At 40.7% G+C, this 71909-nt stretch overlaps 3 protein-coding genes across 4 annotated transcripts in view; 2 read left to right on the top strand and 1 right to left on the bottom strand.

The window, feature by feature from the left end:
* Positions 1 to 22998: 22998 nt before the first annotated feature.
* On the bottom strand, positions 22999 to 52356 carry PTDSS1 (phosphatidylserine synthase 1). 2 transcript variants are annotated; one of them, XM_085053259.1, is made up of 13 exons: positions 52036 to 52356; positions 46712 to 46803; positions 45139 to 45183; positions 42895 to 43019; positions 39754 to 39912; positions 37020 to 37171; positions 34942 to 35083; positions 33856 to 33968; positions 32291 to 32356; positions 29684 to 29783; positions 28447 to 28515; positions 27849 to 27918; positions 22999 to 26517 (listed from the first exon to the last, which is right to left on the bottom strand). In XM_085053259.1, the coding sequence occupies exons 1-13, from the start codon at positions 52212 to 52214 to the stop codon at positions 26405 to 26407; spliced, it is 1425 nt and encodes a 474-aa protein (XP_084909385.1). In that variant the 5' UTR covers positions 52215 to 52356; the 3' UTR covers positions 22999 to 26404. The 2 variants fall into 2 exon arrangements, with proteins under 2 accessions (XP_084909385.1, XP_084909386.1); XM_085053260.1 differs by having other exon boundaries at positions 22999 to 26514.
* Positions 52357 to 52568: 212 nt separating this feature from the next.
* MTERF3 (mitochondrial transcription termination factor 3) lies at positions 52569 to 67356 on the top strand. The gene is made up of 7 exons (XM_085053261.1): positions 52569 to 53358; positions 55479 to 55631; positions 56338 to 56527; positions 59588 to 59735; positions 60961 to 61032; positions 63801 to 63962; positions 66243 to 67356. Exons 1-7 carry the CDS (start codon positions 53031 to 53033, stop codon positions 66435 to 66437), a joined length of 1248 nt encoding a protein of 415 aa, XP_084909387.1. The 5' UTR covers positions 52569 to 53030; the 3' UTR covers positions 66438 to 67356.
* A 531-nt stretch (positions 67357 to 67887) lies between these two features.
* Positions 67888 to 71909, top strand: part of UQCRB (ubiquinol-cytochrome c reductase binding protein) — a 4768-nt gene continuing 746 nt past the window's right edge. Inside the window, exons 1-3 of the mRNA XM_085053262.1 lie at positions 67888 to 68015; positions 69250 to 69321; positions 71029 to 71195. Coding sequence (XP_084909388.1) covers positions 67916 to 68015; positions 69250 to 69321; positions 71029 to 71195 — 339 coding nt within the window. The 5' untranslated portion in view covers positions 67888 to 67915. The remainder of the gene's footprint in view (positions 68016 to 69249; positions 69322 to 71028; positions 71196 to 71909) is intronic.

The following is a 71909-nucleotide window of genomic DNA, read 5'->3' as shown; positions in this document are numbered from 1 at the left end:
TACCCGGACCTGGATTCCCTCCAGGTGAGTGCAGTGTCCATAAGGGGAGATCCTAACTTACAGGTTCAGGTGCAACCAAATGGAGGCCTGCTGCTGTCAGTAGGATGTTGCCCTTCACTTTGGGATGTTCAGGCTCTGAGTTTTAGATGCACATTTTCCTTTAAAGTAATTGCACACGAGTTAATTGTTTGTGTGTGTATGTGTGTGTATGTGGACCAGATGCACAGATTTGCAGACCCCAGAGAATTTCAGTGCTTTCAAAGGATGTGATGTAAAATTCTGTACACTAAATTTATTTCTTCCCATGCAACTGTGTACAATCAGTTCTAATAGGAACTAGACACTTCCTGCATGTCTGTTTTTTAATGGAATCTGCTAAGTTTTACAAGGGCCATATTTAGCTGTACATCCTCTCAACTGTTAACTGTATTATCCTTTTAAGGAAGTCATTAGCTGCTCACTAAACACTCTTCCTATAGTGGTTTGACAATGCATGCACATTGAAATGTGGTTCTCTGCAGGCTAAACAGCTCTCCATAGTAAAAGAGTTCATATGTATGTGACTAGAATAAATAAGGAGAACCTCTGAAATGGAAGGCACAATTAGCAAATGATTCCTTCCTCTCTGCCCTCCCACAACTCCTAAGACAAACTTCATATATTTAAACAATTTCCCTTTTTTTTTTTTTAGCAGCTGATCCCAGGACTTTTACTCATGCCACCCAGGCATTATATTTTCTGCTACATTTTTGTTTCAGCTTGAAGGAGAGAAATGATTTTCACATCCTGACTGGTTCAGCATTTGCAGATGAAGATGTTTTCTTCCTTGTGTCATTTTGGGCTAGCTTCTACATTTCATCTCACACCATTCTGTTATGCTTTCCATGTACAAAGTGGAACCATCAACTTTCAGCCTAAAAGATCTATTTTAAGATGAAGGGAAAATAAAATGAGGAAGATCATAAGTGAAGTCTCCATGAAGAAGTTCACTGCACTTCCTCTTTATGAAAACAAACTGGAGGCTGCCTCTGGCAAGTATGAGGTTTGTTTTAATGTAACTGTACAGGAAAGACCTTAGTCCTTGAACCTGCCACAGACCTGCTCTGTGAAGTCTGCATAAAGTTTACATGGGAGTTATAAACCAGGAAGAGATAGCACTGAAATAAATGGTCTTTACTTCCTATGGGATAATGGTATAGTACTCTGCCAAACTGCAGGTTGGATTTTTGCTGCACTTCTAGTGCCCTTGAATAATCAAATACCAAGAAATTAGAATCCACATTCCTTTTTTTACTTACCTGCATCTGCTTCTTTTACAAAAGCAAAAAAAAAAAAAAAAAAAAAGATCCAGCAATTCTTACTTTCCAATGTATATGTTCTCATCCTAAGCTTTGTGGTTCTTCCTCCCCCTAACCGAGACTTTTGGAAGTATGTGATCAGGTGCCCAAACAATTTAAAGCATTCTCATATCAGGAAAACTTCCCTTTCTGACTCTGTGGGACTCTGCAGCCCCTGAAGATGGGTCAGTAGTGACAGGAACTGCCCATGGGCTTGCATAAGCCACCTAAACTGCTGTTCACTTTTGTGGACTTCTCCCACAGCAGTGGTAGACAGTAGACAAAAATAAATGCCAGAAGAATAATTATTCTACCTTACATTTTTGAGAATTTTGATGTTTGGGCTCTTCCCTCTTGTCTGTCATGGGCAGGTCAAGGATGGATGGGGTCACAGTACAGTGCAGAAGCAAAATGCTGAGGCATGGACACAAAATAAGACCTGCTATCCCAGCTGGCTGGCAATTTGTATTTGGAGAGAGAGAAACAATGAGATGGCTGGGGAGGATGAAACCTTGATAGTGTGTGTGCTCAGAACAGGCTAATAACGAGCCTTGGGCTCATCCTGGGATTAACCTGGGGTGCTGGTGGCATTGTGACCTCAGCATGACTTGTGATTGCTCTAATGTGCTCTAACCAGGGCAGGGGACAGCAAAGTGGGAAGGAGCTGGTAAGTTCTGTCTTCAGTCTGGCAAATGGACTCCTCATGCACTCTCAGGCTCTGTGAAGCCAAGGGGCAACACCACGTCATTCTTCCCAAAAATGCAAATCCCAGGAGTCTGATTACTGGGAAAATCCAGAGTAAAACATGACAAATCTTCTTAGAGAGTTTTCCCTTCATCTGCATTTCTGGGAGGTGTGATCAAGCTCTCAAGGTTGTTAGCCTAACATTTGGCATCCATTAAAAAAATATTTATTTTCATCATCCACATAAACAGGATCTTTTTTCCCCCTCTCTTCTGAAAGAAAAAAAATACTGGCTGATATGTTTCTAGGAAGCTAACAAAGGGCAAGAGTACGTACAAAGCTAGATATGTCCACTCTGCACAAAGGTCTGCCATGTTCTGGTGTTTGTAGGATTTTCATTCCTTTATGAATGAAAACAAGAGAAATTAATTGAATTCAACATGAAATTGAACATAAAGTTCATAAAGTTCAACATAAAAACCATAAAGAAACATAAAGTTCAACCTGATGCCTTAAAACAAAGATTCCTGGAGAAACAATGTAAGAATAATGAAAAGAAAGCCTTACAATTTTTACAGAAAGAAGTGGAAAAAATTACTTTTCAAAAAATCCTTAAGCTTCAAAAAACCTACTTTTCAAAAAAATCCCCAAGCTTCTTTGCAAAAAATAGTCAGATCTTAATTTTTCAAAAATTCTCCCACGTTTTGTTTTGCTAGTTGGAGACTACATCCCTGGATGGAGCAAGAAAAATGTCAGGATGGCCATGTGTGTAGCAGACATGATTCCAGTCGCACAGAGGGCTGTCATCTCCATGTTAGGCTTCCAGGGGGAACCCAGGGGCCTCATTCACAGCTTGGACCCCCCAAACTAGGCCCTGCAAAAACTCCCTGAGACATGCACAGCCAATTTACTTTTAAGAACAGAAATATACAACAAGTCATTATTATTATTATTATTATTATAGCATAGGAAATGGATGCAGAGGGTATGGTTTTGATTAAGGAGCAGTTTACCTCTATTATGTGCAGGAATATATGACTACACAGAGAGTGGAGCAATGGAAAACAGTCTTTTTGATGGAGATATTCAGTCTAAAAGCCAAAGTTTGGTGTTTAGGGTAAAGGCAGACCCCTGCGCCGTGGAGCTGGTGGAGGAACCACTGTGCACAGACTCTGTGAGATACACAGAGTCAGACCACCTTGCTTCTTGACCAAAGGCTTCTGACTGTACTCCTCACCAGAGCTCTCAGGCAGCTGCAAGCTTGGTTACAAGAAAGAAAACAAACCACAACTTTTCCCAATGAAGGAAGGTCACTGAGAGACTTTAGCAGTTTGCGCTGGGACCTGCTGATCAATAGACTCATAAATGACCTAGGCAGAGAGGTGGGCAGCATTTTCTGATGATAGGAAGTATTCAGGATAGCAAGGCATCCTGCATTCCCCAGGGCAGAGTTATAAAGTTCAACCTGATGCATAAAACACATGAGATATAAACTGAACATACATCGCCTAGTGGCAATGCTGGTAGCTCTGGACTGCCAATGGTGTGTCATATGCATAACTGCAATGTAAATAGATTTATTTCAGTTTATCTTTTAATTAAATTCATGTCTGTAAGCTGCAAAACCCAAATACTTCCTGGGGACTCAGAGGAGCTGAGCCGGATGGAATGACGTTCTTCAGCTTTGAATCAGATCTCGTGGCTAGTGCAAGAGTATGATTAAGAAAGACTAAAACATCTGGAAAACAGCTGATGATGATGTCTCCCCAGGGGACATCATCAAAATATCCTGAAAGAATATTTTTGTTGCTGAAGCAAGGTCAGTATTGCACACACAGAAGTCATTTTTCTTGGGAAAATAAAAAACTGTCCTCATCCAGAAGTTTTTTTCTTCTCTATTAAAATTCAGGGGAAAAAAACGAAATAGCAATTCCTCCTTTTTCGGACAATGAAAACAAATGCTTACTAATATCTCCATATTTAGACAGAACAGCATACATGGGGGATATAGTCACTCATTTGGTATCAAGGGTTCCTTTGTTGAAGAAAAAATAGCATTTGAACAACTCTCATGGACACTTGAGCCTTCAAGCATAACGTGGCTGTAATACAAAATTGCAAGTGATTCAACTGCCCCTTGAAATTTATGTTGAGATTCAGGTCTTTAAGAAGTTGCTGGAGAGGCTGGCTTGGGAGGGTTTTGCAGGGTGTTTTAGCGACCATCAGCCAAGTCCCCTCGGGTTCATCCCCAGAGCTGTGCCTCTGGGCAGTGCAGTGGCTCAGGCGATGGCCAGCAGCCTTCTGCAGGACAGCCCTTGTTAGCCTTGCTTCTTAATTGGACAGGGAGATAACAGGATATCAAAACTGCACATCAAAGCTCCTTCCACAAAGGAAGGGTGACCTGCCGCTGTTGTCTTTAAGGCCTGAACTCATTTCCTCCCTGGCAGGGTCAGACACTTGCTCTCATTCAGTGACACAGGGCACAGGGCTGGCTCTGCCCTCCACGGCCAAGTGCTCATGGGATGGCACAGAGCCAGGTGTGTGTCACCAGCACAGCTGAGCAGGACAGGAGCAGCTCAGCTGCACAGCTCCTTGGCCTTGGTAATGAAGGGAATAACACCTCAAAAGCTTCCTGAAGAGCATTTCCACCCCTCTGGCTTTCTGGCTGTCCCAGTCTCCTCTTAATAGACAGGAATGCATGGGGCTGGCTCCTTCAGCCTAACAAAGCAAGGCCTGGGCAGCTTCTCTCTGTAAATTTTTACCTGGCCATCCACAGATATGGAGGTCATGGGTCAGCATCCTAGTTGGGCAGTAGGGACAAAATAAGACAAAATCTCTGATGAGATTTAAGATGGAGCTTGATCCTTTTAGTAAAGGACTTCAGTGAGTTGTTGGGCAAGTTTTTAGACACCTGGAAGTTCCTAGGAAGCTATAGGCTCCGTATTTTTCCATTTGTATGGTACCAGCTGTGTTCCCAGAGGATGACAGGCAGAACCAAACAGCTGACTCATGGAACATTGTACAGAGTCACAGAAATGCTGGCCAGTACTGTTTTCAGATATTAACCTTTGATGATGGTATTTAATCAATCATTGCCCACACTGGCAGTAAAAGGCTCCTCCTTATTCCTGATTATGGGTATTGCCTAGTTCTCTTCTCTTTCTAAGGTAGTTTTCTCCACTTATATTATGTTTCCAAAGAGGAAACCAATGAATCAAATGGCCGTAAACCAACTCTTTTTTCAGCATGATATTTTTCCATTATGTCTTGTGGTCAGCATCTTGTGCCTGCCTCCATGGGATTTTTTTTCCTCTCAGGGCAGTATTAAGTTAATAGAATCCTGCCATTACCTACAGTGTTTCCAAGATGGGTCAAGTAACTTTGGTGGGATCTCAGAAGCAGGCATGATCAGCTGCAGCAATTTCTGGCACATGGCAAGTACCACATTCCAACTTGCCAGAAGCAATTATCTCTGTAGTGCAAAGTTAGTCTCCATTGAAGGTAAGGTAACTGAGAAAATGGCAAGGAGAAGAGCTGCAATCCAAAGTTTTGTGTAGTCAGAGCCATCTGAGATCCCATGCTGTGAAGATTGGGTGAGATATCTAAGGCTGCATGAGTCCATGCTTCAGTTGCTCTTCACATCCTCATGCACTTCTGCTGAAGCCAGGCACAGTCCATGTGGCTTCTACTATTTGGATTTTCAGGATTTTTGCCTGAGTTTCAAACAGTTACCAGAATGTACTGGGAAATGTGATCACAAGGGGTCCGGGCTTGGTAGCTTTCCTATTTAGTTAATAAATCCATTTATTTAGACTTAGCAATTTCCTGTGGTCTGCAGCGTATTTCCAGAAAGGAAACTCAAGTGCTGCTGTACAACTGCTGTCTATAAGCAGCACCACAGAAAGACAATACACAAGCCACTTTCATTTATTTCACAATTCGGAAGTAATCACACTCCTTTGTAGTCATGTGCTTTTTACTCAAAGCTCTCTGTGTACTTCCCCTCAACACAAAGTCATGTTCTGTTGCTAAAATTAATGCTTCCTGAACACTGATCTCATGCCAGAAGAGCTGGTAGCACCACTGACTCAGAGCCACCCTCATAGATCACTCCACCCAGGCACTCCAGCCTTGCCAGAAGAAGTCAAACCTGCCTCAGGTGCAAGCTGACCCATGCAGAGTCCATTCCCCAGCACCCTACCCAAGGTTCCTAATGACCTGCTTTGTTTCCAGCTCCACAGCACTGCATTCACACTATCTTACTCCATTAAGAAGCACCCAAAAGATTTGACTCAGCCTGTCCAAGCTGGGTGTAGGACTGATGGCCTCTTGATTTCCAGCCATGAGTTAAATTACCACCTGGTACTACAGTGGTGTTTATTTAAAACAGTAACAAACTCTCAAAACAGTGTAGCATCCTGTTGTCCAAAATCAATCCATTTATGAAGAAGAGCATAATCACTGAAGACTATAAAAATAAATAGAAAAGGAAAATTACTTGGGGTATGTTACAACTGGTTTCCTGCTCCAGGCAGCTCATGCTGTGCCATCAGACCTTCTCAGAGTTCATCCCTATAACACCGATTAAATCAGTTGTCAGTAATCTGGCTAAAGACGGCCTGTGGGGATCAGTTAAAACACAGGAAAGAAAACTACAGCAATAAAGGAAAGTGAACCTGAGATAATGTGCATAACAGTAAACAGCAAGAAACCTGGCTCCTCTTTTCAACACCATAAACGGTTATGAAAATTCTGTGTGATCATTCAGGTGGGGGTGTGTGTGGGTGGGTGTGTGTGCGGGTGGGTGGGTGCAGGAACCATAAAATACTTACAATCCTAATTCTTGCAGAAGATTTCGGCTGTTAATGCCGGGACTGCTGAGAATAACCCAAAATACTGTGCTGACTTCCCATGGTGCTGGCCCATGAGGGTGTGAGCCTACACCCTCCAAAGTACTGGGTAGTTTGGCATGGGGAAGTCTGGGAAGGGATCTGGAAAACATGTTCACAAAGATGTTATTTAAGAGACAGAAATTCAAACCAGCAAATTTGTGGCCAGATTTTATCGTAACACTTGTATTTATTGCTTACCCAGAAAACTGTCTAATTAACAATTCTTGTAGCCACAGGAACTGAGAGTAAAGTATTTGCACTGCCTAGGGTATGCACAGTGACTCTGAAACCAAGCTGAAGTTTGAATTTCTAGCCAAGGCTCTTCAGTGAGACCTTTGCCAGTAGGGGCTTAGGAGTGAAACAATCTGCCTGTTCTTCCTTGGAAAGACTGTCTCTTAACCCCTGAATATCCTATATCCTCTCCTCTTTTCCCTCTCGTTCCCACACCATCTCTGTACATGTTACCACCAAGATTTATGGCTCTTTGCCAGTGGCAGCTACTCCTGATGGGGAATCGATGGGAGTGAGCAGAACAGGCTCGAGGTGAAGGGAAAAATACTGCCCAGGGTCAAGTACTGGAGGCCAACCCCAGTCCTACCTGTGCTGTTGGATACTAACAAGATGCCTCATTCAGGATGGCTAGCAGTGGGATAGGAGCAGGTTAGGGACCTGGAAACTTCCACAGGCTGGTGTGGATGACACCCAGCCGAAAAGGTCCTGCCTCCATCTATCCCAGCAGTCACAGCCAGGGTGTGCTTGCCCATGGCAGCTGGAGCTGCTCAGAGCTGGGGATGAGCAAGCATGCCAGTGGCCTAGAAATTGGAGAAATATTGACACATGGGTGGACTTTAATTTGTGCAGGCAAACACTAAATACCACTGCATTGAGGGCAATTGCATACTGTTCCTGCTTTTCCAATTAGTCTGAGGTAATTTCATTGGAAAGCACTTGGTTTCTGACATGGAGGTTTTTGGGGTTTTCTCTGAAGTATGGACTGGGAGAGCCCTTTTAACTGCCTTTTTAGGGTTTCCCCAGGGGTCCCCACGGGTGGAAGGTCTGAAGGCTGCTGAGCAGCACTGTGTGGATGCTGTTTTATATACATGTGGTGTTAGAAATGCTATCCCTCCACGAACAGCAGAGCAGACTGTCTTTCATCTGCCTTTCCAAGCCATCACCGCATTTTATTTCTGCTTTTAGCCTTAGAAAAGATTGGAATAATTTCTCTGAGAGCAGCTGGGTTATGGATCTAAACCTAAAGCTTCATTTGGTGTAGAAGCCCAGCCAAAAGGAAAGTGGCATTACAAAATACTTATCTTCATACTATCATTTGCTATCTCCTTTTCTTCCTTGGCTAAGGATTTGTGCTTCGGCTAATTCTACTTTTCTAACTGCCTTTTTGATTTAACAGGGTTGGCAGGGGAGGGAAGAGCTGTCATAAATTGTTTCACCATCCTTTTTTTTTTATTCTAAATCAAACAAACAGTGGAGGAAACTGTTTTGCAAACAAAAAAAAATCTTTAATGCAACTTGGAGACCTGTCTTGTCCCAGTTTCACACTGATTTCTGGAGCAGTCACTCACACATAAAAATATGAGTGTAAAATGCTGAATAGGATCTGGTTCTGGAAAACTTCATCTAACCCAGGTCATGAAAAGAATGTTTATATTAAGGATGCTAAATATAAAAAATATATAATTTTTCAAGCCAATATTAATAGGCAGTGTTAAAATGTGGCCCACTGTGGCCATTTTATGCAACAGAAAAACTAACAAGTGATTGCTACCATTTTTCTCATGCTTAGGTCTGAAATCACCTCCTCTGTTTGTGAATGGTTTGGGAGAGGTTACTTAAGAAGAGAAGGTGTGAAGCAAAACCCAGCTTGTAAGACATTAACACACGTTGGCTCCAGAAGAGAAACTACAATGACAATTAGATTTGGCCGGTGACAATGGGGCAGCTAATCACCAAAGCTAAAATCAGATAACCCAAAATGAAAGTCTGTTGCCTGGCTGCAGCTGAGTTTCAGATGTTCTTGTTGTAAGCTTACCAGGAGGAATTGCAATCCTGTTATCCAGACACGGACCAAGAGCCCAAATCAAATACCAGATAGATTAAACTGTGGCTTCCCATGTCCCCTCCCTCCTGCTGAGCCCAGAGCCAGGCACTGCCCCTCCTCGGACACCTCCTGCCAGGCACTGCCTTGGGCTCTCCACCAGCAGCCTCTGGGCCAACTTACAGCACCCAACCTGCAGATCCAGCTTAAAAGACAATGTAAATGCAACAACCTTTTGTCTCATTGGGCTCTCAAGTTTTTCCACTCTTTGGGTTCACACATTGGTTGCAAGATTGCACATAAATTCAGCAACAACTTTTATCCTCTGCTGGACAGGCACACTGCGGTCAGAGATGGTGCAATATCATGTTGGCAAACATTTGGGCTCCTTGGTATTTTTGTAAATTTATTAATATTCAGCCAAAGTTTGCAGAAGGGTTTAACTAAAAGGTCAATAAAAGAATATTTGCATATTGTAAATCTAATAATCAGAGAAGGCGTAATTTGTGTAAATTTGGAAAAAAGCCAAAGTAAACACTTTAAAGAAATTGCTCATATATCTGAGGCTAGAAGTGGGGTAATAAAAATAGAAATTATGTACATAGGACCTATTGTGGTATAGAAACTTAACCTCAACATATTGATTGAGGCAGCTCTTTTCCCTGAATTAATATACGCCTACGAGTGAGTATTTGTTTTAGGAAAGTTAAATAGAAAGGCCATGAATAAATATAAAGGCTGAGATGAAATAGCCATCTGGACTACATTAGACTAAAATGTGTAATTGAAGCAAAGAGAGCATACATCCTTTGATCCAGTCACGCACAACTGAAATGAAAGTCAGTGGGCAATTCCTCTTATCTAATCACCGGAGAAGAGTTTGCAGCACATGTGAGAGAGAAGGACCACTGGAGGGCTCCAGCTGGGGCCACCTCTGCAGCAGGAGGAGCCCAGGTACACCAGCCACAGGTGTCCTCGTGTCTGGTGCTACATCAGGGCCAAGACTTCAGTGCAAGCCCCAGCTAGGCTTATGTTTAAACTGCTAAAAGCACGTGTCCAGCCTTAGCATCTCTGCAGTTTCCACACAATTAGCAGCAGAACCAGACAAGCCTGTGCTTGGCTCTGTGCAGCTGGAAGAGATGGGGTGTCTTTGCAGTGCCCTGTTCAGCCATGATGGGGACACCAACACAGTGAGCAAGGGTGGATAGCCAAGCAGGGGAACAGCAGCCCCTGTTAATCCAGACTGGTCTTGCAAGCAGTGGTGCAGAGAGAAGACATGCATTGTTGTACTGCTGCCTTGGAGTATCCTCCATTTGGTTAAAGGTGTGGACGTGGGAATGGGATTGCCAAAATATAATAATGGGAGTGAGAGCCTGTACTTCCAGAGCTTGAATTCTGCCTCAGCCTTTGAAACCAGGGCTGGCTCTGGTCTTCAAGGTGCACACATGCACTTAATGCTAAAGCGAAGGAGTGGACAGAATTGTGGACAGTGAGGTCTTCTGAATAGAATTTGTACCCTACTGTTGAAATCCCAGTCAACTCCTGAATGAGCTACAAACTAATCAGAAACTGCCTTCAGTAAGCTCTGCTTCCCTGAGCACCACCACCTCCCTGCCCAGACCATACAGGGCCCATCATCAAACCAAAGCCTGGAGCAGGTGGCTCTGCCTCCTAGCCCTTTGGTCTCTGGGTCAAAGATGTGCTGTTTGTCAGAGCTGCAAGTGCTTCTGGTCCTGGATCAGCAGTGTTGTGCTGGCAGAAATCTAGTGTGCAAGCTATCAGAGCTTAAGAAACTTCTCACTGCTGTAGATGGCTTGAGGGGACCGAATGGGGGAACAGGCAGTGGCAGGGGGCTGGTATTCAGGGCATAGCAGGGGGCCAGGAGGCAGAGGCACCTGCTTGAGAGCCAAGCAGGAATAAGATCCTGTTGATTTGGTGATGGGCAGCACTCTGCATGAGTGAGGAGACAGCGGTGCTTGGGAAAACAAAGCTTGCTGAAGGCAGCTTCTGATTAGTTTTTCACTCACTCAGGAGCTGGCTGGGATTTCAACAGCTGGTTCAACCACAGAGAACCAAGCTGTCTCCTAGCAGAGTCCTGTCTGGAAATGGGGAAGAAGAAATTTAGTTGAGTCCAAGGAAATAATTTTTCAAGATCCCGTTGTCAACTGCCAGCTTCTTGAATAGCTTTTCCATTTCTCCTGTGCTCCTCAGTTCTGTGCCTGTGGTTAATGTGATGGGTTTGGGAACAGGCAGAATGTAAAGTCAGCTCTTCTGTGCCGAAAGCAACAGCTCTGTGGCCAACAGCATAATATTATCGAATAATTTTTCTTCATTATTTTCCCAGCTCACAGAGCAAGGGAATTGATATGCAATTGTTCACACATATATTCACACCTCCCTACATATATGTATTTTCTGACATTACAGCATAAAATATTCACATGGAGAGTTTTTCCATTTCCTGAGCTCAAGCAGAAATTTCTTAGATGGGTTTATCTGAATAACATTATGTAAATAATGTTATAGTTTTTACAGGGTAGAGATAATAATTCCAGAAAAAAATGAGGGTGCCAGAGCCTGCTGATTTTGAGAGTGGAAAGCTTTTAAAAACTTAATTTTCAAATCCTTGAAAAACTCTTTATCTAGCAACTTCCAACAACCGAGACAGTCCAACTAGCTCTGTTATGCAGTGGCAAAACTGCTGAGTAATTGAGAGATGTGTTTGATATGGCTCTCTTAATGCTATTAAAAATTATATGAGTCCTGTGACATATTGGGCATGATGGGTATTCTTTGGTAACAACCACCAGCTGAGTGAATGTGGATGCTTTCTTCCAGTTAGTTAGGAAAGTCTGTGTGCCAGGCCATTACATCCAGAGTAAAGACCCAGCAGTACAGAAAGGGCAGCTGAAAAAATACACTATGTCTTTGAATAACAGCTCTGAGTCCTGACAGCTCCATTATTGAAATCCAATCTCCAAGGTGGAAAATAACACAAAACAAATTTTCTGTCAGGGACTGTATCACCCACTATTCTGTCCATTGTCTCAGTGGAGGATGTCTTCCCTTTGTCCTCAACAGTTTGGAAGAACACTTTCTTTTTGCCATTTGCATTTCACCATATTAAATGAGTAAAACTTGCACAAGAGTTCAGAAGAGAAGAGGATGCCCCATATCCCAGGCACTCACTCTTTCCCACGCATCCTGGCCACCCTCCTGCACTGTCCATCTGCCAAGTAAAATTCAACATCTTGGAGACAAATGGCAAGGGGGAAGATTTTTCATGAGAAATGGTGAATTTTCAGAGCAATTACTATATTCATATTTGTCAGGAACAAAAAGTACCATTTATAGCCACATGCAGCTGAATATAAATTAGTTTGCACAGCTGAGTTAACTTTAACCCTGCTGGGGAGGAAGAGATTTAGCTAAAATGGAAAACCCCACATCACATTTCTCCAGCCACAGCCCCATGCACTCCTGTACTGGCCCTTTTGGTCACACCACTGCAACCTGCCAGCAGCCTGAAAGATTTGTAAAGGAAACACCATACTCCAGGACCAGGGGAAAGAAATACAGTTGAAGATTTTTTCCACCCTATTAAATCAAATCCCAAATACATTTGCAAACCTACCAGGAAAGCCCTCTGTGCTCTTACTTATCCAGACTTCATCATCATGGCTCCACGAAATCTGAAGATATTATCTGAAAATGAGGTCAAGTTGACCCATCTGAAACAGGAAGGGTGAAGTCAGAGAGTGAGGCAAACAAACACAATTGCTACCTTTTGTCCCATTTCTGAGTCAATCTCTCAGGGTCTGTAGTTTGTCATCTGGAGATGTGGCTTCAAGTTCCTGCTTTAACTCAACTGTTCCCATAGGCACTTCTGATGGAGCTGGTATCCTCCTGACCTGCTCGTAGCACTCACAGCACCTCTGCCCATCCCTGAGGTAGCTGGCTCTGTTGCTTGGTCAACAAGACCCTGTTGCACTCCTAGAGGATAACTCAAGCCTGGTTTAGGGCTCCCTGCTAGGACTCCCCATTGCTGATGTGGAGCTGTGTGTGCCAGGCTGGAGAGGACACATCTGCGTGTGACAGTGGCTGAGTGTGCCACTCATTGCCTCCATGCCCTCGTGGGGAAGCCCAGGGGAGACCAAGGGTCTCTTTGATGAGGTTCAAGCTCTGCAATTTTCTTCACCATTCGTCAAGGAATAGCTGGAGATACTCAGGATGCACTGTGGTTAGCTGATGTGGACTCACCATCAGTCAAACACAGGCTGCCAGAAGAAAGATTCAGGGATGGAAAAGAAGGGGGAAACAATATATCTGGGATTTGTCCTCTTTCCACCCCTGTGCATGTTGCCTGAGTTGCCTTTGTAGGTGTGCCTGGTTGCCAGCTGAGAGCAGGAGCAGCAGCTGGGCTGTATTAGCCTGCAGTGCTGGTGGTGTGCAAACTCCAGAGCAGTGCAGGACAGGAGCTCCCAGGCTTTCAAGGCATGGCTCCCTCCTCTGCTCTGGCTGGGCCTGCTTGGGAAGGCAGCAGCTGCTCTACAAGAAAAAGGTGTTTGTGTGGCTATAGGCTGGGAGAGCTGATGTCATGATCCCTGCTGAGCTGGTAGGTCTCATGTTGCTGGAGATACTGAGCTGTGATAGCAGTCAAGTGTCACAGGGACCAGATGACAACCCTGCATCAAGCAACTTCCCCCTCCCCTTCCCCAGTGAAAAATAGGTTTAAAAGAGAACATCTTCAGGACAGTATATTTTCTAGTTCGTCCTTTGAATCAAAGCTTGTAAACTGTGGGCATAAATAGGTCACCTGAGTAACTTAGCCTTAGAATTCACTTGGATGGATGAATGCATGGATGAATGCATGGATGGATGGATCTACCTTTGGTAAAACTCCCCCAGCCTTGGTGGCCTTGTCCTAGACCAGCAGCTGTTCACATCTGGTTCCTGCTTGCTGACAGCTGAAAAGGCTGAAACAGGCTATGATTCACCTAGGAGTTGGACTTGATGATCCCCGTGGGTTCCTTCCAGCTTAAATGATTCTGTGATTTGGTGATGGAGGAGCTTGTCCAGATTTTCAGTCTGTCCAAGGCCACTTGACTATCAAGCAGTTTCTTAAAAGCACACGCAGTCCCTAGAGGGAAGGTGGAGCCCTGGACTCGGCAGGGAGCTGGCTTGCATGTGGTTAGTCCTTGATCCCTAAGCAAGAGAATAAATACAGGAGAGCAAAGAAAAGTTTTCCATGGGAAAAAGAAAAAGGGAGGGGGAAGAGTCAACTTGCACACATGATTTTTATATCAAGATGCACTTGTCAGGAGCCATGAAACCAACACTTCACTAAGAAAGCAGAAGCCATGAAGGGTTCATTTGCTGACAGGCTCAGTCTCTTGTGGCCATTGAACTCGAGACCTACAGGGAGGTGAGGTACAATCATTTATATTGTGCAAAAACCCACTGGGCTTTATCACAGCCTGCCACTGGAGTACAGACACCTACAGATCTGGGAGTGTAGCTCAGATCAATGGCAAGACTAGAAAGGAGGGAAAACTTCCCTGAGGGTACTGAAAGCAAAACAGCCCCCCAATCTTCAAAGGCAGCTTAGCAAGAGGAACAGATCCCACAAGCTGATTTCTGCAGGCACTGCTTATCTTTTCCAGTGCTGGAGGTTTCACACTTTAAAGACTCACTTCCTCTACAGTGCTCACATAACATCAATACAATAATATTTCCCCCTCCTCCCCGGTGTCAGTCATTATCTTCCAGCCTCCCACATGTCTTACTCTAACACAAACACTAACTGTGGGCTCTTCTGCAGAGTCACCCCTTCACACAGACAAACAATAAATAACTGCAAATCATTCCCAAGGTTTGTTTTCCTGGTGCTGCCAGATTTTTTCAAGACATTTTATAAAAACCATGCAAAATGACTCGTTCCTGACCCATGGGCAGCAATGCCTCTAGCTCATGGCAAGGGAGCTGTTAACTGCAGCCTGCCATTCTCTCCCATGCCATCCACTCAGGTCCCTGTCTGTCTTGTGCTGCCATGGTCTGTCAACCCACAGCCCCTGGCTTTTGGGCAGTCAGAGGTCTGGTAGAGGTGGCATGGGAAACCAGGCAAAAATCTGCTTTTCACCCCTTCACACGCATCCACGAAAATGGTACAGATAGTAGTCCTGATATGTTCCTTGTTTTCAGAATGCTCTCACAGTCTGGGAATGCACAGCTCTGCATCTTTCTAAGTGAAAGAGAGAAACACTTTCCTTTAGAGAAGGTTGAAAACCTACTGCTTTGTATGTCATGTGCAGAGACAGGCAGAGCAGACTAGGTCCTCTGCAAAAGGACAACACAAGAAACTTTGTAATGTTTGGGGTGATTTTACCAAACCTATTTAAGAACTGTAGTTCTGACAAAAGATAAATTGCCAGTAACTGAAGATGGCATAACAAGGAGGACCTGAAATATCCTAAATTAGCATGTATGTTGGCTCAGTAAATGATCTAATTTCTGTTTTTCTATCTTTGGTCCCTGCCTAATCACTGCACTACTTTATGCAATATTAATCTGTTTTCTAAATAAAGCTCCAAGCCCAAAGACCCCACTCTAGGTAAATTAACGGAAGTAAACAAGCAAGCAGCTAGCTGGAGCTAATTATATATCTTCCAGCAGCCTTGCTTGTAAGCACCTTACAGGTGAACATTTTAATTACTTAATGTGCTGTATTGTTCTTGAATTAGATATAAGAAAAATAACATTGATCCAATCCTTTTTTTATTTTTACACACTGGAGTTTAAAGGCAAGTGGCTTTGTAAGGGGATTATGCATGCGTTAATCCTCTTTAGCTATGATAAAGTTCTCTGCTTCCTAGTGGGATTGTTTAACCCTCTTCTAACAGCTAAAGGAAGCCAGAGAAGATGAGTTACAGCTTGGGAGAGTTGAAAGCAGAAAGAAAGAAATGTTTGTTTCTTATCTTTTGCCATGCTGAATATTTCATCTCACACTAGTAGGAATTTAGCAGGTACTGTAAGAAAGCAGGTGAATGTAATTCCAGCATGGACCCCTTAGTTTCCTTTTTATGCTGTAGAGGGCTCAGAGTATCAGCAGCATCCTAAAAGCACACCATCGGGAAGAGGGGTAACACGTAATTCCCATCCCATCAGACAGAATTATCCATTGCTGAAGTAGATTATTTCTGCATTTGGAGAACAGCATCATGCTGTGAGCAACGGCAGCATGGGCCTGGACTCATCCCTTGTAATTTGGGTGCTTGCAGGAGGTGATGCAATGTGAAGGCTGGTGTAGCTACACGCCTGCTGTCACCAGTGGAGGCTCCTTTGGAGGTCACCTGCAACTCCAGAGGGTGATTAAACCACCTACAACTTCTCTTGCTCTTTGAAGGTGCCTATGTAATATTCTTGACTGGCAAGGAAGCCTGTGGGGGGACTCTGCACCTAATTAAGGCTCCTCTGTCCATTGTTTTAACTGGAGATGAATCCAAGCATCCCATCCTGCCTTGGGAGAGGCTGCATGAGTGAAAGTGATATGGCTGCTGAGGGAGAGGAGTGAAAAGTAATTGTTAGGGGAGCAGAACAGAGGCTGATCCAGACTGTCAGCAGAACACTTCTGTTACCTGCTGGAGGCTGAAGCCTTGTGGGACCATGTTAGGTGGAGGGATAGAGATGAGCCAGAAACCCAGCTCAGAAAGAATTTTTATTTTAATTCCTTTTCCTTTTCACTTTAAAATGGCTGTTATCCTCTCATCAAGTTCAAAAAGTAATTAGTCCTTAATGAAAGATTTCTGATGTGTCAAGGCAGAAGAGCATGGCTGATGGAAGCAAATAGCAGGGTGTGGCCTGGTTCAAGAACAGTATTTAAAAAGCAGAAATTGAAACTTTTTAATCTGATACAATGATACTTGGGTCATCAACTCCTTAATTCTTGCTATAACAAAACAGGGAAAATAGCCTGAGGCAAAGAAGATCAGCTCACTCAGCAATTACAATAAATGCAAAACCAAGAGGGCCTTAAGGTCCTGGTGTTAGTGGCAGGGCTTTACCAAACCATCCACTTTTACAAATTACAGTTTCTTCATGCATGAAGGCAATGCATGCCTGGGCACACAAAACCACAGCAAACAGGTTTCTCTGGAGTTGTCCATCCAAGAGAAAGAGATGATAGTCAGACTCCTACCTCATCCCAGCTTTGGACTCCACAGACATCAGGGTCTTAAGAGAGAAAATTGATGTTCCAGTGTTTGGTATTCCACGTGATTTATAGCAATATATTTCAGCAGTTGCTTGAAATACTGTGGTTATTTGACACAATTTGGAGATCCAAAGATCACAGAATTACAGAAGAGCTTGGGTTGGAAGGGGCCTTAAAGAATACCCAATTCCAACCCCCTTGCTGTGGGCAGGGACACCTTGCACTAGACCAGGTTGTTCAGAGCCCCATCCAGCCTGGCCTTGAACATTTCCAGGGATGGGGCATCCATAGCTTCTCTGGGCAACATGTTCCAGTTCACCACCCTCACAGTAAAGAATTTCTTCCTAATAGCTAATCTAAACCTAAACTCTTTTAGTTTAAAATTAATCCCCCTTGTCCAATCACTATTTTCCCATGTGAAAAGTTGCTATCCCTTTTTTATAGGCTCCTTTCAGGTACCGGAAAGCTGCAATAAGCTTCTCCCTAAAGCCTTTTCTTCTCCAGACTGAACAACTCCAGCTCTCTCAAGCCTGTTTTCATAGGATAGATGCTCCCTCTGATCATCTTCATGACCCTCCTGTGGACCCACTCTAACACATCCATGTCTTTCTTGTGCTGAGGACCCCAGAACTGTACACAGCATTCCAGGTTGGGTTTCACCAGAATGGAGCAGAGGGGCAGAATCCCCTCCCTTGCCCTGCTGGCCACGCTGTGCTTGATGCAGCCCAGGACATGTTTGGCTTTCTGGGCTGTGAATACACAGTGCTGGGTCACGTCCAGCTTTTCATTCACCAGAATGCCCAAGTCCTCCTCCACAGGGCTGCTCTCAATGAGTTCTCCCAGTTTGTATGCAAGATCTTCTACTTTGCCCTACGTGTGCTCATCCACCTTTAGCAAACCCTAATTTTACATCAACAGCCAAGTATTGGTCATAAAAGCTCACTGAGAAAGGTAGATAAATTCAAGTCAGCCAGTGAAACAAAATGAAATGAAGATCAGAATGTAAGAATGGAGGGGGGTATCACCTTGCTTCTGTTCCATCTAGCATTTTATTTTCATTTTTAAGGACTAAGCGATGTGGATTACATTCTTGGATTTAGTACAGAAGCCCTTTTTTAGGAAGTCCCATGGTAATTTTCAGGTAACAGCATGGAAACCAAAGGTCTGGGATTTTACTCTTCTCTTTGTCTTCAGCTTCCTGAGGAAATGTAGACAAGTGACTTACCCTTTGTCCCCATTTCTATTCTTTAACATGAACTTACTGGCCACTCCCCCCATCAAGTTTGCAATGTCCTATGCATTGTTTCAAAGAAATTTCTTCAACATGGAAGTGGTATGAGAAAAAAACCTCTACACCATGAAAGATCATTACTGGTAATCATGTTACCATCTCTGTGAGAAGCACTGGGAATGAATGAACAGCGTGTGCTGCCGAAACCTGAAGTCACCGAGTGGAACATTTCACCCTAAAAGATATTTAGGGATGTTTAGAGAACATGTCACCAGGAAATTGCAATTCAGCTCTATCTGGTTTCTCCACCCCAACCTCTGTCCTGCTGTTCCAGATGTATTTTAAATGTGGGCAACCGGAATGCAGAGATACAGATATGGGAGCCAAATATGGCAAAGTCAGCAAAAGAGCTGAAACAATAATATTTAAATAGTTATAAACATAATTTTGCATCACCTACAACCCTTACAGCACATAAATAAGAAAAAATCCAACCCTAAATGTCTCAGCTAATGTAACAAAAGGTCTTGATTTTCTTTCAGGTTATTTATTTGATTAATGGAAATATATCTCTCTTAGCGATATTTTTCTGTGTATTAATTTCCCTCTCCATTAAGTCAGGCTGAACAAACTGAAGTCAGGCTACAAAAAAACCAATGTGGGCTTACTTATATTAGTAGTGGCATGAACCAGATTGAGAAGAGCAAGGACACTGTTTTCTCCTGCAAGGAATGAGGGCTGCAATTTCTTCTTCCAGCTGACCATATATAAGTTAAATTATTTTTTCCCCCCAAGAGCCATCTCAGTGTTAACAGAGAGAAGTTGTAGTAACTGGTACAAGTTGGGTGCCTTGACAAGGTTTGTGACCAGAAGGATTTTCGAAATCTTTAGAAAAAAATGGCACTTAATGGAAAAATGGGAATTCTTTGCAGATGGTATGAAGTTCTGAATGCTTGCTGATATATACTCTGAGCCATCCAAAACTCTAAGCTACAAATATATGAAGCAATAACCAACTGCACCCAGTGGCTTCCCTGTCCCAAAGAGATTGACAGCGATGAGGGACAGGCTCATCCGAGCCAGGAGATAAATTCACAACTTCATGGCTACAGCCACACACTCAAGGGAATAGGCAGCAACTGGAGATCATGCCCTGGTTCAGCTGAGTTCCTGGGAGCAAAAACCAAACCACCTTTTCAACAGCAGTCACTCTGTCCCGCCCAGTGCCCTACACAAAGGTCAGCAGGAATAGGAGGAAAGCCAGAAGAACCCTGCCCAGAGCTTCATCCCAAAGATCCTCTGGAGAGAGTAGTCCTCCCTTCAAATGGATAAGGTACTCAGGAAGAAATTGGTAGTTTGTGTATGGTGGAAACCAGAACAGAAGTCTCTCACTCTTGCTCTCCAAAGACTAGAACTATCATTTAGCACTAATTAAAAGTCTTCTCAAAGCTACTAATTTGATTTTGTTTTGCTTTGGTTATTCTGTAGCAAGTTTGACAACATGGGCACTTTGCAGGACTGTGCACATGGCACCTGTAATTAAAGCCAAGGGGAGCTATGAAATCTCCAAAACCGAGCCAGGGTGGCTAAAGCCAGTAGCCCAAAATTAGAAGCAACATTTGAAAATCCAGGTCACGTTCTCTGTGTGTTTGTGTTACAGCATCACCTAGGGGCTGCAACTGAGATTAATGCCTACCCCTCCTGGAGCTTCCAGGGGTACAGACTTGGATGCTTCCAAAGTTCAGGCATTCTGTAGTCATTGACACAGAGACTGTAGTGAACTAGGCTCTGAGCATTTTTATGAGAAAGTTTATCTGGTAGCTTTATATGCAGATATACAAAAACACACAAGTATTTTATGCATTGTTTTTTGAGCAAGAACCACTAAAATACTGGAGGGCACAGCAGTTGTAGAACATACTTTGGATCACAGCCATAGGAATGCTGCTGCTGTAAATTCTCCTACTCTAAAAACATTAAATAAGCTATCCAGTTATTTCATGATCATCTGAAAACTGAGATCCTCAAAAATTATGAAAACTGAACCCATGTGTATCCTTAGTATAGTCTGGTACTTACATTGTTGCTGATTATAGGAATTCAATGTTTATAATTTACATTCTTTCCCACACTTGCTTTTTTTTCTTTCTGCATTGAAGTAAAAACTCACTTAGTCTTACCATAATATAATTTAGAGTGCTGAGGGCAAGACTGCTTCCTTGTGAGAGAAAAAAATCCAAGCATGAGAGACCTGTTCTGGTCCTTTACTGAGAGATGATGGAAACAGAAGATATAGTCCAAATTAAAGACACAGGAAGGAGCTGTAAATAAAAATTGATGCCCCAAATTTCCAAAGTCCCTTGAGATAATCATGACTTGGACTCATCTTTAGAGTATGAAGGAACTTGACAAATTTTGCTGAGCAGCTGTCCAAAGTGAACAGAGGTGACAAACATACAGCAGAAGACTTATGCAGGATCTACTCTTTGTGACGTTCTTCAGATGGATAATGAACTGTATATTGCCAAAAGCAACAGCAGATCTAGAATCCTCCAGAAACAAACAAAAAGTCAAAAAGTACTTTCTCCAGACCCAAACTGGGTTCCTAGAGCCAGCCTCATGGTTTATGCATAGGGCTCTCACTATGCATATGCATAGAGCAGGTTACTGGCTTGATTGGTACAATATAAAATGTGAGCAAGCCTGAAAGCCTACTCACAATCTTCACACTGTCAAGGGTAAGCCCTCCAGCCCCAGCTCTGCTGACAAGTCTGAAAGGTGTATCAATCACTTAGTCCAAAAAAAGCTGGAAGAAGCAGAGCCTGACTATCAGCTGGCTTCAGGGGGAGCTCAGACACATGAAAGCAGCACAGGGGAAGGAAGGCACCTGAGGTGCACCTGCAGCCACAGCACTGACAGACGAGTGAGCAGGCATAAAGATAACAGACCACGTACCCTGCTGGGCATATGCCAGGAGGCTGGTTGTCCTTGTGCTTTTCAGCCCACTGTATGAAGAGCTTGTGGTTTTCTAGTCCTACTTTGAGTAATACGTATGTGCTTTTGCATGGCTGGTCAGGAATTGGGCAAAGTGAGTAATGCGTGCAGGGTGTTTGTCCAAAACACGTTTCCATTCAACCAGGAAACTGCACCTTTAGGGAACTACCTTAATTTGCTGAATTAGGACGAGGCCCTGCCATGGCTCCAGAGAACAGAACAGTGCTGTTAGGTAAGAAAGTACATTGCACCTGCAGAGATGGAGCCAGAGAACTGCAAGAGGTATTTTGACCACACAGGGCCCAAAATCAGCTCAGAAACCTCTGGTTAAACCTAGTTGTGTATTTCTTAGAGTGCTCCAGCATATACCAGAGGGAACAGGTGGTTCAGGAGAGTAGTGCTTAGGCCCATGCATGTGTTAACAGGATGCAGCTGAATGTGAGCAGACACCAAAGCAGGCACACCAACACCTATTTCAATCATGATACCAGCTTTTGGCTCCAGCTTCCAGTCTGTGCCAAATCATATGATCTTAATAGTGTGCAACCTGAGCCACTGGGTGACTGAGCACTAATGAAGCCACCTGGCCCATCTGACCGACACTGCTGATTAAGCTCCATCCTCAACAGCAACAACCAAGACATGAAGATTGATCCTTCAAATGTAGTAGAGCTCCATGATTATAAAGGAGCATATTTTTCAAGTGTTGTTACTTAAACCAAGTTTCTTCCACTATTCCAATTTTTTCCTAGTATTTTTAATGCTTTAATGAAGAATGAAAAGATTCCCCTCCCAATGTAGTAAGCAGTATTCTGAGAGAGGTTAAATTGTTTAACCAGGTACTTTCCCACCCCTCAGAAGACATTTACAAACTGAACTCTTGTTCTTCTCAGACTATGAACAAGCTTAAGTCCTGGCTATTCCTAACTTTACTACAACTTCAGAATTTACGGCTTCTCTGTAAATCTGTATTTGAAAAGATAAGTCATGTTGAAGAAAAGCCCTTCCCTGCAAGTCAGAAAGTCTCAGCATTCAATGCCTGTATAGAGAAGGAACTGAGGAAGAAAAGGAAAGCCATGCTGCTTTACAAACCATATATCTGGCCCTAGGAGCAAACAACAACTCACAATAGTTTCAGGTATAACAAAACTGGACACTGCTGTTGTAGGGACTGTCAGCAGTGAAAGGCAAAGTAAAGTGTCTCTAGACACTCAGTGGCACCTGTATACTGGTTGTTTACTTGCTGACAGCCTGTCCTACAGTCCCTGGACAGGAGGCCTCATTTCTTCTCTGAAGGTCTGTCACGAGACCATCTTGCAACGCAAACCTCCCATCCAACAGTAAATAAAATCCAAAAAGAACAATTAAGACAAAGACTTATCCTGTACACTAGAAAAACTTCAGAAGAGATAATGTAACTGTTCATATTATCAGATCTGCTGCTCCAAAATAATAAACTGCAAAACCTTAGTGTGCACTGTAGTGTGCTCAGGAACCACTGCATTTGTCAAAATTCATTTACTTTGAATAAAACATAATAGCTTCTAAAGGCAGTATATAACCATCCACTATGCCTTACAGGTACAGACAAACACACATACTGGTGACATGGGTTGATTTACTCAATTATTGCAAAATACAATACTTTGCAATCAGTACAGAGCAATTATATTCAAAAACTATTAAATATGTGGTAACATCTGTGTCCTCTTGTGATAACAAAGTAAAAAAAAATTAAAGTTTTAATAGCTGGAACATCAAGTGATGATCTTCACAGAAGAGTAACAAAATAATTGGTTGAAACCACACTCCAAATATTTAATTAGATGTGGTGTATGGTCTATGCAGCAACTTTAATACTGGAATTCAGTACTCAACACGAGCCCTGGTTCATATACCTGTATTTTAAAACTTTCAATTTTTATTTAATCTACTAAAAGTTCTTGCCACTACCCTCTGCTTACACCACGCTGCCTCGAATTAGCCTCCCTTCAATGACTGACATTGATGGACAGCCTCTGGAGGGCCAATTCCAATCTCTCCATAGCAGCAGGGGAGATCACTAGAGGACAGAGAAAGGAAAGAACATCGGAAGCAGGAAAGTAGGAATGAGAGGCTGTGACAGAACAAGTAGTTAAATACAGGATAGTGCAGCCATGACTGTTACAAAACACTGTTCAAGCAGCAAACTCACACATGGATGCTTGTGCTAAACAGCTCAGTGATTTGTCATTACAGGTGTTACATATAGAATTCAGCAACAGCACAGTAACTGGTAAAATCGAGATCACTAATTTTACAGCAGTGATCAAAAGCACCTTTCCAATGCCTTCCAGTGCAAAGCTCACATCCAAAATGATGGGCTGAAAATACAGTTGTCAGTCAGTGGAGGACTTATGAGAACACATGTGAATTCCAGCCAGCACTGCTGATAGAGGAGACAAAGCGCTATTTTCCAAGCAGCTTGAATAGTTTACTTAAGTTTCTCCTCTCCATAGCCATCTCTCTTTTAAAGTAAAACAAGAAAAAAATCTCAACAAACCAAAACAAAACCCCAAAACAAACAACCAAAAAACCCTGGAAACCAACACCCTCCCAAGCCCACCCCCAAAACCAAACACCACACAACAACCAAAGAAAACCAACCAAAACCAAAAATTTAAAGCAAAAATACTTAATTGAAAATAATTTAAAGGTGTTGTCAAACAACATTTCTTCAAGGCCAAGCTATCGTAATAGTATACAGACGTCAGCTTCCAATGAGGTGACACTTCAATATTTCTCTTTCTATTTTTAGGGTGCAGTTCAGCAATGTGAGCACCAGGTCTGCATTTACAAAATGTGTGCTTGTCCCCACAGGCAGGTAGATGTTGTACTTCAGCATCTGTTTACACATGTAAGCTTTGTATACATAGTTGGTGTGTATACCCCTAGCAAGTACAAAATAGGCTCTCACCTTTGAAAACCGCAGTACTTAAAATACTTAAACCATTAGACTTCAAATCTCTTGCTTTGGTATTGAATCAATAGAAAATTTACAATGCCATTCTTCAGTCTTATACAGACTGAGTTTTTAACCAAGAAAATAAAAAAAAGTAACAAGTCTCAGTATCCAAAGAAATCTACAAATACATTCATCAATATGTAGTACATTACAAATACAAAGGCAGTATATGGAATTGTTATAGTATGAATGAAAACCAAGTAGTTGTAGGAGAGCCTGAAAGTCTTCCTAATAGATTTTTTCGTGTAACATTAAATGTCACTGCAGCAATGATGATATAGCAGCTTCTACTACATTACTTTCCAAACTGTACACTTCATGTTTGATTGAAAAGCAGGGTAGGAAATTAAAGGCCTCTGAGGAGCTCAGCAGCAACACTTAAGTGCATCGAAAACAGTGATATTCTGTGGCACATAGGAATTGATGGATTACATGGGATACTTTCTTCTATTTACAGTATTATACACTTGTATAAAGTCTCTGCTGAGTTTTTTCTTTAGTACTTAGCCTGTGGCAAATCACAGTAACATTAGTCAAGGAAAAAGGAAATCCCATTTTCTCATAAAGACTAAGGAACTAATGGGTATTACTTATCCTTGCTTAAGCTATCTACCCCTCTGAACGCCTCAAACTCCAAAATTTAATTGGCACTAAAACATTTTGATAACTTAATACAGAAACTGATTGCTCATGATTGCTTACCTCTTGACTCAATCATTACATTCACTGCTGGAGAATTATCCACTTTGCTAGATGTCACAATTAATACATTAAAAAAACCCAAATGAACACCCAGACAAAAAGTAAATCACCCCTCTCAAAAAAAAAAAAAACCTGCAAGAAAAAGTGACTTTGCTGTGAAGTATCTGATGCATGACAGGAAACCCTGAAGCAATGGGGTATATCACAGTGACATCATGCTGCCTTTCAGACACCAAAGACTACAGCAAGTCTTCACAAATAATTGTGTTTATGGAGACAGTAAGCAACTCAGCTTCAGCGAAAAACTGCCTTATCACCAAGCTCAGTAGGGCATCTGAGCCTTCAAAGGAGTTTCTGATATCAGTCTGAAGACAATAGGATTTCTGGGTCCAGCTGGGATGGTAGCAAATAGAAGGAAGTAGGAAGAAACATTGTATACAATGTGGCACAGATGAAAAAAAGACATATTTACACCTGAAAATGCAAAACATACTACAATAGAGAAGGAAAAACAATGAAATAATGTGACCCCTGTCTCTGAGGACAGGATGCACGGCCCCCAACTATGAAGGAGATTTTATATATGTATTTTAAAAACTTAAAAAATTCAAACTTAAAAAATTCGAATGAATGAATCAAGCAGGAGGACACTGTAGAACAAAAAAAAACCCTGTGTTTGAAGATCAATTTCACATCCTTTACAAGAAACCTAGACCCATTTCCTTCCTGGTAAAACCCTGACTCAAGGCCTAAAGAGCTTCTAAATAAAAGCAAGAAATATGAATTTTTTAAATACTTACTAACAGTTGTAGGGAAAAGTTTTGTTGTGAGACTGAGAAAGAAGGGCAGAGTTGCTTTTTGTCAAAGGGTTGATTACTCTTCTAGAAAACAATAAACACAGTAAACCAAACAAACAGAAATCCAATCAACTATGCCAACTGACTATCAGTTTACTAAACTTTGGGTTTAAATCCTCAACCAAGATACTAAAAATGAACTTCAACACCTGAACACAAAACAGGGTGTACCTGCTATGATAAAACTACTTTTTTTTCCAGTATACCCTTCATGAGCTTTTGGTGCCACATGCTGAAGAAACTAGATTTGCGTCAGAGAATGGCAAGTGTCATCAGGCAATGATCTGCACTACACTGGTGGCTCCATCTTCATTGTTTTCTTCAATACCTCCTTTTTTAAACTTTAATTTAAGAGTCGATCTTCCATTTGGTAATTCAGAGCCAGGTCTGATGATCTTTGTCACCTCTGGTCACACTGTAGGATGTCTTTAGATATCATTCTTATTTCTTCCCAATTCCATTTGATACTTTTGATTTGGAGTGTCGATTCCTCCTTCTAGATGAATGGCTTTCACTATTGACTGAATGTTTTGGTGGACTACTGTCAGCACCTGCTGAGAAATAAATATTTATTTAATACATATACATATTTATATAGTTGACATTGTCAAGCTCCTATCTGAAAGACAGTAAGGCTTTTTAGAGCTACAGTGTTTACATATGGATTATTTCAGGCTAATACAAATTGGTTGATACTCGTACTCCATCTAGTGGCCTATTTTTAAAAAGCAATTCTTAAGATACCTGTAAAATTCTTCCCCCCTCCAAAAAAATATGGAGTTTGCTATAGCAGAGTATAGTGGTGAAATATCTTCCATTTAAAATCATATCAATAATTAAACCTCCACATTTTTCTTAGTGGCAGGTACTACTATCAGAAATTAAGAACTATGCAAGTAAGGTCTTTTAAGGATCTTTTAAGAATATTCTTCTAGATTTCAGTCTTTCATATGACAGAACATGTTTGATTCTGTGAAAAAAAGGAGAAGTGGGGACCAAAACAAGAATCAAGACCAAAATGTGAAACAAGCCAAAGTTTGTAATTAATGAAATAACAGGTAGTTACAGAGAAAGGGTTTTTTTGTCAGATTTCTCCAGCATACATAAATTGGAAAAACATTTGCGTGCAAATTTGTCTCCAAAATATAAAAGTCCACAAATTTACTAAACTGAGAATAAACATCCAGAAAAATCACGTATGAAATATAAATATCATCTGCTGTAGGTGCTTTTCAAGCACATCATAAATAAGAAATACTTTTAATTATACAAACACCTGGAACATTACCTCTGACAGATAACTTCTGGACGTGAATCTTGGTATTTGTCCAATAATCATGCCCACTAAAAAGCCAATGGTGGAGGCATATAACTGACTTCTAGTATAGGGAAAAGAAGTCAGAAAGAAGCTGCTTTTGCTTAGTGCAGAGAAAGCTACTTAGGACCATCAGCACTGCACTGAAAAGGCAAGTGTCAGTAAGAACAGAAGCTCCAGGGCACATTGCTGGCTATTTCTTTACAAGCAGAAATGGAAGTGTAGAGTTCACGTTCATATGTTTCAAATCAAACATGCAATGTTTAGAGAGAAAACCTGTTCACAACGCTTATGAAATACATAATGCCCTACACCTACACTATCGGCCTGGAGTAACAGCAGGAAGAAAATCAGTTGATACATTAAAAAATAAATACATTTCCAAGAATCGGAACTAAAAAAGGCAGTAAAGTAAAATAGCCTAGCAGATGATTTATCCACATTGCTCCTGCAGGGATGTTTAAAACAAGTCCAGCTGTTTGCTAGGTAAGTTTCTCAAGCCTCATTTTCTTGTGCTAAGCCTTAACAAGAAATACCGTTTCAAGAATACAGCTACAGAAGTGCCAATACCTCTGCTGAATTTAGAATGAAGCCAGGAAGCATCTGGACTGTATGGACTGTCTTCACTTTCTGACAAGGTCTGCAAAAACAAGGACACATCATTGGGATGTTGGTGGTTCTGGTTATCAGTACTCCTCCCATTTGCAACTGGACTTGTAAACAAACTGTGGCAGAAGTCCTCTAAAACAGTCAGACAGTACCTGGGACTTTTCCCTTCCTAGTTAGAAGGCACCACATAGATGATACAATAAGAACTCACCACTTGCCATGTGATCTGTTGTGTAACCCAGTATTCTTAATATTCCCCTAGCATTCCACCTGTACAATGGGAACATTAGCTAACCATTCACCCTTGAATGCTTTGCTAAAATTACAGCCTCATTTTGAGTAACTAAGAGGACAGCGTTCTTTAGAAACCACAGTGTAATTTGGGATTTATCCAAGGCCTGCTGAATTCAGAGTTCTTTCTATTGACTTCGGTTACACTCTAGACCATCCCCCCCCTTATCCCCATTTATGCTAGCTCTGGTAAAGAATTCCAATATCTAGGAGCTTTGCAGTTTTAACTCTGGAATAAAACAAAACCAGGCTTCTTTTATATAAGTACCTTTTCACGATGGCCGTAGTACTCAGCATACCAAACCATACCATATAAACACAGGAACGTTGTAAAGGCCTAAACAAGGGAGGACAAGAAAAAGAACAAACAAAAAAAAATCTGTAAAACTTTTTCTAAATTCCTAGCTGATTCAAGGTCTCAGAGTCCCTGGAGATGTCACATTTAGACTTTCATGCTCTGTTTCTCCCTGCATCTTTTGTCAGGATGAGTAAGACTCGTGCATCTACTTCAAGCTACACGCAGATTCTGCCACCATGGGGTATGCAGAACAAGTCTCAATGGGAGCAGGAAAATACACACAGATCACCCACAGGGAACACTGCCTGCAGGATTTCTGTCCATACTTTGTACAGTCATCATATAAAGGCAGTTGGTAGGCACTTGTAGGAATATTATCAGGAACAACCAGCCTGGGAGAAAACTGAATTCTCCTTCTTCCTGCCCTGTGCTTCAGGCCAGGTTACATGTCTAGTTTTGTGGTGCTCTGATCTGAGAAGCAATTCAATACTTTTCTCCTCTGAAGTTTCAGGAATAAATTCATCATGCTAAATAAGAGAACAATAAATTCTGACTTCCCATCACCTGTTCAAACTGTGTTCCCAATTAGAAGGCAGAAATATTTATGTGTCAGTCCATTATAAATGCCTTATTTTTCACTGACCATGAAAAACGTGTTTGGCATTGGAATTACAAGTCTGGCAAGACAAATGTCCACTTACTGTTATAAAATGGGCATTTCATGCTGCATTTGCAGTAATCACACTGAAGTACAGGAAGTTACAGGCTTAGTGAGAATGATTTGCTTGATAAATCAGGGTTGTTTATGTAGTTGTAAGGCTTCAGTGTGGCACAACACACATTGCTTATTAACACCATCCATTAACTCCTGTTCATTTCCAGCAGGCACTACAGCAAGCACCACCAAAGTTAGGCTCAATCGAACTGACATCATCTCTCATAAAGATAAAGCACCCTATAACTAGTGTTTATTTCATTGTTAAGCACCAGTAATCTGCTATGTCAAGAAATAAGAAAAAGTTATTCTAGTCCCCTCAAAGTGAGCTCTAAGCAATCTAGCATTTGTTTTTCCTAGGATGTGCACAAAGCTCTTTACCAGCATTCCCTCACAATGATCCCCTGCTGCCAATGTTCTAGAGAGGAAGCTATTTAGATTCTTTCAATGCTTTCGTCATGCTTTATGTTTCACATGAGAAATCTCACTTACCACGCAGAGAAGCCAAAACACAACATACAGTATCTGTGTTTTGGAAAAAAGATCTTGTCCAAACTTTATGCACACAATAGCTTCGAGGAAGGCAATTACCCTGCGGGTAAATGGAAGCAGGGGGGAGAGTGGTTAAAAACACTGAGGACTTAACTCACATGTTCACAACTTAGACCCCAAACTGTCAGCTCTAAACAAGCACCACCCTCTAGTGAGCACACACCTCCATGACACCACCATTAACTGAAATTCTTTTAAAAATGTCTTTTTCTTTCTACACTTTCTTCAGTATAAACAGCACACAAAAAGTGATTGACTGGCAGTTTGCTGTTCCATGGGGCTCCAGGGAACAGGGAGTGTGTGCCAATAGCTGTGAATCTTCGTTTGAACCTACCACTATGCTTCAGCTCTCACCAGATATAAATTTCTTTTCCGTGCTTGACATCCAACAGACTCCCTTGCTGGATGAACCAGAACTGTGCTTTGTGTATTTCTCTACTAGATGTAAATTTACAACAATTCTAAATTCTACAATTGTCTACCTCTGCTTGCTTTACATGTATTTCCCATATTTTCACATATGGGAAAATTCAAATGAAACAACATTTCAAATTCTCCAAGAATCCACTAATTTGGTGTGGTTTACCAGTAAACCCAGATCCATACTAGAGCATCAGTGGATTTCAGGAGAAACGTGAGAGGAAAAATGAAGTTTTTACTTTCCTTTCTGACATTAAAAGAATCAAAAAAAGTGCATCCATCTCTCTCCCTGATAATAGGTGTTTATATCTTTTCAGGTTCAAAGCTATGAAGTCTTGTCCACCACTTGTTTATGAATCCAAAGATTCTATTGTCTGCCATGGAAATAAATTTAATTTGTATAGGAAAGATGTGTGCTTGACTTAACCACTGTTATTGTAGAGATGGTCCTTGTGCAAGTAATAAATTACAGCTTTTGCTGTACACTGTTTAATGTGACTTGCAGCACAATGAGTGGGGACAAAACTTAAAATTGTGGAAGTAACACCTCAACTGACCAATATACAAATTAATGAGATGCAAAAAAAATTTAGCAAAAAAATTGAGAGCAGTATTACTCCATTGGGTCACCAACTGTTTTTCTTTCTTGGTTTTATATTATTCTTACTGATTCAGCTGCAGAGTGAAAAAAGCCATTAAACCAAACTATAGGAGTGGGAAAAGAAAGACCACCATCAGGGAACAAACATAGGGTTACAATATACTCAGAGGTATAAAAAAAGCAATAGACTATTTTCAATAAGGACTCAAAAAACCATACAGCTGTTTGCCCTGCATTTATACATTCTCTCTGTTATCCCTGTCAAGAATACTTGGGTTAAGCACATTTTACAATAGGACAGCTATTAGTTTATGAAGCAGTAAATCAAGAGAAAGAAGGATGCTAACAGTGAAAGGTGTTAGTGGCATACTGGAGGGTGATGAGAATACTCCATAGAACTAAATACAGCAAGTTTTTATTCAATCAGAATCGTCTTGAACATCGTAACAGATATTCCTTTTTGAAGGGCTTCATCTAAATGAAAATAGTGCAATTTCAGCAGGGATGTTGCATTGGCCTTTTTCATGCCTCACATCACTTACTGTACATCTATAAAGAGTGATGCAAGGGTATATCTCAAGTTGAAAAGAAACAGTTTCATACTAATGAAATGCACTAATTCAAATTATACCCATAATTAGACTGTTAAAAATTCAATCTGTGCCTTTAGAAGTGTCTCGGTTACCACAGATATGAATATTCTATACACTTATTTTAATTGCTTCAGAAATTATATTCTAGATAGTTAAATTACTGGAAGATTTCCTCTTTTTCAGCAATCAACAGGAACTCCTAGTGATGCTGTGTTTTTTCTAGCAGAAAGTTAGCAATATGAAGGAGAATACTTATTCCATGCACACTTCCCACTATTAGATCAGACTGTGGGTGAATAAATATTCCATTGCAGTTCTTGTTGTGCAATTGTACAGATATATTTGGGTATCTATTTATTGCCACGTATATTAACATCTTCAGTGAGAGCTTTGAACCAAATATGATTGTTTCTGTAATCCTTGATTTTTCAGAAGCAGCAAACTCTTAATTTAAAGGTGTCCTCTAAGAGACACGGAGATTGTAGCCAAGGTCACCATGGCTCATAGTGCACTTATAGAAATAGTGGATAACCGTGGTTTGTTTCACTGTCCTCCGCTGTGATGCTGCTAACAGCAGCAATGCCCACCTTGGCAGTCAGGAAACATTACTCTCACAACAACCAAGCAAAGGCAAGCTGCAGAGGCAAAAGCTTTGTCCTTCTCACCTGACTGAGAATATGGACAGAAAGCCCAATGCTACTTTGAAGGAGCCTAGCTTTATCCAGCAGCTCCTAGCGCTTCCTTCTGTTGTCCTTACTCATTCCATCGCTTCCCATGTTCTACCTCCAAATTCAGGATTTTCCTTTCCACTGAACTTGCAAAACCAACACCAACCCAAGACAAGGACTGGCTTCATGGAAACTGCCTGTTCCTGTGCTGGACCCATAGTTAACACTTGTCCAAGTGCTTCAGGAATGCAGCAAGAACACTTACCCGAACACCCAGCACTGAGTTCCCACTCTCTTGCACTGTGTGTCTGTGAGGTAAGCATAGTATTGCCTGAGAAGGGAAGCAAGAAAATTCATCAGTGAAGCTGACAGTCCCCAGAATATTTACATTTAGAAAACAACTTCGTGTTACAGATGTATCTATAGTGAAAATGAAGTGCTGATGGTTAAATTCACATGCAATCATTCTGGATGTCTACCAGATGGCTTCAATTCTAGTAGGACAGATTATCATATATATCAAATAGCTTGAGACAACACAGAAAACAATCCTGAGAGCAAGGACTGGGAAAGTCCCCAAACTAGTAGGCTAGCAACATTCTTCTCCTGCCTCTCCACTGAGTCTCCAATTCTTAGAGGCAAAGTGAAACAGCTTCAAGAGAATTAGATAATCCCTCATTTATTCCACAGTATGTCTTTTGTTTATTAAGGACTACATTTTTTTGAGAGATGTGGGTTTGAATCTTGAAAGAATATGGCTATTCCATATCCTGTTTGAATGGTCTAACCCCTGCCATATTTTCCTCTCAAGAACAGTAGAATTTTTTGCTATTTAGAAAGCAGTATGGAGACCATTCTGCTCTGTTCTCTATGCTGCAGCAATTTAAGAATTTAGAGGTGGGGAATTCCAAAGAAGTGGAATCAGAGTTCCTGTTCTCAGTTTCTGATTTCCACTGATAGATGGGGAAGACAAGTGTTATTACTTCAACAGTAAGAGTGGTAAAGAATAAAGACTGCTACAAGTGTCCAAGTGATACAATGAAAAAAAAAACTTAGAAGTCCACCTATACAAGAGCTCAAGGGGTGTTTAGTGTGATTTAATTAATAGTGTGAAATCACTACACATAACTTAAAGACACTAACAACAGTATCTGAGGAATAAACCAGTTCATGGCTGCCATTAACTGCATCACTTTGTACATGAATGGGGAATTCTCTGCTTCTAACTTCAGATCTGTGTGCACTCTGTCCACCTACAACTTTGTATGGGCAAAAAAAAAGAAAATTAAGGGACTTTGCTAACAAGGTAAAATCGCACACATCACCAAAATCAGATTCATGTTTCCACACAGCTCTTAATGCTGCATATATACTGTTCTGTTCTCACAATAAGCTACTGCTCAATCTTTTCTTAAAACATGCTAATATTCCCTGTAGACAAACAGAATAAAGAGCTGTTAGAAAAACCAACAGCTCTATTTTTCCTCCACTTTTGGGAGCAGCTGACTCATTAACTTGAATACTTTCCCATGCAGTCCTCGAGGATAACGCAGCTAACTCACAAAACAGGGAGAGGCTACACAAACAGGAGAAAGAACAGACTGGTTCTGCATCCCTATGGCAACACAGATGTTTATGTACATTTTACCTTATTAGTTTGTCAGGAAATACATTTCATTGAAAAGTGATGATTGCTTTGCATTTCATGGTGGCAAAAGCATTCATGTTGTGAAATCTGCCATACTTATTCACAAACTGTATGCAGTTCTTGGATGCCTAGAATTTAAGCTACTTTAAACTGAAAAAAACACTGAAGCAAAAAAAAATTACCTTACAGTGGGTGCTGTAATGATTCCTATGAAGAGAATTCTTCCCCAGCTTAAAGGGTGGCTTGCTTGGAACACAAATATATGTTTCAAAAAGAATGTGTTCAACTCAGTTAACTAGATATATAAAAAAAAAAAAAGCTAGTTAATAGTGTTCAACTTCTATAACAACTAATAACTTAGTACAGAAAATGTGCAAAGATTGATATGGAAACTAAAACATAGAAAGAAATCTATTTATATACTACTATAACTCTGCTGGTTAGATTGAACATTGAAAGAGTAATTCCTGCTCTACGACAAACAAGTGATATACTAGTAAAACAAAGAATTCTTCCCCAGAAACCTCTTTGAAAGTATTTGCTCTCTTTCCACAACCTCATTAAGGGACCAGACACTAATTCACACTGTAGAAGTCTTCTGATAACTTGCATATCCTAAATCAGGTATGAATGACCAAGGCAATTTTGGGAGAGAAGAATACTAATACTAATACAAATACTAAAAATAAAAAACTTCAAAACAGCTATATCAAATACTTATGTTTTTCCTTTAAAAAACTAAATAAAGAAATTTTAAAAATTCAAAAAAGTTTTGGTTTTATTTGCATGATAAAGTTATCGAAGCATTTGTGACGTATTATAGAATCTTGCTGGATCAATGATAGTATTCTGATTATCGCTGATCCATTCAACAGCCAATGAGAAAGGAAAAAAAAATCCAAAAAAGCAAAGTAAAACAAAAACCCAACCCACTCCCCACAAACCAAACAAAAATCCCTCCCCACATCAACATAACAAAACCAAAATAAATTAAAAATACATCATCCTGAACCCCCCTGTCTAGCAGTTTTTAAATCTGTGTCAATTGCCAATAGTCAGTATAACACTCTATATAATTTGGCTTTTTCCACAGATTCTGTAATTACACTCCTGAACTACCATATAACTCCCATGAAAGTGCCCTGACCAATTCTGCATTATCAATTCATTCAACTGTGTACTTCAATAACAGACATACATCTCATTAGAGTATTTTTTAGTCTAACATAGCCAACAAGTAACTTGATTTCACAGAATTTATTTCTTACCTGCCAAATGATCATGAAAAGGTAGATTCCAGCCACTCTCTGAAATGAAGACTTTGGGTCAAACCAGCGGACATAGGTCCAGCTGGCTGGGGTGAACTGCAGTACAGCCCTTTTGATTTTCCCTGTGGTTGTGTGAATGTCCCTGGAAAAAAATAATGGCTGGAGTAAATACAAAGAATATGCCAGAAGGAAAAAACAAAAAGGCAACAGGGCTGTTACTGATGTTTCTGAAAAATAAATTTTGATCGACAGCAGAAATCTTCACAGACACAACTATGTACCAGGCAAGGGGGAATTCAGAAAAATAATATATTAAGCTTTTCAGTTAGGGTGTGTATTCCACTATAAAAATTCACCCTTCTCTATCCTCAGTCAATAACTCAGTAACTAACTACAAAATGCATTTATCGTTCTCTTCACAAAGAAACAAGGATTGCAATTCTGAAACCTCCTTGGAAAATCTAGTTATTTCCTCCCAGCCTATGCTGCCACTGCTCTTACCCCAAATACTCCTTGTTCTAGAGCTCACTGACATCAATTCTTCAAGAATCTATCAGATTCATTATGCATTAACTGTACAGGGGGCTGGCTCCACAGGTTTAATAATACTACACTTCCAGCACACATAAACCCTGCTGTTCTGATATTAGATGCATGTGGACCTCCTGGAGAGTTGTGATAGCACTGATAGAAGCTAAAAAACTTTTAAATTCCATTTTAAAGGGGATTTTAATGGAGGTTCATCTGACATGTATTACTGGTTCTTGCTTTTGATAATATAAATTCCAATGAGCAATAGCATCCAAAGGACAGGGAACCTAAGAAAAACTCAGAGCTCCTTTTTCTGAAGGAAGACTAGCAGGACTAGAAGTCAGTTTTCACCGTTATTTCTCTGGCTCTTCTGGACAAAAAAGGAAATAAAAAAGACTCAGATTTGGTATTTCCAATATTTGTATTCTCCTAGGCTGGAGAGACCTTAGGTTAGGCAGAATCTTCTAAACTTTAAGATCTGTATTTATTAAATGAAATGAAAAAGAAATTAAAAGGGCACAGGTAAAGCTTCTCATTGCAGCACCTTCATGTTAAAGGTCAGAAAAATGGACTTGTGCATTTGAAAGAACATGAGGAAAAATTATTTCACAAAGACAGTAAAGACTGGTTGTGCCATAGACAGTCTGCTGTTTAACTTTCAATGAACTCTCTGAAAACAGAAGGACCATCAACTCTGATAGACATGCAGGAAACTGAATTGAGACTAAAGGCTGGATGGTTCTTAGAGTAATTAACAAATCTATGAGTAGGAAAAGAAAGCAGTACAGAAATTCACACAGGGTACAAATTTGGAAGTCAAGGTTTGAGTTCCTCTTCCATCTCTCAAAGCCATTCACTGCACTTGATCCTGTTTCATCTATATCACTAGATGTGCAGATAAGCATGCTTACTACCAACTAGAAGGGAAGACAGCAGGAGAGGGGCAAAAAACTATGGTAGAAATGACACCTGGACAGCTAGGAACTGACATTTACTAGGTCATAAGCTGTTGCCCTTTTACAGAACAAATGTCTCTTTATTTTACAATTACTCCATTTATTTTAGAGGGTCAGCAATGATGTAAAGCAATTCACAGCACAGGTACAATCAACCCCATGCCTCTACTGCAACTACAACTAGTGCTGACAGATTGCCACATTAATGCATAACCAAGGCAAGCCCAAATCTAGTTAAAAAAATGTATGATGAGAAAACCATCCCAATTAGTTTTTCTCCCTGACTTCCTCAAAGTTTTATGTATACAAAATAATATACAAAGATGAAGAATAAACATGCAATATAAAAATAAAAAAATGCAAATAGCTTTGCTATTTTGTATTGTCCATTGTCACCAATGCTTGTAACTTAAGACTGCAAAATAAAATTATATATATAGTCATATTCACAAATATATGCTGTATGGGAACATTACCATGAGATTGATACTTAACATTTAAAATAAAATTACAGCACTGTTAGCACAGGCAGATTCCATGCTATTTTTACACAAGCAAAACAATGTTTATCAAGCTTTAATTTAGACCTACTTGAAGCTTGCCCAGTGATAGGTCCTCATCTCCAAGAAACGACAAACTACCATGCCCAACCAGATGCCACCCCCGTTACAAAGCAGGATGTCCAAAATAACTTGATCCCACCAGCATTCAGCAAAATTAGGCAGAAGGTGCATGAAGAAGAGCTACAGAATACAGCAAAAAGATTCTGGGTGAGGAACAGCAAAGAATTAATATAAATTCACTTTTTAAGTACATATTCAAAAATCAGCTTTTCAGTACACAGCATACTTCAAGGACATGAGCCACAGCCACTGAAATTCGATGGACATCCTTTCATTAACTTCATAAGGCCTTGGACAGAACCAAACAAGACATCAGAAGTTTCCTTCTCACTGTTTCCTGTTGAGGCTATGCTATATATAAGGATATCATGCAGCTGTTGGCCTCTCAAAGGTGATATATGATACATTAATAGGAATGTATGAAACAAGAAGAACTACTGCGTTTCTTGGAGGAAATAAAGTGGTTTGTGCTTTAAAAAAAACAAACTGAAGGAAATCTTTGTTTCATTTTTGCTATATAGTTTTAAGTAGTATGTTTTCTAAACTAGCAACAAGATGAAGCAAGTAAAATGGATGCATTTGTAAAAGCTGTCACTACTAAAGCATGGTGGCACTCAGGACTTAAGACTTTTCTATTTCATTTATTTCATTTTTCTATTTAATTTATTATTTTCAGGAAATTTAGTGACTGTAAAAAGATTAAGAGTTCAACAACATTTCAGAGAGCAAGCTTTGCTGCTATACTTGATAAAGAATGGCTCAAGAAGTTAAGAGGACATTCCACTCTACTGATGGAGTGAGTGGAACAACTGGCCAGAGTTAAGGCAAGATATAAACATAATTTACCAAGAGCTAGAAATGGATTCAGTGCCTCTCCTTCTCCTTTAAGAAAAAATAATTTTATTCTCTTATTATATGAGAAAAATCACTTCAATCCAAATAATAGACCGGAAAAGTTACCTATGGACAGGAAATCAAGACTGCCACGTGTTAAGCAGTCCTTCTGCAATATTCAAGGAGATAATTAACAAAAACCATAGCAAACTGAAGAATGTATCTTCACAAAAACAGTACAATTCTTGTCAATTAATGTACATACACTGTGGCTGTGGAAGATTATTGATATTATTTTGTAATAAAGTATCTTTTGTTAAGAGATGTAAACAAAGTATTGAAAAAAATCATATTTGATAAAAGGAACAAGTAGAATGTTTTCTGTATACAGTAAGAATGAATGCTGGCCCATTTATAGTACATTTCAGTGACTAATATTCAATTCCTTTGAAAACTCTTGCAAAGCTGTATCAAAACCACTTGCTTTTCTTTGACAAGGCTATATGAATTTCAACCTGTAAAAAAGAAATTTGAATTTCTCTTCAGGACGCAAGTGATACAGTGTTGTTCATTATCCTGCTACAGTATCCCTTTCATCTTTTTAATTAATTTAACCTGAGAGGGGCAATAGCCTACAAATGTCAGTCAGATCCAGGCAGACACCAGAAGTTACAGATAATAAGGCAGCAAAACCCAGAGCCCAACAATCTCTAAGGCTCTCCAGCTGCTCTCTTAGAATGAGAGACCAAGGTCTGCCTGAATCCCAGCTTTAAGCCAACACTATGGAGCATGAGCCAAGTTTCCCATTTCAGAACAGGGAGTCAGCTGAAACCATTAATAATTAATAATTAAGAGGCGCTCAGCTAAATCCCTGTGTAACTGCCCTGATACTTCTGGAGGTTTCTAACAACTCTCCTGAATTATCTAATTCATCAAAAATCCATTTGAGTGATGATAATATATCTGTACATTGAACCTTTTCCAATACACTGTCTGTCCCAATAATCTGCCTTTCAACAACGCGAATACTAGACACCTGATGCCATGTCAAATTGAAGACAAGGGTTGTGCAATGAACAGTAAGAGTGAAACAAATCCTAATATATTCTTTTCCAGAGGGAAAAATGAGTATAATAATTAGGTAAATTGTTTTTTTGTGAATGGGTACTTGTGAAATCCCAGTTTTAAGCAATTCGAAAATCACTTAGAAAACACAGTGTCCTCCAATGCCACACAACAAAAACAAGTTTTGAAGGGGCAACCTCACAGCATCAGGATTTTCAAACCCAAAATTTTAATTTTAGACAAATTAATCCTTATCTTTGTTTCTGACTTATAAATGCTTTGTCAGATAAGCCAAGCACTCTCAAGACTCTACAGGAAACTAATTTTAAAGACTAAGTTCAGGTGTTTACATTGAGAGGATCCGTCAATGCTATTTAACTTGTACATTATGCATGACCACACACAATGTATGATATTGCTGTATGTGAGCTAAAGGGACCATGGCAGTAGATCACAGATATTGCAAGGTTAAAAAGGAGAACAGTTGCTCTGAATCAGGAAATATGTGAAGTAGCAAAAGTAGCATGATTCCCATAACAGCAGAAAAATAAATTATGAATGACACAAATAGGCTGGCCTAAATTTCCCTTCTATTCAAGCACTAATAAATCACTTACCTGAAATCCAGCTTGCTGTTGTCTGCTAATTCAGCTGCATCAATTACATAGCATCTGGTTTATACGACTTAAAATGTAAATCCATACTGAGAACTAGAGAGTCATCCTTCTAGTAACATTCACACTTCCCCCAAGAACAATTCACATCTCATACCTTTGCTGGTAATTAAGGTAAGAGTAGCTTACCTCAGTGAGCTCCCAGGTGATGCTAATAGTCCAGCACAGCCCATAGCTGCGGATCAGCAAAGCCTTCATAGCCCAGCCCCAGAAATGTCCAAAAGCAAAGATATCAAAGTGGCTGAGGATTCTCTCCCAGGTGATAACATGACAGTTCACGGCATACTCCTGTTACAAAAAGGAAAAAAAAACCAACAAAATTACTCCATCAACACACAACTTCAGAAAGAAGAAACATCTTTCCACTCAGTGCAACAGGCCTGGGATTATATGGATGTTGAAATTAGCATGATTTCATTTTCTTAGCCTTCCAAACTCTGGCAGAAAACTTCCAGTATTAAGACTCAGTGTCATCACAGTACAGCTCTAATTTAAAGAGAAATAGACTAGACCTTGGTATCTGAAGAAGCATGTATTTTGTAAGTGACAAGCAACAAAACCAGTAAAATCATTAACAATAAAATGAGCAAACAATACTCCAGAAAATAATTATTTGCCTTTTTTTGGAGTCTCAATTTGAAATAACTACCTTTCCCCATATTTATGCTGTGTGGTACTTAGTTTCTGATGAAATATTACTCATCTCAATGTCTACTTGAATATCTTTTGTCTCTTATTTTCCTAATGAAAGCCATTTCCCAGAACCCATTCACATCGAAGTTCAATCACAGGCCTGGATTGAATAAAAAAACCTAGGAAAAAGGATCAAAGGGAACTTGCAACTGTTTCATCATAGATGAGCATAAGATACCTCAAAAATATTAATTAATATTCTAGTCACCAGTGACAAAGGAACTGGGCTGTCTCATGCTGTACAGCAAGTGCTAGAACTCACTGCCCAACAAGAAAAAGAACTTGTATGCCATCAGGAGGCTGCAACTGTGGGGTTCTGTTTCGTCATTGGGCACAAACTGAACTATTCCTAACAGGAAACCACACTTTTTAAAAAATCTCTGCTCTTCAATCCTCCCGAAAAACACATTGCCACCTGCAGGCGACAACACAGCACTGCTCAGTGCTGTTGAACTAAGTATTCTTTCAGGCCAAAACTATTGCTAATCCTGCACAAATGAACACTGATCAAGTTGAAAAGGAGGTAACAGAGAAAGACTTAAATCCCGGCCATCGCAAAGAGAAGAATGTGCAATTTCACACAGATCCTTCTATCAGCAGGCAGCTAAGTCCCACTATGGGACAACAGTTAGGGGTTATTTAAGTTACCATAAGTAACCCTTACTGCTGATGCTTTCTCATGCACACCTGTGTGGCTGCTCACTCAGAGAAAGGTGCACCACCTGTTCTAAGGATGGAAAATCTGCAGCTTTAGTGCACCAAGAGAACTCAAACTGGCTCATATGCCAGTATGAGACGCATGGAATGCACCACAGAAGGTGCAGGCTCCTCGCTACACAATACCTATGAGGAGTGAACACAATGAGGCTACCCCAAAAGTAAGTTTTTTTCCAGAGCTCTTGCTTTTCAGCTTTTATTTTTCCTGGGGCTTTTTCCTCTCTATCTCATCTTTCCAGCTGCAGTTCTGCCAGCCATACAGTGAAATGCGTTGAACTTATTTTTGTACCCAAGCAACTTTGCCAGTCCTGTGCAAGCAACCAAGCTGCAGCCTTCCTTAAAACTGGACTCTAAAAACTCCAACTTCTAATGAAAATATCAGGATTGTAAAGTAGTACAGGGCAAGTTTCCACTGACTGCTACAGTCAGGGAATCTGCTGTGCTGTGGTTCTGTGCCAGTAGTAATACCAGACCTCCGCTAATCAGAGTCTATTTCTAACTTAAATGACAGGAGAACCAGGTGAATCTGACAAACCAACAGACTCCTTGTCTCAGCTCCCTTTTGTCACTCAGCAGCACCACTGACGCTGGGGCTCCATTTAGCCATGTGTCCTCCCCCCATCCTAAGGGCAGGCTGCCCACACCTCTCCACCAACACAGGTCTCCTGCAGAGCCCAAAGTCACGGCCCTACTCTTGCTGGAGTTGCACAACACATACTGCTGATAGGCTGAGGTGCAATACCTGAAGCATCCAATTTTCCAGGTAAGGAGCCTGCATGCAGCCCTTACTATCAATCAACTAATGTAAGCTTACTGCACTGTAAAGATTTCCATTCCCCTATGTGCTATGGGGCAGGAATTTGCAGCCACTGCTGATGAGGTGCTGTGCACTGGTTTGCATAAGCAGTAAATTGCCACGTGTGAAAGACAATCAGTCAATTTCCCTACTCATGAGGCATGAGCCCTATAAGAGCACATATAATACAACAGGTGACTGTGGTGGGCAGATGCACAAGGCCAAAGGAGCATTTTGGTCAGGTGGTGAGGAGTAATTTGATGCGACAGTGAGGAGGGCAAGATTGGCAACTCCTGTCTCCCCATGCAGTAACCCTCTTATGCTTGGTGCCTAACTGCTCACACTGCATTCTGTTTGCCTCCCTACATAACTCACACCCTTCTCCCAAGCCTCCTTTTCCAGCCTCAGCTCTCTGTGTTCATGTTCCCACCTCATGGGAATTGTCCTCTCTATGAAAAATTCTTTGCAAGCTGCTCAATAAGCAGAAGAACAAGCCTGGCTTTCTATGCCACTCCAGATTATGGTTTATGGAAATAATTTCCCAATGGTAACAGCATCAGTGCTCAGCTGAGTGACTGGAAGGGAGCAGAGTCCTGCAGCTGCTGTACATACACACACTCCACATGCTCCATAGTATGACAGTAATGTACTATGCTCAGAGCAACAAGGCAAGACCAAAGTTCTTGGAGTGCAGCATTGTGGCATCAAAAAACCTGATCTGGGACACACATCATACAGGCTTCATTCAGATGCCACCTGGCTAATTCTGTTTTCAGTATCAATGCTCTTATCTATTACCAAAAGGAATCCACTGCAAATGTATATCATATTCCCAACTGCACACTTATCCAAATACCTACATTAGAAAAAAGAAAACTACTGAGAAGACTGTTTTTCACTCCAGTCAATTTCAATATAAGTAAGTAGTAGCTGACACAAAGGACTTGTTGATTCTGCCAAGTATAGCCACAAACTGACACTGCTCACATCAGCAAATTCAGATTTATCCCTTCCCACTCATGGAAAACATTAAGTACGTACAATAAATTGCCATGGATACATACCATAATATCTGCTTCTCTTGTGGCATATCGAAGATTAGGGTCCAGCCAGTACATCACTGCTTTCACCTGCTCAAAGTTAAGGAAGAGCACGAACACCAGGAACAGAAAATAGAGCACACTGAGACCTGCAAAAAGATTCAGTTTTAAAATCATGTTCACTCACAAAACTGCTTGGAACAGAAAGTCCAAAAAGCTGTTTTCAAACGTTTGTTCTACAAATGAATTCCTATATGCAGCAGCTACATGCAGAAAAGCTGAAGAGACACAAGTCAGATGGCAATGTCTGAGCACTCAGCCCTTCATATCCCCTCCTGTGACAAGCGATACATGTTCAACTGCATGAATTAATCAACGCAAAATCAGTCTAATCAGTTTAGACACACATCGTACAAGGCTGTGATCAGGAAGCTCCTTGGTAACAGATGCATTCGGATCCATGATTGCATTAGCCCTGTACCTTTGTATTAAGTATTCTTGGTCTCACCAGTGCAGCTCCCTAAACCTTTACACAGATTTCAACATAAAGCTCAATTTAATAATGCCACCTGGCAATTCTGAGCTTTGTTGGCAATAAAGAGTTTATATAGAAATATAAACTAATGCATATCTGAGCTTTTTGTGAGCTGAAAAATTTGCTGCTTGAACCTTTTAAAGATAAATATGATTATTATTCATTTTCACATTATAAATTATGAGACACTATTGCATTTGGGAATACCAGTTCTCTCCTTCCTGTCTGAATATGGATTTCTTTTTTTTTTAAGTTATTACAACATGAATCCTAGGTGTAGATCTGTGGGTAGGTGAAGCTGTTGTTGGGAGCATATCTTTACATTATTCACAAGTTCACAGATATCCAAGACCACATTTGGAAGAGGCGTATTAACACTATTTCCATAGCCTAACTTACTTGTATCCTGCAGCAATGTCATGGAAGGCAGAAAGATTAATGTGAACAAACTTAGGATCTGCCACCCAAAATAAACTACAGAAATTCTAAGAAGGTATTTTAAACTATAACCAGGACTCACATGTTGGTAGTCACCAGTGTATGCTAAAAAGCAAAAAGCAACTTTTGCTCAAAGACACACACATGAACAGGAAGTATCTATATGGTCCTCTGCAGTCCCTCCCAGAAACACGAGGTGAGCAGATGTCACCCTACTAAAGGAAGCACAGCCTGCAGGCAAGGATGCAACCAGAAATATTGAGGACACACCAGTCCTGCCCTTCATCTACCAAAGTGGTCTGCGAACTGAAGCACAGCTAAATGAACCATGCCAGAAGAAGCGGAATTACATAGAGAAAAATGTTGCTCCTGATTTTGCATGCAGCCTTTTCCAAAAAGTACAGGGGTCAAGCTCTGACAGTATCAGCATTGAGAATGACCTTTTACTTTACATGTGCTGAAACCTGAAGTGAGCAGTAGGATCTGTGTTTCCCAAATTTCACAAGAAGCAGGATTGTTTAACAAGTACTGTCTAATCAGCAGTATCCTCTCAATGTCAACAGATGAGTAATCAGCTACTTTGGGAAGCTACTTATTTTTAGATGTAAGGTGGCAGGAGAGAGAAACCTTCAGTCCCCCTAAAAATAATCAAATGTGCAGTCTAGCGTATGTTCTGTGAACCCTGAATTACTTGGAAATAAAATTCCTCATGTTTTTACTGTATAATGCAGATATTTAAGGAGCAGGATTTCACTTTGTTAGTTTTGGACCTAATAGAATTATTTTCCAAACTATGAATGTTATTGGTATTTAGAACAGGTACTTTTAATGAAATGATAAGAATATTAATATATACATGTCAAGAAATAAATATTAAGCTATGCAATGAAACAATTTAATAAACATATAATGTAATAGCATGTTTTGCCAATAATGAAAAGAAACCACCTACTCAACTGGATTTAGAAGTCAGATAGTCTATGTAGTAGCTGGGGTTGGAAGAGATGACAGTAGGAAAGGTGGGGGAAAGAAGCACAAAACAGTATTAAAACAGAGTATCAGAAAGAATGATCCCTTTTTGGTGATTTCATTTACAACATCCTGACACAGAGTAACTACAATGATAATCCCGAATATAACTAAGAATAGATTATAAGCAACTGCTCAGAAGTGGGAGGGAAGTAACATTCACACAAGTTTGATACACAATTATGCTTCATGACAGTCCCATTCATCAGAAAGTTAAAATGGCAAGTCCTGCGAACTCAATGCAAAAGTCAGAAACACACACTTACCAAAAACCATCCTCCATATAGCAGGGTGGGGACGTGTAAAGGGTCCTGTGGACAATAAACGAAAAGGTTATTAGAAGACAGTAAGAACCACAAAATTTATTTTTGAGTATATCTCATATGAGTACATGGCAAGAGCATGGAGCAGTTCTTCATCAAACTATGTAATACACCTAAAAGCTGGAGCTCTATATTGTTAAAGAAAAAAAAAGTAACAGCAGTTTTCAGAGTGGAAAAAGGAGACTGCCGATTGGTAGCACGAAGACAAAATTTTTCACTACTTTTAAGGAGTCATTTCCAGAAAAGTAGCATGCTGTTTGTTCAGCAGATACCACATCTCAGGTGTCACCTGAGGATGTCCTGACCTGGTTTCCAAACTGCAGCTTGCTCCCAGTTAAGACATCCAATACAAATTTCAAAGAAACATGGTGCTTAGCCTTCAGACCAACGTGAAATGCTACCAAACAGGCCTCCTGAAATTTCCAAACTGTGCATCATATATAGGTGACTAGAAGGAAGACACCTATGCTCTTTACCAGTGTTAGTATTATTTACTTTAGAGCCAGCGATGAAATGGATTGATTAGATTAAAAACCTCTCAGCTAATGTAAAGAGCATACAAGGCAAGTCTGGTGAAACTGGAAAACCTCTAAAGATGAGTCATATATTTAGGTAGTAAGAAGTGGCTCAACAAATATTTTCAACACACACTGCAAACCACTCTTTCACCACTGAATGCATAACACTTGTTTTTCTCTGGCATTCAGTTTTTCAGGGAGCACCTTGTGAAAAGTGTGTACAAGGGAATTTTAACATATGGAAAAACACATCCCAACTCTGCAGTCCGAAGCCCTGAACACAATCACTGTTTTTCCTCCAAATACTGCCAGTTGTGAGGCAGTTTAGACTTGATCCAAGAATCATGATTTTGCTGACAGCAACAAGTAAAAATTCAAAAACCAAAACAGACAAACTAGGTAGAAGCATTCATTCCACAGAATTAAGTGATACACAAACTTTCATACTTTTTTGCACTTTCTGCTCTTCACACAACTACCAAAACTTTTGTCCAGCTTAACCTTCTGTGGTTTTACATGTGGTTGTAATGCAACTTAAACCATTTCTATCACTATCTTCTGGAAAGGTGCTTTATGTAAGGTATTGTGTCTCAGAATTTTTAGAATGACACTTCTGTTAAAACACATTGAGGCAGAGTCCTCTTAAACATTATTTAAGGGTCTGTTAGCATCATTACTTAGCAATCTGAGCTGCAACTGCACATCTGCAAATAGGACACTGATTTTGAGAACTTGACTTCCTTGTTAAATACCGACTATAAATAATAAGCTATAAATAACACTTATCTCTGCTCAGTATGACTACAATCCATTTTTCTGACTGCTCCTTAATATAAAGGAATTCAAAGGAGTAAAGAAAAAATAAACTGAAAATTGGTATATAAATAAAAATCAAAGTAAATATAGTAAAAAAAATAGTACATAAAGTAAAAAGTAAGTAAAAAAAAGAAATTCACATTTCAAAAACATGAAGTATAAACTGTGTAAACCTTACTCACCATTAGGAAAAGCTAGAACACTGATGATTAGAAAGAAGAAAATCACAGAGAGGATACCCCTCCAAATATTATCCTCTGGTACAGAATCATCCCTAAAGAGACAGACAACACAGTGTTAAAGTACATTATACGGATGAAGTAAAAAAGCTCCTAAGATACATTATTTAAATAAAGAATACATGGAAATCGAGTGTAAGAAATATGCATGCTCATTATGTAACAAGTTAAGACAGTAATTGCAGTGTGATGCACAATGATTTTCACGCTACACTCATGGGTGTCCCTTTCTTACAAGAGGGTTAAATATTTAATAAACACATGCAAACCATTAGCATTGTTAGAAGTCAGTGTAGAAGCAATGACTAAATTTAACATAAGGTGAAAAAAATATTCCTGCTTTAATATTTATAGAAACATGATCAAAAGTACTTTTACACAGCAAAAAGACCTAAACTAAAACCTCTGGAAGCCTGGATGCAATTCCTAGGTTTCTCTCTGGTGTTTTGGTGCTGCTTGCAATACCCTTCAGTTCTCTTTGTCTATCCCCAATGTCGAATGCCCGAGATGAGGGCAGAAATAATGACTACAATCAGTCTTTGGAAACAATGAATATACAGTGAATATACAGCTTAGAATCTCTAACAGAGACACAGCACAACTTAAAAGACCCAAGGAAAAATATCAATTTACTATCTATTAAGCCAAAGCTCTAGATATATTATAAGGTATTATTTGTGCTACTGTTGTATTATGGCCAAAAGAGAGACCTAAGAATTCAGTTTGGAATGCCAAGGCAAGCTTGACAAAGCTCTTTCTTTTCAGGCAGGTAGACTATGGTAGCAAGATCAACAAAATAACCCTCACTCAAGTTTTCTAACCAGCAGACAGCTTCTGGGATACTTCAGTAATACAAATAGGAACAAACTTCAGACTATCATAGCATAAATAGTGAATATTTCATAATGTATCACCCACTACAACTGAAGTAAAAGTTTTACTACCTGGGGAATTTTCATATACTTAGGATCAGTATATCCATTTTAGTATATTCCTTTATTTATTCCCAACATGATGAAAAAACTTCTCAGCAAATTTTAAAGGTATAAAGCTCTTCCTGACAGAGCATCTGGCACATTTCTGGATCCGTGACAGAAAGAATCCATGACAGCATAAATGCTCTCCAAATTAGATACTTGCTGCAGCTACAAAATAGCTCTCAGCCAAATTATTTCTCTTTTCCGCAAAAACTGAACCATAAGGGCTCCACAGCAGGCTTTCATCACTGTGAGGCATTTAAGCACTGTGTTAGTTTGACTGTATGGCAGGAAGAAGTGCATTAAACACCAATGGTTTCTCTGCAAGCCTTACAGACTCCCCACAGAATTTTTTTAAAACCAGCCGAGTCCAGCTTTACCAGTCATTTTCCACAGCCATGCTGCACAGGCTGACACTTTGTATCAGCTATAAACCCCAAGTTCCAGAGCTTAAGTCTGGCCCCCCTGGCAATCCCAAGAGCCTTATGCCATCCTGTGCACTTCCTAGCCAGAGCCTCAGGCTCTGATGGCTCACACAGCAAAACCATATCCCTCTTTTAACATCTGCAAATAACACACAGGAACGTGGTGTAATGGCTGCCACCAAAATAATGATTTTTTAAATTTTTTTTTAAGATAGCGCAAATAACTGGGGTCTCATCACATCAATTCATCAGGGCCAAGAAAGAAGTGAAGACATTGCAATCACATTACTTAATTGCTGCACCAGGTGGGATGAAAAGTCCTCACCTTTGCTTATCAGGCTTCTGAGTACTACTCAGCTTCAGGAAAACTGTCCTAGTCATGTTGGCACCACTTCCCCCCAAAATCAACAAAGGTGTATGCAGTGTTAAACTGCATTTCATTCCAAGTGAGTGGCAAGGCATCTCATTTTGGCTTGCAGATATATTTCACAAGGGACAGACACCCAATCTTCTCGCCAGAAGCAAGTAAGAACAAGTGGAAGCAAGAAACTTGCTGCTGTGCATTAGCTAATATAAGAATTACAGTGTTTACCTGGAAGAACTATTTTGGGGAATGCCAAAGGGAAAGATGCAATCACAACAGGCTGCAATTGGGAAAATGTGTTAAATCATCTCCTCACTTAGCCCCAGAAACGTTGAAATACAAGCATTCATGCAGCAAAACTAAGATTTCAACTGCTTGCGTGGGAGGACAGATGAAAATTCTCTCAATTTTAACCCACTTTATCAGGGCATTTTCAATTCCGTGGCTTTTTGGAGAAGAAATAATAAAAAACAAAGTACATAATAACCACATAATCTTTATCTCGATCCTGTTCTTCTCCAGAGCACATTACAAAAATGTCAACTAGTAAGTTACTACATCACCAAAAAAAAAAAAAAAAAAGAGGATACTCAATTGAGGAGAAAATAGCTAGGACACTAACTTTGGAATGTGGGAGAGGGAGAAAAAATATCTTCCCTAAAATCAACCAAACCTAAAATACACAATAATCCAGTTTAATCAATTCTGTCAATCAAGGGACGTGGAAGACAAAAGCTCTACATCCTCATAGGTCTTACTCCTGCTTCCACAAACCCCTGCAACTTCATACCAGAAGCTACTAGTCTGTCACCTTCCTCAGTTCTATTGTTGTGTCCCACAAAATATCCCCTCCAGCACTCACTCCTGCTAGTTGTCTCTGGGCTCAGAGAAGGCCACATACCTCTATCTAGGGTGGAAGAGGACAGGGAAAGCTAGAGCCACTCCATATGTCTGCCCCAAGAGTGCAGGATAGAAGCAGAGGAGCTATGTCTGGCTCATTCAGCAGGAAACAACCAGGGAAACTACAGCCATTGTCAGAAGCACTAGAAGGATGTGCTTCAAAGAATAGAATACCCTCTATTCCCCACTTTAACACAGAAAAATTAAACACACATTTCTCTTTCTGGATTATTATCATCATAGCTGAAGATTACTGCTCCCTGAAGTTCAGTTTCACTTTCATCTATCAGCTCAAAGACAGTATAAGCTGCTCTCAGTGATCCTAAGGAGGACTTCATGTTATGTATGGCTTACCACATACAAGGGAAAAGTATTTTCTAAGTTTCTCAGAACCCTCCACATACTTCTGACACAAAACTATTATAGAAGAGACAACAAAGACTTTAAGGGAAGCAGAATTTCCTCTGTCTGTGATGAAGTTCCTGAAAAAATAAATTTTACTTCACAACATCAGCATAAATATATCATAGAAAATCCCCCACGTAACAAACTGCCCAGGAGAATGACGGAACAACTGACAGCACAGGGGAAGCAAAGAATCACTTGTGACACCTTACTGGGAAGTCTACAGCGCCTTGTGCCCAGGAAGTGGAAAAATGAACCATCAGTATAGACACAATGCAAAAAGCTGATGGAAACAGAAAGACCAGACCTGGCAGCACAGACTGTAAAAGCATGTGGGGAAGTATCTCCTCTCCCCCAGTTTCACATAGAGTGTATATGGTTTGGACCAAATAAGCGTCCCAAATAAGGCACAGAGGCAGCACTCTGTATCACTCAGGAGATTTATTAAACTCCTAAAATAGTCTGAAATAGCAGAAAGGGGAGAGGGGAAAGTAAAATCAGAGTGTCTTCCACAACCCAGGAAGAGCAGAAATAGAGAAGAGTTAAAGAGAAGTCAACTGGTATTTAAACACAGGAAATGAGGCAGAGATAGAGGGAAGAAAACGAAACAGAAGAAGTCAGAAAGAGAGCTAGCAAAACAAATGGAAAGACAAACCAGCAATCCTCCCGGAAAAATGCAAACAAACATCCCAGAAGTGAATCAATTTTATTAGCATCTAGAAGACTCTATAGTCCTGAAATTGCTTCTTGGCTCATCCTCTGCTTGAAAGAGCTAATGCCAAAATTCCTTCCCCAAAGGTGAGCAATCATTTCTATTAATCCTTCAGAATGACACTGTGATGAGAATCTCTTAGTGACTCACAAGTTTGACCTAAATTAGCCCTTCAGGAGAAAAGTGATCAGGTAAGAGGATGAAGGCATGAGGAGCACTTTTAGCAAAGGTCTGTAATTAAACATTGTAGCAGAGCACTGAAACATGTCTCTGATTTTGGAGTTAAGAAGGGATCCAAGTAGAGCTAGGGATGTGCTCACCAAAAGTATCTTCCTTGGGGCCATACACATGTTGAAACGAGAAAAGGCACACCTCAGACTATCTGTAGTTATACTATTTTACTTTTCCTTATGCTCCTGTCTCAACTCAAGCCAGGCTTAGCCATTATTTCACAGTTGATAAAAATTATACGTTTGAATTCTTAGAATAAAATATAAGATTACACACTGAACTGTGTTATCAGGCCTAGTCACAAATAGTGACTTTCTTACATCAAATGGAGAGTTATCATGAATGAATAACATCACTTTTAAGGGGGAAGGGGGGATTCACCACCACAAGACCATTAAAATCCGTGACAGCGTACACACAATGCCACAAAAGTTTAAATGAGCCTAAAACACATGGCACTACCTCACCAAAACTCTTCAGGAATCACTGCCTACAGACTACATTTTAGGCTACAATTTAGGCTAAAGGAGCAGTATGCAATCACCTTCACATGCAGCAGGAGACAATTAAAAGTATGCACAACTTCAAAAAACACGAAAGATACCCATCAGATTGCACTGCTACACCCTTTGTTTTCAAGTTAGGCTCCCGAAAAAACCTCTCCATTGCTAGCAGCATTGCCATGAATGCCTGCAGGGGCGATGCCCACAGAGCCTTTCCAGTGGCGCAAAGGATGTGGCTAATGCCATCGGCGCCAGGGCCTGAGCCAACCTGTGACTGGCCATGGACAGTGCGGGGTACAGAAGTGATGCCACACAACAGCACTCCATCCACCGCACGGCTGGTAAATCATCTACTGGGGTGATGTCACTGCGGGGCTGCTTCATAGCCTAATAAAGCCCATTTTTGGCAACTCCTTCAAACACGCATCTTAGCAGAGACTTCCACAGAGATGCACAAAACGATGAACAAGTTCCCAGCAAACGCAGTGGGGATGATCATCAGCGCTATGGAGATGGGAGGATGCCCGCTCTCCAACGCGGGCCTGCCGAGCAGGGGCACGGGAGCCCGGCGGTGTAACACCGGCCCGGGGAGCACCGCAGGCACAGCCCGGCCCGGCCCGGCCCGGAGGGAGCTGCGCTGCCCCTGCTCGCCCCGGGGCCGGGCAGCGACCCTCCCCATGCCCTGCCCCGGGAATCCCCTGCATGCCGGCAGCCAGGGGCGGGGCTGGGCTCCCCGCGGCGGCCGCGCACCTGGTGAAGGCGAAGGCCATGAGGCTGAGGATGGTGAAGCTGAGGAGGGTGATGGTGTGCGGCCGGTAGAAGAACTCCAACGTGATGTCCTCCACCTGCTGCTCGTTGATCATGCGGAAGTGCAGGCGGTAGTTCACGTCGTCCTTGCTCAGGGTCCGGCTCCCCACGCACGACGCCATCTCGCCCGCTCTCTCCCCTCGTCTCAGCTCAACTCTGGCTCCGCGGCGCGGCGCGGCCCGAACCGGCGCGGCCGCCCGCCCTCGCCGCGTCCCGCCGAGCGCAGCCGAGCGAGCCGAGCGGGGCAGCGCCGCGCCCGCCGCGCCGAGGGGCGGAGCTCGCCCTGCCGCTCCCACGCGGCGAGGGAGGGAGCAACGGAGAGCGGGAGGGGGGGGAGACGGAGCCACACCGCTCCTCTAGAACGAGCGGAGCGAAGGACGCTGCTGCTTGTTCCCCCCCTTTCCTCCCGAATGGTGTCGCCCAGGCTGGGCCGGGGCGCGGGACACACGTGGGCGCGCCGCGCCGTGCCGTGCCGTGCGGCGCAGCGCAGGTGAGGCGGTGGCGGGTCCTGCGGGTCCCGCTCGTCCCGAGCCGGGCGGCGCTGCCCTTTTTCCCTCAGGCTGTGTGCAGCGGCAGCCGGCGTGGGTAGCCCTGCGAGGGGAGGCCAGCGCGGCCCAACCCAGCCTGTCCGCCCTGTGGCGAGTGTGCGGTGACGGCTTTACGCGGAGGGCCCCGTCCCCCCGGGAGGGTTGAGGTCCTGGCTGGGCTTCCGCCGTGCTCCCAAGGGAACGGGTGTCATGCAGGGCGGCGGGCGGTGGCCTTCAGACCCAGCTCCTCCGTTTGTCGCGCGTTTAAAGCCTTAAGGCAGCACTTGGTGCTCTGTAGTGAGGAATCGCTGTAACGCCCAGGGGACTCACGCTCCCGGCTGTACGGAGAGGCAGGCAGTGCCTGTGTCACTCCGCACCCTCTCTCTCCCATAGGATGCTGTGCTGAGGAGGATGATGGCTGTGTGGGCTCGGCATGCCTCCCGCTGGCGTTGCCTGCTGAGCACGGCCCGTGCTGTTGAGTTTCCTCGGCGGCTGAGGAGCTGCGGCAGCAGCGCACAGGCCTGCCGTGAGCTTCCCGCTCAGACCGTGCTGCCTGCTGGAAAGGCTGTTCTGTGGAGACTGCAGGCATGCAGGCATGTGTCTGTAGGAAGCTGTTCCCCGCCCAACAGCGCCAAGGATGGATCCTTCTCTTCTCCCGAAAGTAATTTGCCTTCAGTACAACAGGAGCAAGCAAAAGCAGAAACATTACCTGATCTGAATGCAAACGTACTGGACGAAGGTAAGAGGCTTTAAGGGATACCATTTCTCCCGAGTCTCCAAATTATGTTTTCAGTATGGTGCTGTTTAACCTCAGCTGCCTTCTCATTTTTTGTCCTGTTTGCCTAAAATACGTATCTGGAGTTCCTGACTTTCACTTCTTTTTAGCTCCGTAGTTAATTCAGATATTTATTCAGGTGGCATACAAAGAATACCTTTAAAGTAGGATAAAATCTATAATGTTTTGGATAGAAATGCAGGCGTGGAGCTGCAGTTTGAAGGACTTTGCATAAAAAGTTTGTCTTTCCATCACATACGTGCTGGTAGAAACGAAAGGGTTTGGGGTGTTTTGGTGGTTTTTTGGGTTTTTTTGAGCGAGGCTGGGAGATTCCGCGCCTGAAGCAGCTCACACAGCACGGCCGTGTGAGTGATCAAGGATGAACAACAGGAGGCAGCAGTGTGAAGCTTCCTTAAGCACTGCCCTGATGAGAAATGCTCGTCCAGCTGTCTTCTGAGCAAAGGAGATAAATACAACGTCGCCTTGGTGTTGCTGCCCTGAGGAAATTTACTCACTTTTTTCCTACTTTTATGTCTAAACGAGGATTCTAAAATTTCCATCCTTTCAAAATACTTCGGGTATGCTGGGGAAACTTGCTCTGAATTGCTAAGCAGCCTTGCATGTTCAGATTCTGCTTTGGGATTGTACAGAGCTTGCTTTTTGGGGTGTCTCAGAGCTGCAGCGGAGATCTCTGCGTGTAGCTGGTTGTGAAACAGTGCTGCACTAGAATGATGGGTCAGCCAGCTTGTGTGTATCTGTACCTGCCATACAGTTTATCCACATGCTAGATTTTTATCTGCCTACAGCCTGACTGGAGAGGGTGCTTGTAGAATTTTATTGCCTTTAATAAATTTTATTTATTTATTGCCTTAAATAAATTTATATTGATTATACAAAAAATTAAATAATATTTATTTTATTGCCTTAAAGTGTCAATAAAAGACATGCATGCTTCTGGAATGGATCTTATTATAAACTGGTTCAATCCTCAACAAGTTGAAAGGAAACACTTGATACTCCTATGATTCCTGGAGAGTTCCTGTTTAATATATAAATGTTGCTGAAAAGAGTTTTGCTGTGCTTTCGTTTCTGAGGCTGTGAGTAAAAGAAGTGGCAAGACCTTGAACAGCTATCGAGTTAGTCTGTGTAACTCTTCCTGGAACATTAGGAACATCCTAATTACTTTGGAATCTGTCTTGGTAGTTCTGGTGTGCCTTTGTTTTCTTGACATGGAAGAGTGTTACCCTGGTCTCTACGAAGCCATTATGCAAAGGTACAGGGCCCAGAAAATCCCCCTTCTGAAGAGTTCATAATCAGGGCATCTCATCAGTAATCAAACTGATGATTGAGGTGGATGCTAGTAGCCAGCCTGCAATCTTGCCTTCATCTTGCTGCTGTGAGCTCCTGTCAATGGAAAAATAGATCTGTTTAGAGAATTTTTTTTTTAAAGACAGTGAGTTCTGTGACTTGGAACACATAAGGGGAAGCAAGCATAATGATGTTCTCTTTGAAACCTTACTGAGTAGGAAATTAGTCCTTTTGCTATTAGAGATCATGGCAGCCAGCTGCCTTTCTGTAATGGATAAGACATGGTAGCTTGGTTGAGTTGGCTGTGAAATACATTGAAAGTTAAAAGGGCTGCATTTCAGACATCAGATTCAGGAGAGCCACAAAGCAGTGGGCTTATCAGATTATGAAAAATAATCTTTGCAGTTGCCTCTTGTCTGGCTATGATCAGGCAATAATGCATTTGTGAAGACATGAAAGACAATCATTTTCCAGAAGGTGATGTGATGTGTTGTCTGCAGGGGTCTAGGCAGCAGACTGAAAGCAGGCTTGCTGGGCACCACACACAGATTCGGCCATATGAGTAAAAGCTGATGGACAGTGACCAGGAGATGGAACAGAGACAAAAACTTGAAGTAGAGTCTGTGTTTTTATGTTTCAAATAATAGATTGGCTGTTTATTGCATGCACAGAGTTCCTGCATTTTGAAATTAATTTTAAGAGAGCTCTATAGCATCTGGTGGGAGCAGCTCTGTCTTTCACAAAATGCATTTGGGTTTTCTGTACTTGTTTCCTAGACTGGGATGACATCCCACCTTCATTTGCTTTGGAAGAGATTTCTGAGGAAGAAGCTGTACAGATCATTGCAGATCCACTTGTCCCACTTCAGTCTTCCACACTCCGAGATTATGTTGATCACTCAGAAACCCTTGAGAAGCTTGTCCACCTAGGTATGTGTGATTTTGTTCGTGTAGTCTGCCTGTGACTGGAGCTTTGGAGATCCTGTCATTTGTGCTTTGCACTTACTAGTTACCTTGTAAACTGGAAATAGGAACAGTGACCAGTGGCAAAAAGCAGCAGAATGTTATTCAGATCAAAAATCTTAGGAGTGAGGCACAGCAAACTGGAGAGGCAAAAGGGAAGGGATTGAAGAGAACCTTACTTCCCATCAAAAAACACTTGGACTACAGAGATAGCTGAGTTCAAGGTTGCTGACTACCTTGTTGCCCAAACATGCAAGGAAGACTAGGAAGAGGTTTAGAGAAATTAATATTTGAGAGGGGGAAATCTATCCCCATTTTGCACTTCACTGCAAAATTGTCCCCTTCCCTTTTATAACGGATTTGGAAATTTCATGCATACATACTTCTGTGCAACAAAAGTAGGTCTCTACATGTGGCACATGTAGGATTCACTGCAAATGTCTTCCTTCAATAAATAAACTCAGCAAAAGCTTCTAAAATGACTGCTTATTTTATCTGGAGTCTTTCCACAAAATACAAGGTGTTGTGACCTTAGTGTGTTGAGCAATTAAAGTATGCTAAATCACTGCAAAAAATTGAGTAATCCTATAAATTCCAACATGCTTTTGTGAAACAGTCATAGAAAGCAGGATCTGTGTTTAATTAAAACAATATCTAATTTTGTTTGTTGTAGGAGTTGACTTATCCAAAGTGGAGAAACGTCAAAAGGCAGGTCAACTCTTACTGACCTTGGACTTTGAAAAAGATATTAAAAAAATACTTCTGTTTCTTAAGGATGTGGGTATAGAAGACAATCAGTTGGGACCATTCCTGACCAAAAATCCATACATCCTTGGTGAAGATCTGGAAGCTTTAGAAACCAGGTAAGCCTTTCAAATAGCAGCAGGGTGTTAAGCCCCTTGGCTTGAAGATCTGGTTTCCCAGTTGGATTAATCTTGTCTGAAGGAACCTGTGTTGCCTGCTGCCTTCTTTCTTACTCAGCCCCTGGCTCCGTGTTCTTGTGCCTTCCCATCTGTTGGCACTAATGTGGTGATATCATAAGTCAACACCTTGATCCACCTGAAAACTGTCTATTACCAAATTTTACTGCCCATCCCTGTCTCTCTGCCACAGAGGAAGGAGCTTGCCATCTTAGGCCACTTGCTTTACTTGTGTCAGCTTTCATTCCAAAATTAAATCCCTGGGGCTTTACATAAATTTGTAGAACAATATTAAACTCTTCAGTTGCAATTCAAAACCTCATGAATTCTGCAGTAAAAGAAGCAGACCAGATCTCTTCTTTGTTTACATCTAATAGCAGTAGGAGGTTTTGGTGATGTTTTTTTCCTGTTGTCCAGCTGAAACTCAACACAACACTACAATGAATGAATTTGTGTGTTCATTTGCACTTTCATGGCCCTAAACTAACTGTTCCTTAGTCCTTAAAATGGACTTTTATTTGTAACATTACTCCTAATTCAATAGATTTTTTCAGAACAATTTACATGTGCGTGTACATGCATTTTTTAATGAACTCAAAACTTCCCAGTATTCAAAAATTCCAGAGAAGAAAGTCTGTCATCTTGGCTCTTGCATGTTAGTAGCATTTCTGCCTGAGACAGAATTCTGAAAAGACAGATATTTAGAAACAGGCATATGAGTAGACTCTTGTGTAACATGGAGCTGACTTCTTTCCCCTCTGTTCTTCCCCTCATCTAACTTGTACAGTAAGTGGCCTTTCAGAAAAAATATCCAAAAAGAACCTGTGTCATTTTCCAGTAGTAGTTTTGAGTATAGATATCAGAGTTGTTTGCGCTCTTGTGAAGAGAGGGGGTTTACTTGCTTTTGGTTTTTGTTTGGTTTTTTGGGTTTTTTTTTTTTGGTGATAAATATCCTAACTCTTCCATGAAATCAGATTTTATTTCCAGTGACAGTCCTGTGGCACTGGCTGGTTAGTGAAGTAGGGGCTAAATAGAACAATCCAATTTCTTCTTAATTTTCTGCAGTATGATTCTTCAGTAAGTTTGACACTGGTGAGTGCTTTCCTGCAAGCTTTAAAGTAAGTGTGCTGTAACGGCTGTGAAGTGAGTGTGTCTCAAATAGCTGTCTTTTGAAAGCTGAGTATCACCTTTGCATAAACAGTTCGGTGCAGATGGACATGGTATTGGTTACATCACTCTGGAATGTTTTATTGCTATGGATTCCATGTTGCCAGGAAACAAAACACAAATTTCAATAGGTTTGGCATTTGACTTCAGATAAACACTGTAAAAGTCAAAACATTCCATAATTCCCAACAATTTTGACAGTTGCAAATCAGTGTCTGTACTGCAGCTGCACCAGATGCTTTGTTTTATGCTGGTGTTAATGATGACTTAAAACTGTTAACATGCTACACAGAACTGCTGACCCCTGTAGTAGAAGGAGGGCTAACCTTGGTGCCAGGACTTACAGATGTATCTCAGCATTTGCCCAGGTTGGATAGTTTTGTTCCTTTAATATATTAGTTTCTAGAGTTAAGTTATTACAATCTTGCCATTCCTCTTTTAAGTTTCTTGCCTTTCCAGGAAGGAATGCTTTAGGTGTGAATATTAATGACTTGTTAACAAAAAACAAGTGGAGTCAGGACAAAGGAAATATTTTATTTTGAATCTGCTCATTTAGCTGTTTCTGGGATGCTTGAAAGCTGTGCCAGTTCCATTGTCATTGTCTGGAGCCTAGGCTGCTACCTTCTCTGTTGGGATGCCTGCTCAGTTAAGAATTGGTTCCCTAGAGCTTGTTCTTATATCTTCTGTCTGGAAGATTTTGGCTTGTGATAACTTCATTTTTGAGGATTTGTGGAAAAGGGGAAGTTGTAGTGAGTGGAAGGCAATTTTATGTCTTTTTCCTCCACAAGACATGTTTTAACAGAGAGCCTGCTTTTTGCTGAATATCTGCTTCTGCAAAGTATTCTGCAATCCGTTTAATATCTTAATTGCCACCAGATAAAACCAATTCTTGTGTTTTCTAAGTTGATCTGACTGCAGATACTTCTCATAATACAATTACTGTCATCTATAACCAGAGGAAACCTCTCCAGATGGTAGTTTAGTAGTTTAGTACATGGTGTTACATGGATTAATCATCTCTCTTTACTTTGTGTGCTCTATTTCCCCTCTTCATTCCTTTTTTTCTGGGAGCTGTGGTAATCATCTACTGCAAACAGTACTTGAAATAGGATTTCACTTTCACTGAATTCAACAAAGTTTGGAAAAAGTTTTGACTTGGAAAGAAAGAAAGCAAGCAAGCTCTGTTAAACATCAAAACTTTAGTCAACTTCTTTTGCTTTCTGACAACCAGATGTTTGTTACTTACTCGTTAGGCCAGTGACTGAAAGTAGGGTCCTATTGTGGCAAACATAATTTCAGCTGATATAGAAATGTCTTTTTCAACAATATCTCTACACATAGCATCATTGTATGATATTTCTATTCCAATGCTATTGGCAAAACAGTGCCAATGTATGGGATGTATGAGGTATAGTACTCTATTCTTTCAGCAGTAGAAATGGAATTCATTAAAATAGCAAAAGGCTGTATATATCTTCTTGTCCATACCCTATGATGATCTATTAATGTATTTGCAATCTAGGAGACAGGCTGGTAGTTAAACATAGGTTAACATAGTTATCTGCTTAAGTACAGCTGGAAGGAATTAAAATCTGTCTTCAGTATTGACATTCTGCTCTGAGGTTTATTTTACTTCTAATTAATTGGAAGGGAGGGTATTTTGCTTTTACGATAACTGCAGATTTCACCCTAATTATTTTTGGCAGGGTTGCATGTTAATGCTAGAACATCTGTCCATTTATAAGATATCACTGAGGAATTTAAGCAAGTACTGAATAAATGGAGGCAATAAAATTTTCATCACTGGATTTTATTTTGTTTTTGTTCTCTTTCTAGAGTGGCTTACCTAAAATCAAAAAAATTTGGTAAGGCAGAAATTGCTCAGATGGTCTCAAGAGCTCCATATTTGCTGTTGTTTTCAGTGGAAAGACTGGATAACAGACTGGGTTTCTTCAAAAATGAACTTGGTCTCAGTGTAAAAAAGGTAAAGACTGAAGTCTTTAGGTATTTTGTTAATGACAGTTGTAAGGTTTTGCAATATGAATACTCCAAGTGTTTGGAGGTTATCAACAAACATGTTATCATCAGTAATGTCACTAGAGGGTTACAGGACGGTAACTGTCCAGGGAAGTGATATGGACACCTAACATTCACAGGACCCGAAGTATAGTTTCTGAAGATGACCTGCTACAGGTTATTGTCAAACAAGCATGTGTATGTCCAGTTTTATGACTTGAGGTGGGTCAGAGGACTGAATTACTGAAGCACCCAGCAGCTTTTTCAACTTCTGGAAAATTATTTGGTTCTCTTCATCTCTTCAAGATCCTGTAACATACTTAAGTCATCATTTCAAAAATAGTTTAATCTATGAATATCATATCAAGATAAATGCTATATGCTCAGCTCACCAAGAATGACCCCTGGGTTTGCTCCTGTGTGTGTACCACAATATGTGCTTAGCGGATATTCAGCACTCTGCTTTGGGATCTTCAGGGGAGGTAGTAGCTGGACATTGCTGGAGTAAGCGGGCAGTGTTAGTTGTGTCCTGCAGTAGGTGGGGGTTGCAATGAATGTCAAATTCCAAGTGGAATCTGGGGTTCTTCTATTGGCTTCTATTAGCTGAACAGTTGTAGCTTTTAGAGTGCCTGTTGCTGGCCTTTCTGTGTTTGAAGTAAGATATTTCCTTGGGAAAGGGTTTAGTCACTATCTTGTACTCAGAGTGGATTACAAGTAATCAGATGCCTTAGGGAATGTGGAGTAATTTCTTGTATTGCCATTATACTGTGGTCTGACCAGATCCTGAAGTTAGCGCCACTGCCACTGAAAAATCCTTTTATAGCCTCTATCAGATAGTGTGTTGTTTACTTTTTTTAAAAAGATTGGAAGAAACAACTTGAGGGCTGAGAGAAATGGGGCACTTGAGCATACTTTCTCCTTTTGATTTATGCTTTTACTCACTCTTCCTGTCTGCTTTACAACAATTACATTATTTTTTGTTTTCCAAATGAATATATTTCAGTAACATTTTGCATCTTAATATACTGCTGCTTCATGCAAATTCATCTTTGCTGTAGAGATAAAATTAAATACATCTCTCTTCATCTCTCTTTGAAAAAAACGAAGTTTATATGGGATCTTTCTTTCACAGATAAATTTACAAACAAACTTTCAGTAATACTCTTTCTTTTGTGTGTTTTCTCTGATTGTAGACAAAGGATCTAGTAATTCGTCTTCCAAGGCTACTGACTGGCAAATTAGAACCTGTAAAAGAAAATCTTCAGGTGAGCTTATGAAGAGATATTAAAAGTGTATTGTGTATCCATATAGTTTAAGAGTTGTCAAAAGATAAAATTCCTGGAGGGGATTGTGCACAGAAAGGGTTTAATTAAATAATTTTAGTGGCAATATAAAATAATTGAGGATTTTGTTAAACAATTTACCTTCCTCTATTGCATGCAAGCTTACCCAATACATGGAGCATTATCTTATTCTGTCTTCTACTCTGATGTAGTGCCTTCCTGCCAAAAGTTGCTATATGATGACACAAATTGTTACCCATTTTTTTATAAGTAGAAAAATATTCTGTCTTTCCCCCCCCTTAATTATTATGTCTTTTTGCTAACTTGGATTGTCCATAAGTATTTAGGAGCAAGAAATGTGCAGTTGATTATTTCTCTCCTGGCAGGTAACTAGTCTGCCAAAATGTGCATTTGACACCTATTGTCTGATAGCAGATGGTCGTTATTAACAACTGTTGGGTAAATAACTTCAAACCCATGGGGACTCCTTTCCCTTTTGAAAATGTAACTATGTATTGGTTTAATTATTCTGCTGTAAAGCCATCGAGGCCAAACAGCATGATGTAGTGTAACAATTTGTGAAATTCCATTATCCTATAACAAATAACTATGAATCAAAATGTATGATTTTCAGACAGACTCACTGTTCTGAAACTATTAAACACTAGAAATCTTGCAATCTGAAATGTGCGTGTGGTAAGGGAGGAGACTGGAAAGTAGCAGACTGTTCTAATTAATAGTGCTTTCTTTTTAACGCCCATTGTTTCCACAGGCTAGGGATTCATTATTATAATGAATGTGTTTTTAAGATCCTCAGTTCTGTGTGACTATCTTGTTTGTCTACCAAGAAATACACAGTGTAGCACCTCTGTTTTTAAAATGTGTGAGAGGGAGAGAGAGGAAGGATTTTTAGGTCCTCCCTATTGGAATATACTAATTCTTAAAAGCTCAAGCATTTCAGGAGTTTGGATTCAGAATCTGTTCAGACCTGTATGTCCTAAACTGGTGTTGGGAGGACAGTACTGGGAAAGTGAAATCATGTACCAACAGTTCAAAAGTGATCAGGTTGTATTCCTTATTCTGAATGGACTGTCCTTTAGAAACAAGTACAGTAGCTGATACTGGTTGTCATAAGATACCAGGCATGGACTATATGAGCTGAAGGATGGCTTATTCCATCCTCTGAGGGTTTCATCAAGCCCAGTTAGAGATTCACTGACAGGGTAAAACCTGAAAGCTTGCATTACCACTGCCTATTGTGGGAATACTACATTGTTGAGTATTGCTGAGGCTCCCACAGTAAGGATATTAGCATGTGTGGCCTAGAGAGTTACTGAATATTAAATATGTTTGCTGTCACACTGAATGCAGTCAAAGCAACTTACACTTGAGGTCACTGATCATGTCAAGAGGGAGCTGTTCCACATCATAGAATGAAAGATAAAAGCTCAAGATCCTTGCCACAATTACCTCTACAGTGGACCCAACTTTACATCTACAGTGATTTAACACGGGGTGTTAACTCAGGTTGTGTCTTGATGCAGGAAGTTACCCCTGCCAACTCAGGTCCATGGAAGATACCACTAATGTGCAAACACTGCTTTTGATACTTGAATGCTGTTTTAGTTGATTGGTATTTTGTGTGGTGCACAAATATTTATGAAGTAGAGAAGGAAAAACCAGGAGTTGAAAGACCTGATGTTTTTATTTCTAGTTGCCTCTAGAAACAATTCCCTGTAAGGATCTGTAAGTCCTAAGGTAAATTCAAAACCCAGATCCTAAGCCCTCCCCTTTGTATTTGACAAGCAGTTCTGGAAAAGAGCTGCAGTCTTGGTACATCAAACTGGACAAACAAAAGCACCACCTTTTTGCTAATTGAAGTACCTTAGTTTGATGTGAAAGTCTGGTTATGTTGACTGGCAAGCACACCCGCTTCATTACTGAAAACAAGCTGTTTCTAAGTGTCACTGGAGGATAGAAGAAATGACTGAGTTAACAGACACTCTTGTATGCTGAATTCTTTCTCAACAGCTCAATGAATTGCTTGCCATTCTGCACTTTGGGAGGAGTGCTCATGATTTTATTGAAAAAATGTGTTGTGTTTTCCTTTTGGGAAATCATAATTGAAGTCAAGGCAGTCTCTGAAAAAGATATCTTATTTTAGACATTAATGAGCTGTAGAATAAATTGAATACACCACATATTCTACACATCTCTTTCAGGTTCAGCAGTCTTAAATTGAAGACTAGAAATTATTCTCCCTCTCATAAAAATGTAACTTGGATGCATTAGCAAAAGAGGTAACACATTAGCAATAGTAGGCGCTAGCTATTTGATTGGTGTGTTTTACAGAGCTCAATAGCTCCACAAGAAAGTCTCTTGACAGCTTGGTATTGAAAATGATAAAGGACTCTTAGGGGAGAGTTTTCATGCCTGTAACTGCCATACACATGGAGACATGTTTTTTTTGTTCATATCTCAGACAAGCTGAAAAATACATAACATTCACAGAAGTCATCTTTATTTTGGGGATATTCTATAAACAAATTACACTTTAATCCAGAATGATAAATAATTTGCATTGTCTGACTTGAGAAGAACTGGAGTGGCAGATATTATTGTGGTTTGCATTCTTGTTGCTGTGTGACAAAGGGAAGAAGAATTTAGCATTAGTTTATTTCAGTGGCACACTAAAATAAGCTAAGTTTGCTGTAGCTGACTTGTGAAGATAAAATTGTGCTCTTTTTCAGGTTTGTGAAATTGAACTTGGTTTTCAACGTAATGAAATTCAACAGATAGTGTATAAAACTCCCAAGATTTTAACTGCAAGTAAAAAGAGACTCAAACAGACATTTGACTACTTACACAACATAATGGGCATTCCCCACCACATGCTTACTCGCTTTCCTCAGGTGAGCTGTTAATCTGGGAATAAATTGTAGGTGCTCTTGTCACAGCCACTTCACTAATGTGCTGAGAGTGGAACCTTGCTGTGTCCAAGACATATGCGAATTCTTCAACTAGCCTGTGGCTTTTACTCTAATTGGGGTAATTTTTATTAGCAATCCAGAAATCGTTGAGGATTTCAGTGTGGAAGTGCTGCTTTTTTCCCCTTAGCACATGTGCAATCACTCCCCCCAGTATTGTGAATTTTTAGGTTTTCAACAGAGGTAGTCATGCTCATCTCTTCTGTATTTATGTAAGAGAGATTACTGCCTGCTTGGGGATTTACTCGTCCTAAAATCTTAGCTAAGAGACACAAGAGAAGACGGATTATGCAGAAGATCTGTTCATTAGATAACATTTTATGTATATATATATATATATATATATGCATATAAACAGTTCTTTCAGGTTTGTCTACTTAAAAAATAAGCTTTAGAGATTTTAGGATCTGAAAATAAAGTGTAAAGGTAAGAGAAGTTCTGTGCATTAGGCAATCAGATTCTCATTGCCCTTCCTATTCTGCAGCAATTGCTAAAATACCACAGGATTGAAAATACATTAGTTTCCTGATTACTATTTTGGGGGTTTTTTCTACCTCCTCATTACTGCTACTTCCTCACAAATTAAAAGCTGAAAGTGTTAGTCTCTTCATTCAATGCTGACATGCAGTTGCACTATCTTCTTACAAGGCAAAAATGAAAGTACAAATTACAGCTTCTGAATAGCAATAATTTTCTTTCTAAAGCAAGTCTAGTAGAGAATCTAAATGGCTAGAAAGCCAAAATTATATGGGATAATAAAACTACTCCTCAGGATTTTTATTATCTTGCTATTTTATATATCTTTGCTTAACAAGGATGCTTGCTGTGTCACTTTGCCCTCCTTGATCTGTAAGTGGCCACAAGTTTTTCCCACCTCCTTCTCAGTTGTCTTATTGTTGGCCTTGTGGTGGTTCACCTCATTATTTTTCTTCCCTTTGTTTGGAAGGGTAAGTGGAGAGTTTCCTCTATTCCTTGTTCTTGGCACAGTCACTCCCTCTCTTCCTTGTTCTTCCCTTTCACCCTCAAAAATTGTGAGTTCCAAGATAACATGTAGTGCACGTCAGTCTGTGTTTGGTCAGGCATTTAACTTGTGCATTCAGAAATGCATATTTGTCTCCATCTGTACTTGCTTCTGTCCTGAATGACAGTAATGTTGAAAATAGGAAGCATACAGGATTTTGTTGTTTTTTTGGTCCAATTCTCCCTGGTGTTACAGCTGCTCTTGTAAACATTCTTTCTGTGAGCTATCTCCATAAATGGTGGTTAAGTGGTTTGTTTTTTTTTTCTCCTGTCTTCTGACTCCCTCTTAAAATTCAAGGAAGGCAGAGCAGGAACATTAGCTTTGAACCTTCCTAGTTCAAATTAGTTTGCATCCTTGTGGAATTCTTTTCATCAGTGTAGTCTTTTTTTAGTAAAATCTCTGCTTGCTGTAGCACTCACATTTTCACCATTATCTCTTCTACAGCATCTCTGTTCAGTTGTACTGCTTAGAAACTAAGTTAGAACTTCATTTGCTTTTAAGACTTAACTGTGCATCCTGTCTTCCCCACTTTCCTTTCTTTTTAGATGTTCTGCTGATGTCATGTGTTTCTCCATCCATTGTTCTCACCTTTGTCTAGATTTTTAAAATTTTTTTTGTGGCAGATATCTTCAAAGGTAGGCATTGCTGTGCAGCAGAAGACACATGGTTGTTTTGAAGCACCACACTGTGCCTTTTGGCCATGATGACAGGAGCCACATCCACTCACCTTTGCCCTTGCCACTGTGCCATTCGTTTTGTTTGTATTATGCCATGTGGTCACTTCTTCATTTCTTCCTTGTAACAATGCTCATTTGAATCTGTCTAATGCTAAAGGCAAAATGCTCCCTGTTCCTGAAACTCTCTCTCCACTTTCTTGGCTATGATTACACAAAAGTAATAGAGTTGTTATATAGAAACAACTCTCAGGGATGTTAGGTTTTTTGTATCACTCCCTGTTTTCTGTTGTGTATGTCAGCATATTGTTTTGAAGTGTTTATTTACAGTTTAGATAATTTATATATAAATGTAACCTACCTGGTGTCTGACATAAATTAAAGGAAAATAAGTGTATTATTTTTTTCTTGCTAGATCCTCAGTTTGTCTAAAAAAGGCTCTTCTTTTCAATACCTCCAAGTCTGAAATTTAGACAACCTTAAAAAATTCTTCCCTTTTTTCTTTCTTAGGTTTTCAACTCAAAGTTATTACGAATCAGAGAGAGGCATATGTTTCTTGCATTCTTGGGAAGAGCCCAGTATGACCCAGCACAACCCAGTTACATCTCTCTGGATCAGCTGGTATCCTTGCCTGATGAGGTGTTTTGTACAGAGATTGCCAAAGCTTCTATGCAGGACTTCGAAAATTTCTTAAAAACACTTTAATTTGTAACACATGTAAAAAAAGTAGTAGAAAGGAAATAAACATACTTTATAAAACTACTCCCCTTTATGGTCTCTTAACTTTTTAATTACTCATTTAAGAAGTCATTCTTTATGAAATGTGTAGGATTTAAAGGCTCACAGTAATATTTATAGTAACTTAAAGATATATTTCAGAAGGTTTGAGGGAATATGTTGATTGCTACCAATGCAAGCTTTATAATTAATCATTAACTTAATTCAAAATGGATGATGCAGCACACTAACAGAAGGGTAAATTCAAATGGATTCTTCTGTTTTTCTTTTGATAATGGCAGAGTTCTGTGAGATAGGAAAAGTAAGATTAAAGAGACACTTGAAGAACGAGAATAGTAGTGATCTCTGGATTATCATTTTGGATGAATTCTTATCCCAATTAAGAAGTTGAAAAAGAAGTGCTTGAAACACATTGAAAAACCACATTCATTGTCTGCAATGTATATCTGAGATGATCTCTCTTGTCTTTTTTCCTCATGTTTCCTATTCTATTGGCCTGAGATGATAGCTTGAACTCCTCTATTAAATAATCAACTTGTTCTTGGTGGAAATGCATAACACATTTCATGGTGGCTGAAATGTGATGGCTAAGCACTTTCCCCCATTTCCTCCTGTTAAATAAAAGTATCCAAGTCCAATATGCTTACTTGGATTTTGAACTGTATTAAATACTAATAACAATCTTGTAAAAAATGTTTATAGTAAAAATGTTAATAGAAAGTATGTGGGTTCATAATGTTTGAGTTAACTTTTCCAGATTTGCTCCACTAGCCTTACTACTCTGTATTTGATGAACCTTTGTAATAGAAATTATATCAGAGTGTGTCTATTTTGAATGTCTCAAACTTTGAGCATTAAATTCCTTTAATATTTTTAAATGTAGAAATTATTGCTGCCCGAGCTAAGCCACTTTCTTCGAAATGTTAAATGCACAAGCTTCTGCCAAAATAGCTTCCCAGAAACACGACGAAGAATGGAAAAAAAACCCCAAACCTTTAATGGGTGTGCTAAAAAGGAATGGAAGAGAGGATTGAAGAACTTTTTGAGCATCATGCCAAAAACTTTGTGGCTTTACGATAAAAAAAAAAAAAGAAAATCTTTAGAAGAAATCTTTGGCCTAGAATTCCCAACCTTTCTGGAGGCGTCAGGGCTGAAAGAGGCAATGCAGTGGCAATTTCGCCTTTCTGCGCTCCGTCCGTGCCGCAGTTGGTTTCCCGCAGCGCTGCGTTCCTGCAGGCATGGCTGCGGCGAGGCAGCGATCTGCGCCGCGCAACGCACAGCCGCGCACCTGCCCCTGCACTGCCTCAGCACAGATAGGCTTCTGCTTCTCGGCGGGACCGATTGATGGTTTGCTTATTGTGCCTTACAAAGCTAAGTTTTTTATTGTTATTATTTTAAACTAATACCCACCTCTACCTAGCACCCCCCGCTGCCCCCCGTGGCGCATGCGCGGGCGCTGGGCGGCATTGGCGGCTCGCTCCGCCCCGCGCCTTACCCAGGAGGCCGCGCGCCGCGCCGAGCTCAAGATGGCGGCCAAGGCGTCCGGTGAGGCGGCGGGGGCGCGGGGGGCGCGCAGCGGGGCTCGGCCGGGCTGCGATCAGCTCGGCTGGGCTCGTTCCCGGCCTGCGTGCGGCGCTGGGCTCCCCCCGGCCCGCACCGAGCAGCGAGGCGGGCCGTGGCAGGGAGAGGGGGAGCCGCAGAGCCGCTGTGCACCGTGTGCCCTTGACGGGGACAGCGAGTGCCGCTGCCGCAGTCGCCGGGCGAGTCTCTTCGCCGGCCCTCCCGTGGCAGCGCAGGGAGCCTGGCTCCGATACCTGGGTTTTCTGGGTGCAGAGAGTGCTCGGGAGCACTAGAGAAGTCCTTGGGCTGCTCATGAGGAGCCTCGGGGATCGCTGTCCTCCGCGGATAGCGACTCCGCTCGTGGTTCGTCTAAGGTTATTCCTTGTCAGGCCCTAAAGGACGAAGGAGTGACTAAGTAACCTGCTGAGATAGTGTTCTAATGACGTATTGGCATCACACAGGGCACTGGGGTTTTTTGGGGTGACTCGGTAAGGCAAACGGCCCAAAAGTCACATAAAACAGCTTGTCTGCGCTTCGGTGCCTGTGTTGTGCTGTTCGTGGGCTTCTAGACCGCTTGTTGAGGTACTTGATTATGTGTAAAAACACCTCTGCCATCCCAAATCACCTTTAAGGAAAGATGAACGTGCTGTATTCGGTGTGAAGGTTTTTTTGTTTGTTTGTTAATTTAGGTTTTTTGAGGTTTTAGTGTTGATTGTGTGGTTGACTTTGAGAGCTCCTTGAAAAAGGAATGGTATTCAAATATCTGGAGAGGAGAGCAGAAGGTTAACGGTATAATAATATGCTGGTCTTGAAGTCACAAAAACCCATAGTGAAAGCTGGGGAGTTTAGATAAATTGTTTGAAAAGTCTCTTGGTTATGCTTTATGTAAGCACTGTGGGTTTGGCTTATGTAAGTGTTGTGGAGCCTAAAAGTTTTGTTGCTGTCTTTGACAAGGAATTGGTAGCATTTTTCCATGTCTTAAAGCAGCCCTATGTTCAAATTTAGTGAAATGGGTCAAACTGTTGTAGGTAACAAGCTGTTCAGTGTCAGTTTGGAGATACCGAGAAGTAGAGGCCAAGTCACGTATGACCAAATTCAAACTTGTTGCAGTGTTAGATCACTGCAAGTGAAGGAGGCCAGCAAATGTTTGTGTACTGCCATAGTAATGTGTAAATGTTGAATTTTACCTTGCTCTGCAACTGATGATGGTCACATTCAGTTGCAGGAGGTGGTCGCCTGATAGACAAGATTCGCAAGTGGTACTACAATGCAGCTGGGTTCAACAAACTTGGTAAGTGCTTCTCTGAGTTTTAAAAACTGCAAATGGAACAGTTCTTGAACTAGTTATGGTTTGTAACTAGCATATGAACATGCAGTTTGGCATGTCTTTTTGATCAAAATTAGCTACTGCTTCTGTGGGGGGAAAAGGTTGGCAATAACTTCAATTATTGTGATTTATACCTTTTCTGTTATATCTGTGTTTGATTATGTTCCAGAGAATTAACTTATAACAGCTAAGGCCAAGCTGGGGTAGTTGAAAAAACTTTCACAAAGTAGTCCTGAAAGCTGGATAATTTACATTTCTCCACTGAGTCACTTTCACTGGCCAGTGTCTGACCCAAAGACTGCCCTTGAAGCTGGAGAGGTACCCACTGATAGTAATCAGCCTATCTGCAGTACTTATGCAGAGTATCCAAAGTGCAAAAACAATTATAGCTAGTTTTGCCCTTTGTGTCACCATAACTTCAGCTGGTGTCCCTCTGGCCTGCACAGTGGTGGAATAGGTGTCAAAACAGGGCTTCCTTAAGAAGAGAGGTTGCCTTAATGGTATTGTCTTCAGTTTACTCAGAGTTTGTTTCAGCTGTTTAGATGGCAGAACAGTTCTTGGATGACAAGAATCTAAATATTCAGATACTGCAATTTACTGCTTACCACAATACAAGCAAATCTTTTAAAGGATGTTAATATACCAGCCCTGGGGAGGTTAGGCAAAAATTACAAAAAGAAAACTGTAAACAAGTAAGCTTAGATCCTTCCTTCAGGGATGCAATGCTTAATTCCTTTTTTTGATGCCTCTCTGTTGAAATTCTTACTTCTGCTGCTTTTTTGGAAATGCAAGTAAAAAATCAGAGAAGTACCAAATTAAATAGTAGTGATTAAACTAGTAGCAATGTTCCCTGTGCCTTTGAAATAAATTACAAAACTGAATTTAAGAATATGTGACTCAAAAGAAATTTTTGTTTTATTGAGAGACTACTGCCAAGTCAGTCACAGGAAATGAAAACCTTTAACCACAAGTCACTAAGTGTGTTGTAGTAATCTGCATCATCTTGGAATGCTACAGAAGCAATATTTTGTCCTATTTTGTTAATACTGAACCTTACAGAAAGGTTGATTGACTTTCAAGAATGCTTTGTTCCACAGAAGGTGTGGGAGTGTTCTAGGTTTTGAGAAGACTGGGTGCCTCTCCCTATTTAGCTTCTAATTTGGAACTCCTGCACCAACATACAGCTTCTGGTTTTTATAGCTTTGTATAGCCAGCAGAGATCTGGTCATTATGAATAGGGGAATTTAGAGTAATTCTTCAGCAGTCAAGGAGTCTCATCTGTGGCTGACCAACTCTAATGGATTCAGAGCCCTTAAACCCTTTACCTAGACAGTCATCTTAAGTAGAGATATTAAATTAGATGCATGTAAGTCCACGCCTTAGATTCAACAAAGTCTTTGTTCTGTGTATATATACTCTTAGGAAACACATTGAATTAAATACCCATTTTCCTTATTCCTCTTTAAGAAAATGGAAAAAAAAAAGTATAGTATGTGAAAGTCAGTGTTTAGGATTGCATCTTCTTTGTGAGCAGTTAGAGGCTCTCCTGGATTGGTTTACTTTTTCTTCATAATTTTGCATTGGAAGTGTTTTGCCCATTTTACTTATGTCAGTTCTGCATGTTACTGAAGAACATTTATTCAGTGATACTGTAAATTCTTCTTGGGTCAGGGTTAATGCGAGATGATACATTGCATGAAGATGATGATGTAAAAGAAGCATTGAAGAGACTTCCAGAACCTCTTTACAATGCAAGAGTATTTCGCATAAAGCGAGCTCTGGACTTAAGCTTGAAACATCAGATCCTTCCGAAAGACCAGTGGGTGAAGTATGAAGAGGTATGTGTATGGACTGTTTCCAAGGTGCAGGTCTTAAATGACTTAAATGCTGCTATGACTGGTGGTTTTGGGATTTTTGTTCTCTGAAAAAGACACATGCTTACATGTTCTTTATAGTGAGCAAATGAGTCAGTATCTCATGGAATACCTCTGGAAAACCCTTTTGCTTGCTGTTTAAAAATCTGTTTTTCAGGAGAAATTACCAGATTTTTCTCAAGATGGCAGAAGCTTAACCTCCAGCTCAGAGTCACAGCACATAGTTTGTGTTCAGACAAAATATTTCTTCTAAGCTATCAGATAAAGAAATACAGTGCAAGTAGCTTTGGAATTCTTACAAAAGGTCTCCTGCTTTTCTGATTAATTTTTTAATCTCACAGAAAATCTCAAGCCAAAGCTTTTAATCATGAAGGTGCCAAGGAAGAATAATTTGAAGGGAAATCTTGCATTAAAATAAATGTCATCTTGTAACTTGAAACACAAACTACACTCTCCTTGTCAGATGTAACTAAATTTTATTTTTTGGTAGTGAATTGATTCACAGACTTTGCATCACTGTCCACCTCAGCTTTTTCCAAATTATCAGGCAGAGAGGAATTTTGTTGTTAAACTTTTGACTATAGGAGAGTATAAAGGTATTAATGCATCTCTGAATAAGCAGAGGCTGTTTCTTGTGGTCTCCTAGGTCATATTTAGGTAATTGCTGCACTGAATAAC

Source organism: Lichenostomus cassidix, chromosome 2 (assembly GCF_008360975.1).
Source record: "Lichenostomus cassidix isolate B80296 chromosome 2, HeHo_3.0, whole genome shotgun sequence".
NCBI classification, from domain to species: Eukaryota; Metazoa; Chordata; class Aves; order Passeriformes; family Meliphagidae; genus Lichenostomus; species Lichenostomus cassidix.
Note: the sequence above shows the minus strand (reverse complement) of the source record. Positions and strands in the feature narration are given on the sequence as shown.

Coding starts and splice junctions, on each gene's coding strand:
- MTERF3 (XM_085053261.1), top strand. CDS start 53,031: ATGATGGCTGTGTGGGCTCGGCATGCCTCCCGCTGGCGTTGCCTGCTG. Junction 59,736..60,960: donor TTGGTCTCAGTGTAAAAAAG/GTAAAGACTGAA, acceptor CTCTGATTGTAG/ACAAAGGATCTAGTAATTCG. Junction 63,963..66,242: donor TGCTTACTCGCTTTCCTCAG/GTGAGCTGTTAA, acceptor TTTCTTTCTTAG/GTTTTCAACTCAAAGTTATT.
- PTDSS1 (XM_085053259.1), bottom strand. CDS start 52,214: ATGGCGTCGTGCGTGGGGAGCCGGACCCTGAGCAAGGACGACGTGAAC. Junction 43,020..45,138: donor TATATGGAGGATGGTTTTTG/GTAAGTGTGTGT, acceptor ATCTTTTTGCAG/GTCTCAGTGTGCTCTATTTT. Junction 33,969..34,941: donor TTTTCATGATCATTTGGCAG/GTAAGAAATAAA, acceptor TTATATATCTAG/TTAACTGAGTTGAACACATT.